Source organism: Lactuca virosa, chromosome 9 (assembly GCF_052849685.1).
Source record: "Lactuca virosa cultivar CGN04683 chromosome 9, Lactuca_virosa_CGN04683_v6, whole genome shotgun sequence".
Classification (NCBI taxonomy): Eukaryota; Viridiplantae; Streptophyta; class Magnoliopsida; order Asterales; family Asteraceae; genus Lactuca; species Lactuca virosa.
The window spans coordinates 42,253,481-42,325,569 of record NC_136434.1 but is presented as its reverse complement, the minus strand read 5'-3'; the positions used below and the strand labels follow the sequence as shown (position 1 = coordinate 42,325,569).

Genomic DNA, 72,089 nt, shown 5'->3' with positions numbered 1-72,089 from the left:
TATAATTTCAACAATTACCTATTTTCCTACAATGTCATTAACTATGACAAAAATTATGGATAAATTAAAGGGAAGTAATTTTACTTAACTTTAACTTATCGGCTTTGTTGTAGTTATATGGTACTAATGATACAAAATTGGTTATTTAAAACATAAATAATCACAGCTGTAATAAATTTGATTATTATAACTTTAAATGCAATAATTATTTATTTGAAACATAAATAATCATGTTTTAAAAGTCCTATCAAACACCTGGCCATCTAACTTAATCTGAATTTAGTGGTGATGTGGTCGAAAGTTAACACAATATGAGACAGTTCACATAGATTTGTTGGTACATATGAAAGGACATGATTGTGACATTATTGATGTTTCCGCATATACGAAGCCGATGATTTGGTTGGATGAGTATCTGTTATCGATCACTAAATAAAACTTAAAAGGATAGAATTAAAAACAATAAAGTTAGCTGAATCATGATGTTGTTGACGAGTATACCAAAGAGGCTGGATGGACTCCAATATTTTGTTTGTTGTTATCGATATATGTTGAAAATATATAATGAGATACAATGAGGAGATGAAAGAGTTTTTATGAAATCTTTGTTTATCTTGTCTTTTATTGTGTGGATATTAATGGGAGATACGTAGATCCGGGTGAATTTTTTTGTACTTGATTCATATACAAAACATATACAGACAAACAATATATTTCTTATTATGTTATATCCACTTTGTTGCCGTCTTTGAATTGTGTCAATTGAATCACTATATAACTATGACATAAATTTTATAGCAAATGTAATATCTTTTGTTGTATTTTCTAATTTTATTCAATTTCAGTAATTTAACAGGGATCCTTCCAGGGTATCCTGTTTGTCATGTTGCGTTGGAAAATAAGATGTCAAAATCGCTAAAAATGAAAAATAATAATGAAAACATAATGTCCTTTGAACAAAAATTACAAAGTCCAGCATTAAAAGTCGAAAAAAATAAAAACATAATTTCTTTTGTGCTATTGAATTTAAATACAAATGTACATCTAACATTAAACAAAAACAGAAAAATAAAATTTCAGTTTAAAACAAAAAAAAATAAAATAAAAACATATCTTTTGTATTTGGCATAGTCATGTAATAGCAGTGTTTTAAAAACCGGTTCGAACCGGCCGGTTGAACCGGTCGAACCGGGAACCGGAGGTGACGACGGTTCGATTTGGACCGGTTTTATAACGATTTCCATACCGGATTGAACCGGCCGGTTTTGGTAAAAAAAACCGGTTCAATCGGCTGAATTGAACCGGAATAGACCGGATTAAACCGGAGAGTCTTGGGTTTTTGTGTTTGTCTTGGGCTTTTTTGTTTGATTTTGGCTTCTATAATGATTGTTTTTATATGTTGCATTTTATTTACGTTTGTAATACTAAAAAGATGACAAGTTTTGTAATCAATGTATACAGAATAATTAAAAATATATAAAAATATAGAACCGGTTTGACCATCCGGTTAAATCGGTTGAACCGAAAATCATCACCCGACCGGTTCAATTAAAAAACCGGTTTTTAAAACATTGTGTAATAGTATTTTTGAACATTTTGATATTGAAATTGTAGGTTGCATGAAAAAGGGTATCAAGATGAAGACGATAAACCAAAATCAACGGATCGAAAGATAACGTATTTCTATTTGCGTTCTTAAAATAGAAACACAAGATTTTTTCGATCGGATTTTGGGATGGTTGGAATCCATTTTGATGTAAAAGTGAATGAAAAAATAGAAAAAGAGAAAAAATAGTGTGGGATTGAAGATTAAAACTAATTAGTGTTTATAAAGTGGTAAATAGTTAGAAACAATATTTATTTTCTTAGACCATTAGTTTCAAAAAAGAAAAAATAAATAAATCATATATAGTCGTTGGATGGAAGAATGGGAGGAGAGACAGTGCAATGACCCTTCCCCGAGCGGTTCTTCTCTATAGCTTAACTGCATCCAGAATAGGATGTTCCTAGTACAGTGAAGGCTTCGGTTCACCATCACCACACAATACGGTTGTAGTACTCCGTTTAGCCTAGGTGCCTCAATTGTCTATGAAGTGAATTTTTGGATATTAAATATGTAAATCTGTTATTATTAGACAAAACTTCAAAAATGGTCACCGTGGTTTTCGAAAATATCAAGTTTAATCCCTAAGTTCAAAAAACCTCACAGATGGTCCCTGTGGTTTCAAAACTTTTAACAAACAGTCCCTTAACCACATAAAAAGACTAATATGCCCTTTTGTAGTGGTGTTGATTATGATGACATGTGCGGAATTAGAAAGATCTAGTGAATCATTATGTAAAATCAAGAACACAATGAGTAAATAATTCTTTGTAAGCTCATATTAGATCTAGAAAGGATATACAAATGGGTTTGTACACAATTTCTCTCTCTAGTCTAACACTCCAAAATGGTTCCTTCCATAATAGGAGTCACTCGCTTCCTATTTATAGGAAAGACTCAACCCATTTACACATACAAAGGGGAAAGCCTAAAACATTACATCCAAGAGTGACTTTGCACCCTAACATTCTCCCCCTCAAAGTTAGGATTGGATGTCCGGCTTCAATCTCCAACGAGCTAGCGCGATCAAGACCAAACTCCCCCTCGAAGTAACACCGGTCTTCAAGATCGGCAAAGAATATCCGAGAAACCCCCTTCGAATACCCATCATTCTCCCCCTTTTTATAATCAAACAATGATTATAAAACCCATTAAGGGTGAGAAGTGCTCGAGGAATGAACAATACAATACTCCCCCTTGATGTATGCCAAAAATGAATCACCAAAAATCTTGCACGAAAAAACAATCACGAAAAAGCCACAAAAAATTTCCAATTTATGAAAATTTTTGACTTTTTGGGTGAAAGTTGCAAGATTTTTCAAAAACCGGGTAAAAATTGTCACTTTCTGAAACTTGCAGGGACCCATTGCGCCCAAAACAGCCAAATATGCAAAACTCTCCCCCTTTTCCAAAGCTGGGTAGAAAGCGTCAATTTGCACAAACTGCAGGGGCTTGAAATGCATTTTCTTCAATTTTCAGCAAAAACAGTCCATTTTTGAATTTGGGTATGAACCGCCAAACATTCGAAGCCTCAAGGACTATTTTCGAAAATTCTGCCATTTGTGCTCCAAACATACGAAGAGTTGTCCAAACATTCGAAAATTCAGAAAATTTTCGAATTTGGGTGAAAAGTGTCAAACATTCGAAACTTCAATTAATTATTGAGGTTGCCAAATATTCGAAAATTTAGGGGTGATTTTCGAAAATTTTCCATTTTTGATCAAAACATACGAAGACTTTTGCCAATCATACGAAGAGTTTTAAAATGTGTCAAACAGTCGAAACTATAAGGGCCATATGCGAAACTTTTCCTTCTTTTCTTCCCCAATTTCGTTTCTCAGACCCTTTGTTCGCTTCGTACAAAACTGCATCTAAACACACGAAAATTTTGCAACCAAACATACGAAGATTTTCCTTCTCACTCCTCTTCGTATGAAAATCATCTTCCCAAACACACGAATTCGAAGCCTATCCAATGAACAGTAATGAACAGTAACTTTTTAGCCATTCATCCAACCTCTGAATCGACCCATCGTATCTTCAAAATCCAAACATAGAGACCCTTCGTACATTCACCCCAAATTCTTTCCAAATCAAAATTATTAACAGCAAACAACCTTCATTCTTTACAGCAAACCCAGTTATCGACCTTTTCTTTTCATAGATCAACCATTCGCTTTTGACTTCCATCCAAACCATTCGAATCTTCATTCCCATCTGTTCTTTTGATTTCAATTAACCCAAATTGATTATCACACATACGAACTCAAGAACACTACTGTCCAATCCTTCAACCATTCGAACCTGATCTCAAAAATCTACAATCGACATCAACCATCAACAAACGAAATCAATCCATTCACGCTTCGTTTTTAAGCCAAATACACCAAATTCGAAATCAACTGTTAATCAGCTATCGATTATAAACTCCAGTTTTCGCTTTTCAAAACCATCGACACCAAAGGACAGTATTCGCACATCGACGCATCGTTTAATAATCGAATACTCAATCAACAAGTAAATTCAGACTCCAATACACCAACAAAACTTCGTTATCAGATTCTCGACTCCGACTTTCGTTTTGTGATCCAAAATACAAATCATCTACCCAATATCGATTTTCAGATTTCTCAAACATTCGACTATTAATCCTTTGAAATCGATTCCAAAATTCCACAGTGAAGGCTGTTTGACCTCCAAACCGTCGACAGTCAATCCATCTGTTCTTCCCCAGTCGATTCGTTATTAACCCAATAGTCCAACGAATTCAAACTCAATCAAGTTTTCAGAATCAATTTCGACCTTACCAAGCAACACCAACCATCGAATCCATCACAATTTCGAATCATCAGTCACTAAAACGAAAGCTAAATAACCAATTTTGACTTTCCAGGTTGACTTGTATTTCATAAGTCGACAATCTCCAAATAAAATGCAGAAATGGACTCCAACCAAAATCGAAATCAACAATTAACACCAAATTGAACCTGATTTCGAAATCAAATAACCCAATCAACCAATTTCGACTCCAAAACTTCATCAATCGATTATCAATTCCAGTAACAATATTTGAAATAATCATCATCAATATTCAGATCGGTGCATAAACAGAAACTAGATCTTCAAATTGATTACCAGAATAAGATTCTCATACCAAATCGACATAAGAATGAGATCAATTGAAGAAGAAGTAATCGTTCAAGAATTGATATTGTTGAAATAAAGAACTGAATTGATAGATAGCCAAGAACACAATCGTGAGAACGAGAATAGATTTTCGATTGATAAATGTCCGATAAACAATTTTGGGCTTTATTAATGATCTATGAACAGTAACTCTTCATAAAAGTTGAACAAATAATTGGACTAGTGCAATCAGATTTTTGCTTTGGATTGAATAATGGGCCAAATATTAATATGAATCGATGAACAGTATTATATGTCGATTTTGGCTTTTGATGAACAGTAATAAACTTGAATTTTGGACTCAAAAGATATGGATTGAAATGATTAGGCTAAGATCAAACAAAAATAATTGGATCAATCAATGGGGTTGAAACGGATTTGATCCAATGAGGCAAATCGATCAAAAATTGAAAAACGCAAAGTGCGAATCAAAATCATGAACGTTTTGGAATCCATTTGAGAATTTGAGATACCTTTTTGACGAATCGAGTTCCATTTTCAACGAATGAATCAAATTTAGAAGATCTTGGTTCTTTTGTTGGAATGAGGAAATCTCCAATTTGAACATTGTACCACCCACTATGCGAGATGTACAACTCGTTCTTTGTGTTCTTCGTGTTCTTCATCGATCCAAGAACATCTTCAAAAGAACCATCAACACTTTTGAGTTTTGACTTCAAATTCAATGCAACACTTGGAGATTGTTGCTTTGGAACCCAAATTTGCTTCACGGATTTCGGCTTCACAACATTTGACAATTTTTGTGAGTAAACCCGCTTATTTTTGCGATTGATCTTCTTCTTCTTTTTCTTTCTCATCTTTTTGCATCTTGAAGACTTGACTCCATGAACAAACCCACTTTCTACAACTTCTTGAGTTTGAATCAAATCTTTTGGAGTTTGATACTTGTAAATTTCTTGAATCACTGGCTTCCGATAAGGAATCAATCCTTCAAACGAATCACAAGAACACAAAATATCATCAGTTTGAACTCCAATCGAGCAAAAAACTTTTTCATCATGAAAATCAACTTGAACTCCTTTTTCTTGAACATAATCATCATCATGAACACCATCCCGAGCTTCACGATAATCTGCATAATATTCAAGTTTATTGCTTCCATATTTGCATTCAGCACGAGAAATTCCTTTTATGACTTCTCCATCTCTTCTATTTCTTCGTCTCTTTTGATATGTTGTAACCAAACGATCAAACAAATCTTTGGTTTGATAAATTGGACAATTAATTAATTCTCCAATTTCATTCTTTTCTCCATTTACAACGATATCACATTCACTTTTCAATCCAACAGTCAAGCTATAAAGAAGATATTCAAAAGTGCATTCACCTTGAACTTCTTTACTATGTATCATCCATTTCTCCATAATTGCTTCTTTTCTTTCGAATCAAACGATATGAACTTGGGTTTTCTAGAGAGAGAAAGTGATTTTGAATGGGTTTTCTAGAGAGATAAAGCAAAAATCACTTGAATTCTAGTGAAGAAAATCGAATTATGAGTAGAATCAAAGATGAATTCGATTTCTAGAATCCAAACTCTCCAAATCACGAAGATCAATGATCAACAAAATGAATCACCAAATCAAGATTTCCACCAAGGATCAATTCTTGATCAAATCAAGAACACCCGCTCTGATACCAATTGTAGTGGTGTTGATTATGATGACATGTGCGAAATTAGAAAGATCTAGTGAATCATTATGTAAAATCAAGAACACAAGGAGTAAATAATTCTTTGTAAGCTCATATTAGATCTAGAAAGGATATACAAATGGGTTTGTACACAATTTCTCTCTCTAGTCTAACACTCCAAAATGGTTCCTTCCATAATGGGAGTCACTCACTTCCTATTTATAGGAAAGACTCAACCCATTTACACATACAAAGGGGAAAGCCTAAAACATTACATCCAAGAGTGACTTTGCACCCTAACACCTTTCTATTTCTTTTTAGAATTAATTTTACCTAATCATATTTAAAAAAAAATAGAAAGACAAAATAAATAATTCATTGGGCCCACCTGCTCTCTCTGTCTCTCTCTCTCTCTCAACATAAAAAACGCACATCGTCTTCTTCATCTGTTTGGGGATTTGGAGGAACGAACAAATCGGAAGCGATGGGAAGTTCCGATGGTGGTCATTCAAATCGCGAGGAGAGACAGAGTCGTCGATCTCCGGCGACCCTCTGAGGCTTTAACTTGCATCATCTCCGGTTAAGAGCTAAGGGAACAGGTCTCCGTCTTCGTCTGTTCGGAGAAGCTGAAATCACGAATGGAAGGCTGCGATCAGGAAGCTCTGATGGTGGAGTGTGGTTCTGCAGTAGTTAAGCAGTCACAAGGGGGGAAAAGGCGGAGGCGGCTATAATGGTGGAAGAGGGAAGAGCAGTCGGTTTTTTCGATGAGCTCCTTCTCGGCTGATAGCTCACTCATCGGAGCTGTGACTTCAAATCACCAACAGTAGGCGGAGAGAGGAGGTGCTGGAGGTGACAGAGAACCAAGTGAGGATGGCTGGGGAGTTGTAACAGCTCGCTAGTTTATCGGTTCTTCTTCCTCTCACTTTATCGAAGCCAAAATTGAGGACCACTGCAAACGAGGGGATGTTTTGAGTTGTTGATCGATAGGGGATAATGAGGGAGGAAGGAGAGAAACTGAAACAGGGGCGGCAGCCTTGGTTCGTCGGATTCTTTCCTCACGAACACCTCCACCTGCTGTTGTTTTCCATTCTTGCTTCTCCCTTCTCGATCAGACGAGGATCGAAGAACCTCCCTCGATTTCTGCATTCGCTTGATTTCTGCTGGTGTTATTGCTTTTAGGATTAATTGTCGGAGCAGGAGAGGGAAAAGGGGGGTTGTTGGTTGACAAACGGTGGCCAACGTTGGTGATTCACATTTGATACAGGTGGTTCTATGGCGGAGTAGTGGTGGAGCAGTGGTGATGTTTCAAAATCAAGAGGCTTGGGCTATGAACTGATGTAAATGAAGTGCCCGTTTTTTTATCAGTCAAAGGGTGATGGGGATTGAGTAGAAGAAGATGACAAAGACTTTTTATGTAAAATTAATTCTAAAATTATTCTAAAATGAAGGAGGTGGGCCCAATGAATTATTTATTTTGTTTTTCTATTTTTTAAAATAGGATTAGGTAAAATTAATTCTAAAAAGAAATAGAAAGGGCATATTAGTCTTTTTATGTGGCTAAGGGACTGTTTGTTAAAAGTTTTGAAACCACAGGGATCATCTGTGAGATTTTTTGAACTTAGGGATTAAACTTGATATTTTCGAAAACCACAGGGACCATTTTTGAAGTTTTGTCTTATTATTATATTGTAGTGATTTAAATATTTAAAAGTTATATAACTGGAAGTCGCACGTTATTTGTTATCTGATAAATATATCGTGACAAATTGTTCTCAAGTATCTACATTATTTAAACATCATATTTAAGGTTGTGGAGATGATAATGAACGATGGATCTATTATTTTTATTGTTTAAATAATACCATTGTGAAATCATGTATTATATTTATTTTACATCGAGAAGGTTCCTTTTATTGATCATTCAAAAATAATTTTTAATTTTAATTGATAAATAAATAGATTCTTTTTGAACACTTCGGCAAGAATATGATATCTATCTATATATAAGCTGCAGGCCAACTTACCATATACAGTAAACCCTAATATTTTCATAACTCATTCATCACTTGACCACTACCATCTCCATCCGCCCTGGTTTCTCTCTCTCTCCGCTGCTCTTTTAGCCGTCGATGGAACCAAATCACTCAACCCCAGAAAACTCCGACGACGCAATAACCTCCACCACCACCACCGTTGAAGAACAGCATCAACAAAGTCGATCATACGAATGCACTTTTTGCAAAAGAGGCTTCACCAATGCACAAGCACTTGGAGGCCATATGAACATCCACCGCAAGCATAAAGCTACACTGGCCTTCTCACCGCCACCAAACGCCGCCACCACCACCACAACAATCAACTCCTTTTCAAATTCTGGTCAAGGGAAAAACAAACCACTTCGACTTTTTGGGGATGGCTCGCATGATTCAAGAAATAACCATCAAGATAATGTAATGAAAGATCCAACATCACCGGCGCATGAAGTAGACCTTGAGCTCAGGTTAGGACAAGTTGAATCGCCGGGGAACAAGATTACGACTACTAGAAAATTCTTCTAACAAATTCAAACTAAATTTTTTGGGGAGTTTACTAATTTACTTTCTTTCTCATGCAATAATTGTAAATTTTACATGGAATATATGCAATTAACTTCTTTCTTCCTGCTTTGTTGATTTCTATTTAAGAAAACAATATTTTCTTAATCTTTTAAATTCTTTTTTTTTTTTTTTACATTTTTTGTTCATATTGGACGACCCTGTTATTCATAATATATATTTCAATTCATTTTGTTCACAATATATTTACAAAGAGTTTGATGTTAACTTAATTAGGTATATCTTTGGGAGAATTGGTTCAAGATTATCTAGGATAAGGATAAGGATGTCGAGATCTTACCTAAGGTAATATGAGAGTACACCGAAAGTTGAGGGTTGAGCTTGTATAACGAGAACAGATCCAGGTGATGGATGTATTTCTGACAAATGCTCTCAATTAGGTCCGCTGAGATAATGTGCTCACGTGTTTAATTTAATTTCCGTGAGTTATCAAGAGAGCTAAAGAGAGATAAGAGATGATGAATTGAATCGGTTTTAAACTAGTTATCCGATAATAAAATGGCGATTCAAGTTGATGGTGCGAGTTTCAAGCAGATCACATAGATGTTAATGTGTTGGTCTTCTATTAAAATTCTCAGTAAACTGTTTTGCTGAAACATGTACAAACAGTTACATGCATGCATGAGTAGACCAAAGGCATAGTCTCATGCAAGGAGATTTCAAGTTGTTCGAGCAAGAGCATTGGAGCTTCTGATTTAGAAGTTTAAATCCCTAGCGAACCTGAAGGGAGAGGAAGGATGGGTGACTTCATTTTCCGGCAAATCCTAGTTAACCTTCTTCAACGTAACGACATTGAAACAAGCTAGATAAGGAGATATGATTAGAGAGAATAGCACAGATAGCCCCTAACGTGGTCAAGTCTTGCGCGGCACTATTGGATATACGCCAATTGAAGATGCCCCATCAATAGTATAATTAATTGGAATGATGTCCGCTGATGGTTTCCAGCAAATGATCTAGAGTCGCGAGGTTGCGATGAGGCAATGATGTATTTAATTATGGAGGTCGTAATTCATGACTTCTTCCACCAAGTTGTTTACGTTCAATTTTGGCTATAACAAGGGATGAAGCTATGTTTAAATTTCGTTTTAGCGTTCCTTGGCGTACATGTTGAAGCATCACGAAGGCACAAGTGTAAGGGTGGACGACGTTGACATTTTTACCCCTACACCTCAAGGCGGTACCCATTTTGTGCGAAAAGTAAAAATGAATTATCAATTTAATTTTTTTATATAGAAGCAAAAATCATTAATTATGTCTGATGTCATACGATTTGATACCTAGTAGATCATCAAGAATTATATTATTGGCTATGATTAAAAACAGAACATATCATATACAAATAATCAACTAAATATTAGTGATGGTAATTAGAGAGTGAGTTGATTCCAAATAAGCTAATGTGTCGCTAATTTCATCGCTAAAGTCCCTACATAATTTTGTCCTTTGATATGTCGTTGTTATCCCTTAGCGACGAATTTCCAACGGAATTTAATTATGTCGATAATTCATATATATGTCTTTAGTACATAAAAATATGGGCCCCTACACGAAACATGTATGTTTGGTCGTACAACCTTAGAGTCGGCCATGATCTCGTACTCGTATTGTTAGGCCAAAAACTTTTGGTACATATCATTGTTAATTGTAAGATTAAGAAACATTGTAATTATTTTATTGTAGTGATTTACATATTTAGGTTGCGTTTGACATCCTAGCTGATAACTGAAAAGCTAACTGATAGTTAAAAAGCTAGTTGCTAGCTAATAACGTAAGGCGTGACTTAGCGGCAATGTCAAACCTCAAACTTTTCGAAGCCTTTGCGAGCCACGTCGTTTGTAAGGCGTGATTTAAGTCGACAATTTTGTATATAATTAATATTTTTATATGTATTTTCAACTATTATTCTATTTTATACACATATATGAATTAAGACGGCGTTTTGATAAAACTTGGCGGCAGGCACCGGCTTTTGGAGCCATGGCGGAGCCATGACTAGTTTTTTAGAACTTTGGTAAAAACTAGCTAATAAGATATGTGAAAGATATAAAATTACATAAACGGATATTTTCCAAAATAAGTTTTCTATAATTAATTAAGGGTATATTTGGAAAGTTTGTAAAAAAACTCCTGAAAAGCTACTCCAAGTAGTTTTTTAAAAACTAGTTTTTTGGCTTATCAAACACATGACAAACCAAAAAAACTTGAAAAATAAGATAGCTTATCAGCTAGCTATGACGCGCAAAACGCAGCATTAATATATAAGTTGCAGGTTATTTGATAAAAATATCGATTATTGTTACGAATTGTTCTCAAGTATCTACATTAACGATCATATTTAAGGTTGTGATATATAATGAACTATCAATCTATCACTTTTATTATATACCTGTGAATCACATATATATTACATTTATATTTATTTTACATCGAAAAAATCCCTTGTATTTAACATACAGAATCAAATTTGATAAAAAAAAATAGATTTTTTGAACACTTCGTAAAGAATTTGACATATATATATATATATATATATATATATATATATATATATATATATATATATATATATTCACATGTAATTTTATGGTTATTTTAAATTAATTTTTATTCCACATGTCATTTTATGATTTTTTTCATTTTTATTAATTTGTATATAGTATTTATATTCAATAATAAATGCATATCAATTTCATTAATGAAATTTCCTTCTAATTTCAAATTTACCAAATTAAAGATTTATTAATTTTCTTTATTTATTTATCTAAATTATTTGTTTAAATTTAAAAGATAAGAAAAAAAAAACATTTTAATTTTTATAAATTAATATTTTCACTTTTTTTTTTATAAATTCATACTTTTCAAATTTTTAGAATTTTATATTTAGTTTTTTTTTTAAATAAACTTATGTAATACATAGGTCTTACACCTAGTATATATATATATATATATATATATATATATATATATATATATATATATATATATATATATATATATATATAGGATATAGATCCGGTAAGAAGGAAATTTTTGGTAGGAAGGTAAGAAGTTTTTTTTCTATATATTTCTTTGACGAACAAAATAAATGAATCACTAGATGATTCATTTGTAAGATGATTCACAAGAAAAAATTCCCAAAAAAACATCTTTATGATTCATTTTTAAGTAAATTAAGAAAAAAAATCACTTTTATGACAATTTTAGTGAATAACAACAAAATCATTGTATAAATGAATCATCGAGATGTTTTTTTGAGAATTTTTTCTTGTGAATCATCTTACAAATGAATCATCTAATGATTCATTTTGTTTGTTCGCGAAAAAAATATTTAGAAAAAAAAAACTTCTTACCTTCCTACCAAAAATTTACTTCTTATTTGATATTGACTCTCTCTCTCTCTCTCTCTATATATATATATATATATATATATATATATATATATATATATATATATATATATATATATAAGTTCCATGCCAACTTACAATATACAGTAATATTATATTCTAAACTTCTCTCTCCTTTTGTGTGTTTGTTGCTCTTTTAGCCTTCGATGGAAGCAAATCAAGAAAACTACAACGACTCAATAACCTCCACCACAACTGTCGAAGAACAACATCAACAAAGTTGGCGATACAATTGCACTTATTGCACAAGCCGCTTCACAGATCCGCAAGCACTTTGAGGCCATATGCAAATCCACCGCATGCATATAGCTCTGCCGACCTTCTCACCACCACCAAACGTTGTTATGTTGAAAATAATAATACATAGTCAATCTCATATTTATTGGTTTGAAATGAAAAGTTATTGTTGATGAAGGGTGTTTTGTGTTCAAAGTATATTCTCTTGGTTGTTAAGTATAATTGCAGGGAAAACACGCGGGTCAGATGGCTGGGTCGGTTCTCTACGGGTTTACCCGTATCCACGTGACTGATGTATAAAGGAAGAGAGAGAGTGAAGAATCGATTAGTTCTTATCCTTCATATCAGAGTTAGGATTAATAGTTTAGGGTTTCTTTCGCTTCTCTCTCGCTTCTTGAGTGTGATGTTCATCTGTAATCTTTGAGAATTGTTTGATCTTGTTATTTTGAGTATTGATTCAGGTGTGTATTATCAGTTTGTCTGATTAGATTAGGCTGAGAGTGTTAAGTCGTGAGAGTAGAATAGGGTTTGTGTAGTGAATTTTCAGTTGTAAGTACATGAAAACCTTCTGTTTCTTAATCCTCTAATGATATAAGAAATGAAGATGTTGGGAAATTTATCTTGTCTGATTTCAACATGGTATCAGAGCTGTAAGGCTCGTGATTCTTGATCCTGACGCTTCGGTTGTTGTTCGTTCGTCGTTTGGTGGTTCAGTTTTCGACGATCTGTGAAAGGTATTCTTTCTTGTTCGCTTAAGTTTTTTTATGCGATTGAAGCTGTGTAGGTTTAGGGTTTCATTGGTTATTTTTCCCTAGAATCAAATCTATTTATGAGATCCTGGTACTGCGAGTTGTTTGGTTGATCTTGCAGATTGACGAGATCGGCTTCCTTGGTACTGCTGTTGTGATTTTTTGGATTAAAACTCTGAAGGTTAATCGATCAATCCCTCTAATCTGAAATAACCCTCTTGGGGTCGGATTTCATCACTGATAAAGCCTTGAAGGGAACAGATTCAGGGAGTTGATTCCATTTTTTGCCTATTGCACTGTGAGGGTTTCTTGTTCCTGTCTTTCTCTTTTTTAGCTGTAAACGTGTTGTTTGTGTTCTCAAGTTGTTTCTTGACTGTTTTGACTCTGTGTTGATTGCCCTGTGTTCTCAATTTGTTTCTTGATTGCTTTTGACTCTGTGTTGATTGTCTTGGGCCCCGACATACTGTGGTGACCATCTGGACTTTAAGTCAACACAGGTGTCTGTTATTTGTTATTTGATTTGGTTTTATCTTTTGTGATTCGTTATGGCTGGTGATATACCTGAGGGGAGTGGTACTCCTAAAGATAGTCATGTTGACTTTGATGACCCTTTATATGTTCATCCCTCTGATAATGTTGTAACTTCTATTATAACAATTAAGCTGACTGGTAATCAAAACTATCGTTTGTGGCGTAGTGATATGTCAAGAGGTCTTAAGGCTAGAAATAAATTGGGTTTTGTGGATGGGACTATTACTCTTGAAAAAACTGAAACTTCTAAATCTTCTAAGTGGGAACGTGTAAATGTTGTTGTTTGCAATTGGATATTAGGGTCAATTTCTGAAACTATATATGCTAGTCATGTATATTCTGATAAAGCTAAAGATATTTGGGATGAACTGTTCAAGACTTATAATAAGGCTGATGGATCTGTAATCTTTAATATTCATCAACAAATTAACACCTTAAAACAAAATGGCTCTTCTCTTTCTGATTACTATAATAAACTTGATTCCTTATGGAAAGAGTTCGATGGTTTAACTAGTTTAACTGAATGTGTGTGTGAGGCTGCCACTAAGCTTAGTGATCATTCTAAGTTTATGAAGCTAATGCAGTTTCTGAGTGGTCTTGATGATGTTTATAATCAAGTTAAAAGTCACATTCTTTTGATGGAGCCATTGCCAAACGTTAAAATTGCCTTCTCTATTCTCTCTAGAGAAGAGTCTCTTCAAAAGAATGGTTCTCTGAGTTCTACTATCTCTTCAAAACCACAGGTCTTTGTTTTTAATAGTAAAGCTAATGATTTTAAAAGGGGTCAAGGTCAAAATAGGTTCAGAAATCAGGGGTTACAATGTAAACATTGTAACCTTAAAGGTCATACAATAGAAAGGTGTTATAAGTTGATTGGTTATCCAAAAGATTTTAAACAAAAGAATGAAAAAATTAATCAGAATAAGTCTTTTTCTGTGAATTCATCTTCTGTTGGTTCTAATAGTAACACTATAGCTTCTTCTGAGTCTGTTCGTGGTAGTGATGCTCATTATCTTACAAGTGAACAATACTCCAAGTTTCTTCGTCTCATTAGTGAAGCTCTACTAGTGAGGATGAACTGCTACTGCAAATATGGCAGGTACATCAATATTTACATGATGTAATTCTTTTGTCAGTCCTAATAATTTTCAAAGTTGGATTGTTGATTCCGGGGCAAATCAACATATGATAGCCTCTGAGTCACAACTTCAAGATACAGTGTATGTGTCTAGACTTAATCTTCTTGTAAAACATCCTAATGGTTCTTCAACTCCCATAAATAAAATAGGGAATATTCAGTTATCCTCTCACCTCACTTTATTTGATGTATTTGTTGTTCCGGACTTTAATGTTAATCTTTTGTCTGTACATAAACTTTGTAAGGATAGTGGGTGTGAGGTTGTTTTTTCTGAGCATAATTGTAAAATTCAGGATTCACTATCAAAGGAGATGGTGGAGAATGGAAGATAATCTGGGGGATTGTATTATCTTGATCATGCTCCCTCAGGTAATTCAGCTAGTATAACTAATTCTAAATGATGTGTTTCAAAATTGACTTGGCATAGTAGACTTGGTCATCCAGCTGACCAGGCTTTAAGTACTTTAAAAGATAAGCTAAAACTTGGAAATGAATCTCTTCCTCCTTGTGATGTTTGTCATAAAGCAAAACAGACTAGAGAATCCTTCTCTCATAGTCAACATAATTCAACTCAACTTGGTGAATTGATTCACCTAAGATGTTTACGGACCTTATAGACTTGCTTCAGTTGAGGGGTTTAAGTATTTTCTGACTATTGTGGATGACTTTACTAGGGCCACTTGGGTTTTTCTTTTAAAATCTAAAAGTGAAGTTTTTGATTGTTTTAAGTCATTTGTGAATATTCTATTAAATCAGTTTAGTGTTAATGTTAAGACTGCACGTTCAGATAATGGTACTGAGTTTGTGAATAATCAAATGAAATTTTTTTGTGTCGAACATGGTGTCATTCATCAAACGTCTTGTGCTTACACTCCACAACAAAATGGAGTTGTGGAAAGAAAGCACAGACACATTCTTAATGTAGCACGATCTCTTATGTTTCAGTCAGGAGTTCCTGTTAAATATTGGGGAGATGCAGTTTTAACTTCTGTGTTCTTAATAAATAGGATGCCTCTTCTGTTTTGAATGGCTTATCTCCCTATGAACTTGTTTTTAAAAGAACTCTCATTTTTGATCATTTAAGAGTTTTTGGTTGTCTTTGTTTTGTTGTTAAACAAAATGTCACTGATAAATTTTCTGAACGTGCTGAGAAATGTGTTTTATTAGGATACTCTTTTGATAAAAAGGCTTATAAACTTCTTAGTCTGGATACTAACACTTCTTTTGTATCCAGGTATGTGAAATTTTTTTAATCCGTGTTTCCTTACAAGTTAAAATCAATTATTGTTGATAAAACTTTAGATAACTTTGGCCCTAGTGATCTTTTTTCCTATGATGTTTTTGACACAAATGAATACTTAAATGATTCCATTAATCCTGATGAGCTGAGAGTAGAATCTCAGTTGGATGGTGCTGATGCAGCCATTGACCTGGATGATGTTAACTCTAATGAGTCTATCAACCGTAGTGGCGAGGAAGTTGTGCCTCCTACTGCTGGTTCTATTTCTTCTTCCTCTGGTGTGTCTGAGGAAAGTAGTCATTCACTCTTAATTCCCTCTGTAGAGCAGTGTTTAGGTGCTTCTAGATCTAGGCGTGAGTCACATATGCCAGTTATATTTACTGATTATGTTGTTGAAGGGAAATATAAATATGCTATAGAAAGATCAGTTAACTATTCCTTTCTTGATGCAGATACAAAATGTTTTATTTCTAATCTCAATAAGTCTATTGAACCTAAAGATTACAACGAAGCTTTTTCTGATCCGAATTGGGTTAAGGCAATGAATGAAGAAATGGAAGCTCTTCATCATAATCATACTTGGGAAATAACTAAGTTACCTAAAAATAGAAAACCAATTGGCTGCAAATGGATTTTTAAAATTAAATACAAGTCAAATGGAGAAGTAGAAAGGTATAAAGCACGTTTAGTTGCTAAAGGTTATAATCAAAGAGAGGGAATAGATTTTGAAGAAACTTTTTCTCCAGTTGCAAAAATTGTCACTGTGCGCATTGTTATTTCATTATCTGTACATAACTTTTAGCCTTTATATCAAATAGATATAAATAATGATTTTCTCTATGGTGGTCTCACAGAGGATGTTTATATGTCCCTTCCTCCTGGGTATTATTCTGCAAATGATTCTAGGGTTTGTAAACTTACCAAGTCATATGGTTTAAAGCAAGCCCCTAAAAAATGGAATGAAAAACTTTGTGCATCTTTGTTTATGTTTGGTTTTCAACAAAGTATAAGTGATTATTCTCTATTTGTTAGGAATTGAAGGTTCAATAACTGTGTTACTAGTATATATGGATGATATTATATTAACTGGTAATTGTGAAACTGAATTGAAAAAGGTTAAGGATTTTATGAAAACTCAATTTTTGATTAAGGATCTTGGAATTATTAAATATTTTCTAGGTATAGAAGTGGTAAATTTTGATAATGGCTTGTGTTTAAATCAAAGAAAGTATTGTTTAGAGTTGTTGCATGAATATGGTATGCTTGGTTGTAAATCTGTAAATACACCTTTAGAAACAAATTTTATAATAAGTACAGGTGAAACTGATAAAGGAAATTATTTGTTGGATAATAAAACAGAGTTTCAAAAACTTATTGGTAAGCTTATATATCTTGATGTTACTAGGCCAAATATTTCTTATGTTGTACAAGTACTTAGTCAGTTTATGCACAAACCTAGAAAATCTCATTTGAAAATTGCTTTTAGGTTACTAAGATATTTAAAGAGTAGTCCTGGAAGAGGAATAGCTATAACTAAATCTGATAAATTTGAATTGAAAGGGTTTGTTGATGCAGACTGGGCTAAGTGTTTGACTACAAGGAAGTCTGTATCAGGCTACATTGTTTATTTTAACAATTGTCTAATATCATGGAAGAGTAAGAAACAATCTACTGTTTCTAGGTCTTCTACTGAAGCTGAGTATAGAGCTCTTGGCTCTATTACTTGTGAAATCATTTGGGTTTTAAAAATTTTGTTTGAACTAGAAATTAAAAATCTTATTCCAGTTTCTGGTTTTTGTGATAATGACTCAACAATTAAGTTAGCTCTTAATCATGTATTTCATGAAAGAACAAAACATTTTGAAATCGATTTGCATTTTGTTAGAGAAAAAATCTCTAATAGAATTTTAAGACTGGTAAAGATTGATTCTTCTGAACAAAATATTGATATTCTTACTAAATCTTTAAATATAAAACAACATGATTTTCTATCTAAAAAAATGGGTCTTATTGATGTTTTTAAGAAAGAAAAATAAATATTTCGATTGAGGGGGATGTTGAAAATAATAATACATAGTCAATCTCATATTTATTGGTTTGAAATGAAAAGTTATTGTTGATGAAGGGTGTTTTGTGTTCAAAGTATATTCTCTTGGTTGTTAAGTATAATTACAGGGAAAACACGCGGGTCAGATGGCTGGGTCGGTTCTCTACGGGTTTACATGTATCCACGCGACTGATGTATAAAGGAAGAGAGAGAGTGAAGAATCGATTAGTTCTTATCCTTAAAATCATAGTTAGGGTTAATAGTTTAGGGTTTCTTTCGCTTCTCTCTCGCTTCTTGAGTGTGATGTTCATCTGTAATCTTTGAGAATTGTTTGATCTTGTTATTTTGAGTATTGATTCAGGTGTGTATTATCAGTTTGTCTGATTAGATTACGCTGAGAGTGTTAAGTCGTGAGAGTAGAATAGGGTTTGTGTAGTGAGTTTTCAGTTGTAAGTACATGAAAATCTTCTGTTTCTTAATCCCCTAATGATATAAGAAATGAAGATGTTGGGAAATTTATCTTGTCTGATTTCAACATGTTGCGACCAACGCCGCAATCAATCCCTTTTCAATTTATGCTAAAGGAAAAAACAAATCACGTCGATTTTTTGGGGATGGCTCGCATGATTCAAGAAATAACCATCAAGAAAATGTAATGAGAGATCCAATATCACCGGGGCATGAAGTAGACCTTGCTCTCAGGTTAGGACAATCTGAATCGTCGGGGAGCAAGATTACTATTACTAGAAAATTCTTCTAACAAATTCAAACTAAATTTTTTTATGGGAGTTTACAGATATTTACTTTTTTGTCAATAATTCTAGGGAAAATGACACATACTCCCTATGAAGTTTCTAGGGTTTACTCTTTTAGTCACTTAACTTTTTAAGTGGCTTTTTAAGGGAACAAATTTGGTTTTGTATGGTCCAACATGTCCTTTTTGAGAAAACAAAGGGATAACCCGGTTACCCCTTATGCCAACTCACTAATTTTTATATTTTAATTAATTAAAAAAATTAAAAGGTCCCACAACATCTCTCTCTCGCTCTCTCTCACTCTCTCTCTCTCTCTACCCATCTTCTTCTTCCTGTAAATTAGTCCCAGATGAACAAACCCAGATTTGCTCCAGCTTCCCCCCAAAAAAATTATAGGTTTAAGTTTTTCCCACTTACTCCCGCCTCCTTTGTATTCGCACCTCCGATTCACGATTCCTCAACATTCTTCCCTTTCAATCGGCTGTTCTTTCTACATAAACACAAGGATCTATCTGCCATCACCACCTCTGACGATCCATAAGTTCAGTCAAACGCGAAGCCACGGTCCTTCGCTTGTTTTATATTGAAATCAGTATGACATTCCTCTCGTGAAGCCTAGCCCTGATCCTCCTTCGGGGACACTACCTCGATAAAAGCCTTCTGCCAATGTCGCTTTCCTTCAGCCCTCCTCCTCTGCCAGAGCCATCGTACTCCAGCTCTTGGTAAGCTCTGTGAATTCAACCCAACCCCATCCTTATACTTTGAATCGATTTCATTTTTGTTTATAATGATACAACTGAATCCTGGTTACCCTGCTATGTAAAGTTTTGGTTGAAGTTTCTACTTGTAGAGAGGTCCATCAATCTGCTAAGCCACAAATGAAGTATACTTACGAGAGGATGGGTAGAATAGAGAATTCGTCCCAAGAGAATCCATTTGTAACTTGTTCAAGGGCAATTTTGGTAATTTGGTTATTTAAGTTTGTTAGAAGTTCTCTTATAGTCGGCTGGAGGAGGTTAGTTTTTATCATCGTTTTTCATTTGGAATATTAGTCAGGAGACCCTAGCATCTCGAAGGGGGCTACTGGGGTCCTTCTTATGCTCTTGTAATCTTTTGGTTATTGAAGGACTAAGATTAGCTTCAATCTGGAGAAGAAGATAGTGGTAGGTGCAAGCCTGCTATTTTGTCCATGGAAGTCACCTTCGATGCTCTGTTCCTCACACGTATTATGTTCCTGTTCTTTTTTCTTGATTTTGTTCTAGATCTGGGTGTGATTCTCCTCTTCTGATCTTGAATAAAATGTAATAATGGCTGGCAGAAGATGTTGGTGGTGAACAAAGGAAAATATGGATGGTGATTGGTTTCTGGGTAACAATTATTCAATTAAGAGAGAGAGAGAGAGAGAGAGAGAAAGAGAGATGGGTGGGCCCCAAGTTTTGTCTATGTGTCCCCTAAACTGGCTAAAACAAGTAAAGGGGACTAAAACGACAGGTTGCCCACAACTTGGTTCCCTCATAAATCCACGAAAAAACTTAAGTGACTAAAATGGTCAACCCTAAAAAATTCGTGGGCTATATGTGTCATTTTCCCATAATTCTAAAGTTTACATGGAATATATGGAATTAACTTATTTCTTCCTACCATGGGATGTGAACATTGACCAAGTTTCCTATAAATCAAGTTAACATCGTCATGTTAGGACCAACTGATTTGTATGTTTGCTCTTTTTTATCAAACGTGACATATAGGTAAAGGGATTCTTCAATTTGTTGCCTCAAGGTTTTAGTTAATTAGTGGACTAACAACATATTCAAAATAAAGACATAATTCATTGGGACAAGTAACTTACATGTCTAGCAAATATAAGACTCCTAGTTGGACAATAAATGGTATTCCATTCGTACACAACAATTTTTTTCATAGACAACAAATTTATGTTAGAAAGTAGTATACAAATTGTACAATTTTATAAAATATAAATAGTTGTGTATGACAAAGTTTTGTATATAGATCATTTCCCATTAAGAAACAAGTTAGATAACCTACATGTTTAACATTAAATAATATTATGACCAATCATTCCCAACAATATCAACCACAACCCTAAGTTTAAGGAAAATCGTGCATACTTAGAATCTATGGTATTCTAATTTAACATGTGAGAGAATTTGATAAAGAGATCGATGATTTATAATGAGGGGGGCTATTGCGATTAACAACCCATTGTTCTTGACATATCCTTATGTTTAGTTGCTCATTTAAGGTTCATGACTGCATGATAGTAGAGAAACATGCCACATTATATGTTCGCTTAACGCTCATTATCACAAGTGATGGTACATGTAACATGGTTGGGTTTGAATGTTTGACTTTGATTGGCTCGTGACCATGTGTATAGTATGGGAAGAATTTGATCGACCCATGACCATGTGTTTAGTATCGGCAATATTAAAGCCACATAAACCGGTTCTATCAAGACTGTGGTAGATGACAAAAATATTCAATGAAAAAACATTGTGATAAAACTGAATTGAGATGAGAAGCTTGTTCTTCGAGTTGAGAAGCTTGTTCTTTAATTTCGGTGACCAAGCTACTCGCGACATGGTGTAGCCGGACCACCCCTAGCATCGAGCTAATCACTGAAAACACGTTTGCGGGTACCACATTGTATGGCCTTATGGTTTGTATATCTTATAAATCAATATAGCTTATCTATATTTATACTATTATGTAAAGGATGTTGATCAGTTCTTGAAAAGTTAAGAGGTACAAGTTATGAAGCTTGTCGAAAAAAACTCTATTGCATATATTATTAATAGTCACTGAAATAGCTTACCTTAGATAATATCTGTTAATTATCATATATAAATCGAGGAGTAAATTTACAAGTGATCGGTCAACTATTTGTAACACCTCTCGTAAGGGCTAGAAAAAAATTAGTCAACTTTTTAAAAACATTTTCTTCCTTGAAAACATCATTGCAGAATTTGGTCAAATATAGTTTTAAATTCAATTTAGGTACGAGAGAGTTCAATCATAATATCTTCACAAGAGTTTAGATAAACCATACATATCATGGATTCATAAATGTCCAACATTTCTAAACAAGTTTTTCGACTTCATCTGCGAGTACATGTCAAAATAATATGTTAGGTTTGGGGAGCCTATTAAATAATACCGAAACCCGACTGTTGAATGGAATTGGGTAATGGAAATAACCCACTTCCTAAGTCTAGAATCCAAAAAAAAAATGAAAAACTATTTCAAAATATTAAATCTTTTCATAACCATGTCCTTATATCATAAGTCATTTACTAAACCATTCATCATTTCACTAATCATTTCATAATGGCAATTATAAGTTGAAGAGTAGATATGTTAATAATTACAGATGTAATGCATATGTAACTAACCCATCCCAATTTGATACTCTCAAATAAGTCTCTAACTTTCTAAGGTATAAATGGTCTAGGGCTCCACTCGAATTGACACTTCACAATAATACAATCCATTGCAATTGACTCAACATATGAATCAAATTATGACCACAAAGATCATGGAAAAAAGGAATCGCTCCTTTAGGTAAACTTTTAGAGTTATGTGACCACTACCATAACCTTGTTAGAATGGACTTGCAAATTCCATCCCTTAGCTTATAGCTTAAGATATTAGGAAATTGCTTCCATCTAACTCAAGGGAGTCAGAGTCGTTTAACCTAGGATTATTGTTCAATTTTCCTCTAAGGCATCACTTCTTTATCAGGGACACTCTCAAATTCCATCTTATAATTAATTCACATTAAGAATTCTTAAACCATTTTCCAAACCAAGCTTAAAATATTTCAAAACCAATTTACTTAATTCATTTCAAACATATTCAAAATCCTTCTTCGTGCAATGCATACAAATGTCATAAGGCCACATACAATCAAGTATATATATAGTTTATAACATACTCAAAACATCTCAAATAAGTAAAAGGGACATGTACTTTGGGTATGTACTCACCTTAGTCCATAGCTAGATATTTAATACTTCTTTTATTTTTCACAAATAGGTTGAAAATTCAAGTGTCACCTATGAATATAAATAAAAATGGCAAAACCCTATTAATCTTTTAATTGAAAATATGAAATTTTATGGTCTCACAATATTTCTTACATAAAACCTTGAATGATGTGTTTTTTTTATGTGCACTAGTTTTATTTTTATAAATCATAATTTATCACTAGTAAACTAATATACACACTAAGCATTGTACATAATCGTGTAGCAGTATTGTTAAGGTAAGAAACGGTGTCAAGCATAAGGGGAACGAGAATGATTTATATTGGATAATTCAAATATTAATTAAACAATAAATAGTAAAGTAAAAAAGGAGGTTTTGTTTAAATTCACTTAAACTCAACTAAAACTAATTAAACGAAGACAATACTAAAGATTAGATTTAGAGACAAGAGAAATAATGATCCTTTCATATAGATTCAATTACACATTTTAGTTATGGTGGATTCCAACAGAGTGCAATGGATATTAGTAATTATTCACCGATTTCTATCCTAGTCAGTTATCTTTGTTTGATTAACTAACATTATAATTATTAAGACAATCAACATAATGATTATGCAATTAACTATCTAAACAATTATTATTAAGTTTGTATTAATAGATATTCAATTGGTGAATTAATTGCAATGGGCATGGTAATCAATTATATGTACATGATTGGTTATCTGCACTCATAAATTTTAAATTTAACAACTTTATTAACCTAACCCTAGGATTGGGGTCATCAGTGGTCATAATTATCATTGGGTATTAACAATTATGATTCAAGCCAACAATGTCAGATCCGTCCTCTAGACTCTATTAACTCAGCTATAAGCAACAAAGATATCAACTAAAACATATACAAAATTTAACCAAACAAACATAATAAGCTAAATAAAACTAATAATTATTAGTGATTTTAGTGTCACCATGTCATTTTAAGTAACTAAGGGGCTTTCATAGTTTGTACTCTAATATATGTACGGGGTTGTACGGAGTGCACGCATGTATAAGATCGAACTAGAAGCCGGTTCGACGATTAGTCGAGGGTCCAGGGGCAGCGCCCCCGAGTCCGGGGTTTCCAAAGGGGCAGCGCCCCTAGTGGGGTCCAAGGGGCAGAGCCCCTGGCTGGGGTCCCGCTCGTTTAATATGGGAACATATTGGAAAATTAAATTTCTTGAGGGTGATTATGGTTGGTAACCCTAAATCCTCATTAAATCCGGATTATCTTGACTTGCTTCCAAAGCAACTAATGACGGCTCAACCCTAATGAAACCCTAATCTCGTTTAATATATAAACAGTTCTTCCTCTTCAGAAGATGGTTACGATCTTAAGCTCTCATTTTTCATCATACTTTCACAGAATCCTCTAGCATATTGGCTTACGATTTCTGTGCCTAGAATCGTAAGTGTCCACTTGGATTATCTTAGGCTGAATTTCTTGTAACCCAGGCATAGGGTAGAAATATCAGTTCGGAAAGTGATATCATGATCCAAGTTGATATCCAGATCTCCACTACAAACCCTAAATTTCCTTACAATAATTTGATTAAAGGAATCACAACAAATCTTTAAGGTTTCATCTACTCTATTGAAAGCAAAAGGGTTTTACCCCATAATCAGTAAATAAAAATATCAAAACATCAAAAAGGAATTGTTAAATATGATCATAAAGCAAACTGATTTGTAGTCCTAATGCTCCCAGCTTCGATTCTTCAAATCTTCGCTCCAAAGTGTTTCTTCATCCAATTCAAAGCATATTAAGTATCATTGATCTTTAATAACATTTAAGATTAATTTATTAAGATAATTGCCAAAAATGTATAACTAATTATGGCAACATCAATGAATGTAGATGAAAACAGTGCATGATTTCGAGTCTATATAAAAAAATTATGAGCAAAAAAAGTTTGGTTAACTTAAGACTCTCAGAGCACGTCACGGACCGTGTCATGCCCGGTAAGCCAAAAACAACTAATTTTCCATTCTTAGACATCATAATTTGACCCAAATGCAACTAATTGTCCTACAGGTTTCCCAAATGACCCAAATGGGTGTAATAAGTGTAAGCAATTTGTTTTGAACTTATATACATCTTATTCATTTAATGATTATGACCTTTTTAAGTCACAATAACTACAAGGAAGCTCATATAGACCTTAAGGTATCAACACTGCTCCATAACCTCTCAATAGCTTCTAACATTATTCATAATTACTCCGACTAACTAACAAGTTCTTAATGAACTGTAATCACTCATATGGATCTATATTGTAGAATGAAAATTTTATTCTGAAAAATCGGGACGTTACACAGAAAATGAACTTTGCAATTACTTTAAAACATATGCATACCAGATTGGATTTGGTGTACGAAAAACTAGTACAAGAACAAAATATTGTATTGCTACAACATACTACTTACTTGGATGTGCTAGAGGAGGTGTATATGTACCTAAGACAAAAAAACATATCAAAAGTCTTATAAAACAAATTGTAAAGCAAAAATATGCGTAATTGCATATGGTGATGGAAGATGCACCATCTCTCGAGTTTTTCTTGAACATAACTGTGACAACCCGAAATTTCTATTCTGTACAACCATTCAATTCAATAGAAGTCAGATCAGTTTCTGCTAACTTTCAAGCTTTTTGGAATAAGTTTGAGTGTTTTAAAGTTAGTACTTCAGGAGATAACAGGAGAGAGGATGCCCTAGGGTTTATTGTGCAACAATAAAGTCCCAAAACTCCAAGAGTTTGGAGTTTACGGCCTAAACAAAGGTGTTTACGGCCGTAAACCCTAAAAGGGGGTATAAATATGACACTTAGTCATTATTTACCACTTTTCACATTTTCAAGATCCAAAACCCATTTCTCTCTCAAGTATCATCCGACTTTTCTTCAAGATCTTCAACTTTGTAAGTGTTTATATCCCTAAAAAGTTGATATCTTACTTAATCTAGTGATCTTACATGATTCCATCCGTGAAATCATTCCAAAAGTGTAGATCTTCAAGTTTCACCAAGAACACCAAGAACACACACTAGTGTTCTTGGACTCTTAGCACCTTTTCAAGCTTCTACCTAGTAAGTACTTCTATCCTAGTGTATTATAAGACTTGTTACACTTCTAATCATCAAGAAAACACCCAAGAATCAAAGGATCAAAGGTGTTTACGGTCCAAGAACACCTTGGACCGTAAACCCTAACAAAGGGGCCAAAGTGGCCCTAGTCCCTTACCAAGCCTTGGAAACTAGTCTAGACCCCTTCCTTGATGTGCTAGGAACTCAAAACAACAAAAAGACCATAAATCATTTGGGTTTACGGCCGTAAACCCAAAGATAAGTGGTCCAAGGACCGTAAACTCCATAAAGGAGTGAAATGGTGCCCTAATCACTTCCTAAGGCTTAAACATGAAGTAGGAATGCCTTTTATGACCTTTAAGGCTTCAAAACACAAAATGGTCAAAGTACCATGAGTTTACGGCCGTAAACTCATGGGTTTACGACCGTAAACTCAAGGGGTTATGGTCACAAAACCGTAAATTCCAAGGGAGTTCACCCTTGAACCCTAGACTCAAATGCAAGGTCCTACCACCATTAGATGCAATCCTTAGTACTTATAACACTTAAATAAGGTGTTTTGCATGTCCTAGGATGTCTTAACTTTGTTAATTAGTTGTTTAAAGACTAATTGGATACATATATGTGTTATTATATGTTAACTAGGATCCTTGTGTGTGTTCAAGTCTTCACTTGACACTTAGCATCCTATACATTCCGTTCATCCAAACCACTCACTACAGGTGAGTTCATACCCCTTAATTAACCTTTTAAATGTTTTTAAATGCTTTTATGGGGGGGAGGGGGATACAAGTTGAACAATTATAGTTATTATATCAATCACATGTGATTAATAACTACCAAACAAGTGGATTTCTTACTTTCAAACTGTGTTACCAAACTGTTTTACTTCAAACTGTTTTATAAACTCTTTTTCATATCAAATACTTTTATTAAACTCTTTTAACTTATATTCTGTGTATCTATGTAGATATAGTTATATAAGTAGGATTGAAAGGACTTATGACTGATAGTTCACCTTACTTCCTGTTCCTTGTTTGGTTGTGGACTTAGGGTATTCAGGTTATTTGTCCGAAGGTCGTTTGAATCCTAGTTATATATCATGTATATGTGTATAGATATAAAAGGTTACCTCATTCAGTTCAATACATTTGGGTAGCAAAGGTACACAAACATGTTCATACATTCAAACAACATTGCTAGTAAACTATAATAGGTATAGTTTAGGGAGATACTAATACTATTACTAGAACAGGGAAACATACAATGAGTCAGTTCATACATGAGTCAATAACAAACAAACAATAGATACTATGATGAGAAACAAACAATAGATACTATGATGAGAAACAAACAATAGAATACTATGATGAGAAACAAACAATACATGCTAGACAGGGAGAGAACACACAATACAGCTAGCACATACATATACTAGAACATTATTACATTTATGTGAGCCACGTAACGGGGCATGGCACTACCTGTCATAACCGTTTTGTATCCAGAATCTCCTTAAGTGGGGAGCGTATGAGTTTGTGTATAGATCTATACTGGATTGACTATCCTACACCTTGATGCTCGCTACAGTGGGACTTGCAAGTCTACGGGTGCCAAACGTCATTTCTTACGACGTCTTACATCGTCGTTTTTCTATAGAGTCGGTAGCAGGATACAGGCCGATCACATGGTACTTTAAATAACAATTGGTTTAAGGTAGTTAGTACAGCAGTAGTTACTTAATACAACACTACAGTACTATTTCATTTTCCCATTACATTTACTTTGTGATCTTCACACAATAAACAATAATGTAAAAACTATATTTTTGGTTAATGATAGTAGGATTTGGGAAAATACACACTCTTACAAGAGACACACACACAGATACTAGATGCCTTGGTAGAAGGCTACTTTTAGTAGGAAACATAGGGTTTTCTAGGAGAGTTCAAACAATTACAAACTTTTACAAACTTGTACAATTACAGACTTACAAACACTTTCATACAAACACAGACATTAATATACTTATGATCTCACCAGCTTTAAAGCTGATCTACGCTTTCAAAATAACTTGTATTCTCAGGTCACCAGTAGACAGGTACCGGTGCCAGGTTTTGAGAAGATGGAGCTCGTTCAAGACTCATCTTTTATTTTGATGTATATTTTTGGTGTCTATACAACTTGACAGAACATACTTGTATGAAATTATATTATTAATGCAATGGATGATGTTGTTGCTTGTTTACTACTTTGCATTGTTGTGATACTGAACATGACGTCCTCCACCCCCGAACGTTTCCGTCGTTCCAGTTTTGGGGTGTGACAATAACCATGCTTTAAGTCCTAAAAAAAACTTGTTTCCAACGATCACATAAGAAAATGGATTCATATGCTAAGAGAAGACTTGAATTGAATGATTATGTTGGAATTTCATTAAACAAAATTTTTCATTCATTAGTTGTTGAAGTGGAAAGGTATGGCAATTTTTTGTTTGGCAAGACAAATTATAGATCTTACATCGCAAAAGTAAGACAACTAAGTTTCGGGCTTGGGGATGCTAAGGCACTTCGTAATTATTTTCTCCATATGCAAAAAAGGAGTTCAAATTTTTTTCTACGTGATTGACATGGATGATGAAAGTCGTATGTAAAATGTATTTTGAGCAGATGCAAGGTCTAACGTAGTTTACAAGTCATTCGAAGATGCTTTTTTTTTGGAACGGCTAGCGCACACACACCCATTAATCATACCCCTAAATCTACTCATTTGTCCACAACGAGACTTGAACCCTCAACCTTTGGGGGAGGGGCACCTTTCCGCCACACCTAATACCGTTGGGCCACAAGCCCTTTGGTAGATGTTATGACACATATTTGACAAACAAATATAATATTTCGTTTGCACCTTTTGTTGGAGTAAATCACCATGGACAAACTATCTTATTTGGATATGGTTTGCTTTCACGAGAGGATACAGAAACATATGTATGGTTATCCAAGTCATGGTTAGAATGCATGAATGGACGGGCACCAAAAACAATAATAACATATCAATGTCGATCAACACAAGAAGATAAGAGAAGTGCTTATGATCCAGATTCGATGATCTTGTATTCCATAATGGCTCGATATAGCAAGGTACTTTGATCACAAATGACATCATCATGATCATGCATATCGGCTATTAAGTTGTGAACATGCAATATAAGAAAGCCTTGAAGATGCCATTAGAAGTGCCTCTTCATCTACTTCTACTCCTTGTATTATCGTCATTACCAATGTTGTTATTATGTTCTTTCAATTACTAAGAAAATTGAAAGGTTTAATGCTAAAGCACAAATAGAATTTGAGAAGATAATGCAGAAATTGAATTGAATTTGTGAAACTTCCATGTTAATCTTCTCCAACAAATACCATGGCACAAACAAGAAAGCAAAACTACATGGCAAAAAAGGGAAACATGAACAACGACATGCTCAATAACACATCTCACCTAAGTTTGTCGGTTCCATTTAGAACTACCATGATAAGTGTGTTATTGGCATTGTATGTATCCATTCCAAAAACATTCACTCATTATATTATTATATAAATAAAATTAATAAAAGATATGGATGATGGTTTTGCATATTTAATGCTTTCAGCATTTGAACGAAGGCTACCGAAGAAAACACTAATGGGAACTACATATGTTGCATATCTATCAATACCCATAACAAGTGTAGTGGTTTTAATGGATATGAATATTTATAGGATGGTTGAATGATAACAAGTGTTGTAATTTTAATAAATACGAACATTTATAGGAATAGAAGACAATTTAATTTCTCTATATTATATTTTTTATATATTTAAAGAAAAATCAGAAAACCAAGTTACCTTTACGAGCGACCAACCCGAAATTTCAAATCCAATAACCCTAATTTAACATGTTTTAGAAGCCTGAAAAAACACATCTGGTGGCTTTGTTTGACCAGTTACTTGTTCAACACGGAACTTGTCCAATACGTTTAACTTGAGTTGGGGTTTAAAAAGACTGATCCCCCTTTTGGGATATTCACAACCCACGCTGATTCAGTCCATATTATTCCCTAATTAGTTTAGTTAATAAAGATTCATCATCTTCTGGTATATTTAGTGATCGTAAAGATATGGGTGTGCCATCTTCAAACGAAACACGTGCATTTGCTGAAGAAATTTTCCAGAAAGTTGAACATAAGAGTTCTGGATCAAATCTTTATCGACAACAAGAAGAGGCTGCATCAATGCTAACCAGGAAGCAGAGGATCACTTGCACGCTATTGGAGGCAGATGACGATGATGGGAAAGATGGTGGCTCTGTTTCTGTTGTCGATAAAGATGTGAAAAGATTTAGGAAGAGGAGCGAAAACCCATATGATGATGATGATGAGGGTTCTGGAAGTTTGAAACAAGAAAGAAGGGTCAAACAAAAAGCTTCTCATGACAAATCAGATGATTCTGAATCTGAAGAAGAAAGATTGCGTGACCAAACAGAACGAGAAGATTTGGAGCGCCGTTTAAGGGAAAAAGATGCATCAGGAATAAGAAAGCTGACTGAACAGAAGTTGTCTAAGAGGGATGAAAAAGAAGCAATAAGGAGAGCCAATGCCTTGAAAGATGATGACATTCGAGCTTTAAGAAAAGTTTCGAGGCAAGAGTATCTCAAGAAAAGGGAGCAGAAGAAAATGGAGGAAATCAAAGATGATATAGAAGATGAAGAGTATCTATTTGAGGGCTTCAAGCTAACTGAAGCCAAACAACGTGAGCTAAGATACAAGAAACAAGTATATGGGCTAGTCAAGAAGCGGTCACAAGTGGATGATAATGTCAATGAGTATCATATGCCTGATGCATATGATGAAGAAGGCGGAGTCAATCAAGAGAAAAGATTTGCTGTAGCTTTGGAGCGATACATAGATTCAAAAGATGGAGATAAGATGAATCTGTTTGCCGAACAAGAAGCATGGGAGGATCATCAGATTAAAAAAGCAACGCTAAAATTTCGATCAAAAAACAAAAAGCAATCTGACGATTATAACTTTGTGTTTGAGGACCAGATTGAGTTCATACAGGAACAAGTCATGGGTGGTGTAAATGTTGATGAAGAGGAAGAGGAAGAACATGAAAGATCCATAGCAAAATCAGCACACGAGAAGCTTCTTGCAGACAGAAAAACTTTACCTGTGTATCCGTATCGAGAGTCTTTGCTAAAAGCTGTTGAAGATCATCAGGTTCTTATGATTGTTGGTGAAACTGGTTCAGGGAAGACGACTCAAATACCACAATATCTTCATGAGGCTGGATACACAAAACATGGGATGATCGGATGCACACAGCCAAGAAGAGTTGCTGCCATGAGTGTTGCTGCAAGAGTTTCTCAAGAAATGAATGTCAAACTTGGTCATGAGGTTGGGTATGCAATACGCTTTGAAGACTGTACTTGTGAGAAAACAGTGATCAAATATTTGACTGATGGAATGTTGCTTCGTGAATTTTTAGGTGAACCTGATCTTAAAAGTTACAGTGTGGTGATGGTGGATGAGGCTCATGAAAGAACATTATCAACGGATCTCTTGTTTGGTTTACTTAAGCAGATCGCACGCTTCCGCCCTGATATCAAGTTGCTGATCTCAAGTGCCACTCTCGATGCAGAAAAGTTCAGCGACTACTTTGATTGTGCCCCAATTTTTAGAATTCCAGGAAGGCGATTTCCTGTTGAGATTAACTACACGAAAGTACCAGAGGCCGATTACCTTGATGCAGCAATTGCCACAGCTCTTCAAATCCATGTCAATGAACCCCCTGGAGATGGCGACATTTTGGTCTTTCTCACGGGTCAAGAGGAAATCGAAACAGCCCAAGAGATCCTAAAACAGAGAACACGTGGTTTAGGAAGTAAAATATCTGAATTAGTAATATGCCCGATTTATGCAAATCTCCCAACCGAGCTTCAAGCAAAAGTATTCGAACCAACTCCTCAAGGGGCACGGAAAGTGGTTCTTGCCACCAACATTGCAGAAACATCATTAACAATCGATGGAATCAAATACGTTATCGACCCGGGATTCGTGAAAATGAATTTTTACGACCCGCGAACCGGAATGGAATCGTTAAAGATTATCCCAATTTCAAAAGCATCAGCAAATCAACGGGCGGGTCGATCGGGTAGAACGGGTCCCGGGAAGTGCTTCAGGTTGTACACGGCTTACACTTACTATAACGAATTGGACAACAATTCTGTCCCCGAGATCCAAAGGACAAATCTGGCAAATGTTGTTTTGAGCTTAACAAGTCTTGGAATCGATGATTTGTTGAATTTTGATTTTATGGATCCACCACCATCTGAGGCGGTGCTTAAAGCTTTGGAGCTGCTGTTTGCGTTGGGTGCACTTAATAAATATGGGGAGTTGACAAAAGTTGGGAGGAAAATGGCGGAATTCCCACTTGACCCGATGATGTCGAAGATGATTGTGGCATCTGATAAATACAAATGTTCAGATGAGATAATTACGATTGCTGCCATGTTGTCGATTGAAAACTCAGTGTTTTATCGGCCAAAGAATAAACAAGTCCATGCTGATAATGCCCGTTTGAATTTTCATACAGGTAATGTTGGGGATCATGTGGCACTTCTTAATGTTTATAACTTGTGGAAGGAAACTAACTTTTCTGCTCACTGGTGCTATGATAACTACATTCAGTTGAGGAGTATGAAACGAGGACGTGACATAAGAGATCAACTGAAGGGGATTGTGGAAAGGGTTGAGATCGAATTGGTGTCAAACTCAGGGGACTTGGATGCAATTTACAAGTGCATAACATCAGGATACTTCCCACACTCAGCAAAGTTGCAAAAGAATGGATGCTATAGAAGTGTTAAACATCCGCAGACTGTTTATATCCACCCAAGCTCTGGTTTATGTGAGGCGCTTCCAATGTGGGTGGTATATCATGAACTGGTACTGACAACTAAGGAGTACGTACGACAGGTCAGCGAGATAAAACCCGAGTGGCTTGTGGAGATAGCACCTCATTATTATGAACTAAAGGATGTTGAAGATTTGGGTTCAAAGAAATTGCCTCGTGGGAAAGGGCGTGCATCTAAACTCTAAAGACTACTGACCATGATTTGAAGAAAAAATGGGAAATATGATGTTTGATGCTATAAATACACTTTTTAAATGGCAAGACTAAACAAAGTGAATAATGGTCTTGTTTTTCTGTTTTGCAGATGGAAGAGGATCCTGGACGTTGAATGGTGCGATTTGTTGTTGGCACATGCATATCAGCTGTAAGAGGGGCCCTAGTACCACCAAAGATATATATATATATATATATATATATATATATATATATATATATATATATATATAATATATATATATATATATATACACGGTAAAAGATTTGCAATTGAAGCTTTCCAGCAATTTGTTGGTTGATTTCCTACTGCAGTGTGTAAATTTTTAGTCAGAGTAGTAACACTCAAGAAAAACAGATTTGTGTAATAATCAAGTTTAGCTTGTTAAATTCTTTCGGTTGCATTTGTGTCATAAATAATTTTCTAACTCAAAGTTTATATATTTTTGTGGTGGTAGATTTTTTAATTATCTATATTAACAATTGTTATTTTTATTGAAATTGAGACTTTAGTGATATACAAAATTTACCAACATATTAAAAACACCTTTTTATAGAACAGAATAACAAATGTTAGTCTTTTATGTCATGGACTTAAATCAGCAATGTGACACATTTATGGTAATGTATGTGAGACGAACACATTCTTAAAACCTGAATAGGCGCTTATCAACTTTACATCCTATGATTGTTCTCCTTTTTGCATGATCACCGCCATTTGCTTATACCTCTTTACCTATAGATTTATAGATAGTCTCTGTGCTTTCCAATTTCATCACACAACCATGCATATTATCCACTATGGGCTAATGTTTGATCAAGTTCAACTTCTTTTGCATTAACGAAGACTGCATTAATCGAGCTTGTGTTTCCATTGATGTTTCATAATATAAATTGGTGAGTTATCATGTAAGGTGTCAAATGACCAAACACAATATAGTCTCTCATTTCCAATAAGCACTTTAAGATTTTCAAGACATCTTACTGGTTCACATCGATGTTTGGGAGCTTCTACCATTCTTGTCTCTTGATACCATTAAAGCGTTGATAATGTGTTTTATTAACAATTATTTTAGAACTTGGCTTTATGTAATGAAAACAAATCTAGATTGAGTATGATTCTTCTCCAATTTCATCAAATGAATCCTCACAATTTAAGGAGTGCATTAAACATATGTGATCAAAATTGGGAGCGAATACCTTAATAAACTTATGTCACTACAAGGGTACCCATTCACATATTATCATGTACTTGAATCCCACAACAAAATAGGAGACTTTTCCCCTATCCTCGAAAGGTAGAGAGCCCATTTTCATCAAAATAGGATTTCTCAATGTGAAACTTGTCATTCTCTAGGAGTAACATGTACCCTGTTATTTGAGAAAAAAGTTGAAAATTTCAATTGGTTTTTCAAGGTCCTCTCCCCCGATTGATGTTCTACTCAAACATCTTCCCCCACTTAAACGATCGTTCCTTCCGATAAAAACTTTTGATTTGTTTCCTATGTTCACATCAACAAACGTATCAAGCCATTAAACTTGAACCGAGAGCCATAAAAACCATTTTTTTTATATTGATCATGGTTGTAAATATCGCCAAGCGGTAGCTAGTTGACTAGGTCAGGAAATTAATCGTCTACACAGGGATTGATCGGAGACACTAATATATATATATATATATATATATATATATATATATATACTATTTTGCTAATTTTGACCATTAACGAGCATCACGCCCAATCATTGGCTGGCTTTGACTTTGACTGAGCCCGTCTGACACAACCAATTACCACTATTTGTAGACTCAGTCAGATGGAGACAACGGATGAAGATTGCCAAGCGTCCGGTCATCGATTAATCAGTCACCTAGACCATGTCATAAAACTATCCAAAATCGGCTCCACCTAATCACCATTCCCGCCCGTCTGACACAACCAATTACCACTATTTGTAGACTCGGTCAGATGGAGACAACGGATGAAGACTGCCAAGCGTCCGGTCATCGATTAATCAGTCACCTAGACCATGTCATAAAACTATCCAAAATCGGCTCCACCTAATCACCATTCCCCTATCTCAACCTCTAATCAGCCACAAACATCCTCCTCTCAGATTGACTCTACCTCCTACAACTCTACAAGTATACTCACAAAAAGAGACAATCTCAATCATCCAATAGCTCAGTCATTGATAAAGGTAGCAAAATGAATTCCTTACCATCATAATTTTAATTGTACTAAAAACCCAACCCAAAGAGGCACACAACACCTAATAACTAAATTTCTCACATTTTCAAACATACCACCCTTAAATAAAGTGTTCTCTATTGAATTCCAAAAAGTTATGCGATAAGCATAATGGTTCCTTTCTAGAATAGTCAATAGTCCCTCTAGGTGATTTCTTTCCTACTCTAGCATTGTGCCATTGTATTATATATGGTCATGTTCAATCTCTATTAATAAAAAGTAAATTTCAAAACTATTTTGCTTGCTCAATACGTATCATTAAGAATGTGATTGTATATTACCATTTTCACCTTGTGGAGGTTTGATCCCCAAGAGCCCAAATCAAACAAATGTCATAAGTCTACACATCCAGATGCATATTTTTAGGATAATGAACAAATGACATCATATCATGTATTTAACTATTTCCACAGATCAATCTATATCCAAACAAGCACAAGAAAACTAAGTCCCCAGCAAAAAGGAAAACATTTATTACCGGCAAACTTAGCAGAAGGAAGTCAGCACGATGAATATCCTTGAATTCCGTTCAGCTGTCATCAGCAAAGACAGACAAAGAGTATTAAACAGTTATCAACAATACAATACACAACCAAAATGCAAATGTCATGTCATAGGGAGAAAGAAAACATAATATTTTAAAGTTTTTTAAAAACAAAAAGAAGCATTGAAAATCAACAACAAAACTAATGACCAATGCTGCCCTTTTTAGCTCTGAGAGATTCAAGAGCTTTTTCCCTCAACTCAATTTCAAGTTTCTTCTGATCAGCATCTTCCTCATTTTCATCTGACGAAGGAGAAACATTCCCGCTTGCTTTCCTGCCTTTCTGCTTTTCTGCCTTCCTGCGACGTCGTTCCTCGCGTCGTTTGCGCCTTTCCTCTTTTTTCAATCGTTTCTCCTCTTTGCGTCGTTTTTTAGCTTCCTTTTTGTCTTCTGTGTGAGAGTCATCATGACTATCATCATCATCATCTGATGTCACGTCTTTCTTTTTTGACCTTTTGCGTTTTCTCTTTCCACCATCACTTTCATCCGACCCACCAGAATCCAATGACCCACTTTTTTGCAACTTTGCTGCTGCTGCTTCCTTATTATCATCACCAGCTTTATACCCTTTTTCAGTTGCTAAAATGTCCTTACGGCTTCTCGGGGGATCCTCTGTAACTTCATCCGGGTATTTCCTCCTTACATCATCGTTCTTGCTAACAAATTACAAAATCACAAAAAGATTACAATCCCTTTAATGGTTTTTTTATATTTATACTAGCTAGTTAAAGAAAAACCTCTTTCGGTGATGACTAGTTAACTTTTCAGGAGAATTTTTGTTCTTGCCATGTTTCTCTTCCTTCACTCTGCATAACAAATTACAAAGATACACAATTATACATCCTTTCAAGTACAGGCTAAAAGGGAAACATATCAATAAGGATATGAAGGCTTTTATACTACACATCTAAACCTAGTGAAAAGTTTCATGGAGGCTGAAAATAGCCATTAAAGAAGACATAATTTGGTGGGATGGGACCCACTCAACCTACAAATTTGTCTTCCCATGCAAATTCAGCCAATCTAAATGTACCCACTAAGATTGGTTTTTTTCCGTATGCTAAGGACACAAGTGGAAGTAATAAATGGAATGAGTTCTCTCTTGAATATGTTAACTGTTAAGTAATTAAACTTTAGAATATAATATTTAATGAATATAGAGCCAACCTGGAAAAGGTCCTTTCTTCAACCTCAACAATATCCATACGGTCCTTGGTATCCATAGTTTCTTTCTGTCTCCTTGGAAGTATAGGGCTGTTGTCAGAAAACAATATCATCTATTATATGGTTTTACATGACTACTGTCAGCAAAATTTGACACATGTTAAAGTAACAAATTAGATATATAATGTTACACTATAATGGAACATAGATATATAGCCTGCAATACCTCCTCTCGACACTAGGACTTCTGGCAGCAGGTGGGGGAGATACAGAACCCAAAGGAGAGCTATGTTGTGGCGAAGATAAAGCTGGCCCTCCATTATGAGAAGCTCTCCTGCCCTTTGGATCTCTTTCCAAAGACCTTCCTGCAACAGGAGGTGGAGCAGTCTCTTTTCGTGGAGCTTGACGATCAACAACACTTCTCTGAACACCTCTGCAAAATTGCTCCATGGGTTCAGAACCATGTAAACAAAATATGACAAGCAAGAGTAACAATCAAAGAAATGAAATAGAAAAATTTAGAAGTATCAAGAACCTGTGTCCATCTCTAGGAGATTGTACAGGTGATCTCTGTTGTTGACGCCTTGGTGATCCCCTGAAACTTTTCAGGGGTGTAGCACGTCTAGGGGAAAGAGAAATTTGCCTTGATGGGGAAGAAGACATACTTCGAGGACTTGGAGGGGATCTTTGACGGCTGGGAAAGGCTGGCCTACGCCTAACTGGCGAAGGAGACCGATGACGTGGAATTGACGGTGCTCTCTGGTATCGCCGCCTTACAGGAGGAGACGGGGACCTCCGACGAACCGGTGAAGGAGACACCGACACCTGGCGTGGCGGAGGAGACGCAGAGGATTGTGACCCGTGACGGAAAGGAGATCTTGGCCTGCGTTGAAACGGAGACGGAGACCTTCGCCGGATCGGAGAACGCGACCTTCGCCTGACCAGAGAACGTGACCTGCGCCTGACCGGAGAACGTGACCTTCGCCGGAGTGGAGAGCGGGACCTTCGCCGGAGGGGAGAACGTGATCTTCGCCGGAGGGGAGACCGTGACCTCCGGCGGATGGGAGAGCGGGACCTTCGCCGGATGGGTGTGCGGGACCTACGCCTTATAGGTGAGCGTGATCTGCGCCACATGGGAGACCGAGATCTGCGTCTCACAGGGGATCGCAGCCTTCGCCTTGCAGGTGAAGGTGAGCGTCCACGTGGGCGTGGTGGAGGGGATGGGGAATGCAAACGTGAGTCAACTCGGCGCCTCCTTTCAGAAGAAACCGAACGCCTTGAAGGTTTAGGAGATGCTGACAAGCTTCTGGACCTGAGATATGTTATGTATTAAATGAAATATATATGTATATATAATAATCATGGATAATAATTTTGGATGGATGCAGACCTTGAATGACTTCTGGAATTAGAGAATGACTTGCTAACTGATCTTGAACGTGTACCTCTGCACAAGAAACACAAAATAAGCAGTTAGATACTAAAAATCGACTCAAGCATGATGGAATGGAACAACAATAAAGACAAACAATGCAAGATATAGAAGTTTAGGTAATAATGAGAATACATACCGAGGTGGTGAGAGAGAATGACAAGGTGAATGTGGAGAGCGGGTGGTCCTGGGTGTTGCTTTTGAGCCATTATTCCTATCATCAGTCCCTTTGTCATCTACTGCTGACCATTTGCTAGAATCTTTAGTGCGACTCCTTGAGTGGGGCTCCAATGTAGCAGCAGCAGCAGCAGCAGCATCAACCTCTCTGTCCTACAGTAGTTTGAGGAAAGGACATGAACCCAAATAATTGCAGAAGCAAGCTGAATGTCATGAGAAAACCATACGTCAAAACCAAAAACTTGACTCTACGCTAACTAACTTGCATGGAAAGAATTACTACCATCTTCACTCTTTCTTGTTCAGCCTCCCGCTCACGCCCTTCTTTCTCTTTTGTTCTCTTCAATTCTCTGCTTATACGCTCTGTATCCTCCTATATACATCATGCTATAGTTAGAGGACAGATGATATACAAAAAGAAAGCATACCTTTACAAAAAAAAAAGGTACCTGCTTCTTTCGAGTTTCTTCCTCCTTGGCATCCAAGAACTGTTGAGGGACACCACTGGCATTATTCTGGGCACTCAGAAGATGTGTCCAAAGCTCCTTCATAAATTTCCCTGTATTTTTCTCCATAAACCCAGTAAGTGAAATTTGAATCTCTTTGCCATTAACTACCTGCATACAACAAAACATGTAACAGATTGTCAGACTTCTTATAGCAGCACTAATTCTGAATACAAAGACTTAAAAAAAAAAGTTCAAAGTAAATCTTATATGGTACCTTCTCCTCTAAAAGTCCATAAATAAAGTTGATCAGAACTTCATCTTCAAATCCAAGAAGTTCAGTAACCCTGTGAGCTATCCATGGGCGCATGACATCCATCTTGACCTTTGTCATGTCCACCTGAAGACAAGACCGAACTATTATCAAAAACAACTTAAGCACTAGAAAGCAAGATAACTATTTAAGTGTGTAATACAAAGTTATAATGCATTGAAATTATTTGCTTATCATGCTTGAATTGTATTGTCCCATGTTTGTAACCCTTCTGTTTTTAAATATCCCATAAAATTGCAACATCCTCATAGGAAAATTCCAAAGTCAAATTACACATTTTCCAGAATCAGCCTTTAAGATGTTGCGCTGTAAGCTAGTTAACATATTACAGTTAGAAAGTTCTAAGCTTTAATCTAATGACATATCATCCATCAGTGAAGATGCTCCTACCATTCCAGAAAAAAGAAAACACACAAATAAAAAAAAAAAATCCGACAAGCATTTTGACCCCTAATCATAAATCTATTATTTTCAAAGCTAAAAAATTGATACTGGTTTTAGCATACATCTAACATTAGCATTCCTATATTGGTAAAATTTTAACATGGTCGTCACTTCTTTCTCGAAATCACTCACTAAAATTTGGAAATTTGAACCTTTGATTGTTTTACCTCGGAGGTCAGGATACAATAAATTGACTCTCACGTACACTCAAGATAACTAACAATAATGATTCCCCGGTTACACAAGGCCCCCATACAAACAGGAACAAGGTAATGAAAACACGGATGATGTATAGATAAACGAACCAGATTTTCCAATTCAGGTGGAAACTTCTGCGATTTAAGAAGCTTAGCATGCTTGTTTGAGAAACGAGTGTCTTGATCGGCCGTAGTACCCTGCCAGAAAACAAAATCAATCAGTAATTTCATAACTTGAGCCACGAAGATCTACTCGAATCCTCTATATCAATAAGTAACTTAATCGAACGACATATTCATAATGAAATTGGTGTTATAAGTGAAGAACTAACCCGGAAGAAACCGCCTGACATCTTCTAGGGTTTTGAAATAGATGAGCCGAATGACGATGAAGCTGTGGTGTACTTTCCTCGAGTGAGTAACGAAGAACTGAGAACTAGGGCTACGAGCGGGATCTTTTTTAGGACATTTGTGGAAGGTGAAGGTACAACCCGCTACTGCATACGGAATAAAAGTGGGTTTACAAAGTGCACCTTTGAAGTTTGGAATAATTGCAAAAATTGTCCCCCAAGTCTTCAAAATAGACTTCATCCCCCGTATATCATATTCGCTCTTTTGGATGTTTTTTGTCATTTAAATTGGTGAAATAATTGTGCCTAAAAACAAGTTCCAATTTTTGTAGGTGCATAACAAAATTATCTATTCTTATGTTTTAAAGGACATGAAGAGGGTCTATCATAAGTTATTTTTGTACGTCCACTATCTATGTAAATACAAAATATTTAATATATAATTTTAAGAAAACCATAAAAATATATAATGTATAAACATCAAAGACTATAATTTAGTCCAAGGAGCATCATTATTTTTAGGGGTGTTCAAAACCGGATATCCGAAAATTCGGATATCCGAAAATTCGGATATCCGAATTTCGGATATCCTAAAATTCGGATAGTTGATTTTTGATATCCGAATCCGTATCCGAAATTTCGGATATCCGGATATCCGAATTTCATTAATTTTAAATAAATAAATAAACCCTCCAAGAACAAGAACGTTTCCATGCATTTGTTAGGTATAATAAGACTTCATTTGGTCCGGTTAAATGCAAGTTACCTCATGATACCTGAAGATCTTAAGAAATCAAACTCAAATTACTAAAATCAACATAAAAAAGGTAACATTTATACCATCCTCACTTTGCGTACCAAGTAAAAATGTTAATAATTTATCTTTTTGAATTTCAAATGAAAAAACTCAATGCATTAAAACTACTTTTAATAATTTTTTATATTATATATTTCGGATTTCGGATATCCGAAATATCCGAAATTATCACATTTTAATATCCGTATCCGAATCCGAAAAACCGGATATCCGAATTTCGGGTATCCGAATTTTCGAATATCCGATTTTTCGGGTATTTTCGGATCGGATTTTCGGATTTTTCGGATCGGATGTTCGGATGCGGATATTTTTGACCACCCCTAATTATTTTAGTTGGTTTCCTGATGTCTCATTAGTCATTATTTGAAGTCATCGACTAAGGCTAAATGGCTAACCAATATACACACAATGAACAAGTTCGTTGTTCACAGTGGCAAGAACCACGAGCACGAACACCACTCTAGGTGTCCGTGGTTGGGCATGTTTGTTGGGCTATATTTAGTGGTTTATGCTTTGTTTTGAATGTATTATGTTGTTCTCGGTTTTGCACTGAAATCACCTAGTGATTTCGGTGGGCTTGGTGTGTTCTCGATGGGCTTATTATATATGGGCTTTAGGTTATCGGTTTAGTATATATATGGTCTGTGTATAGTCGTTCAATAAGAATGCGTTTTTGGTGAATACTAGTGATTCACGGCTGAAGTGTGATTGAGTGTATTTGACAGTTATTCAATAGAATTGTGTGCATTCATGTTATTAAAACGTGTTCTTGGTATATCTAATTCATTGTTTCGTATCATTGTTTGATCAAGATTCTGCACTAAATCAAACGATTGCATTGATACTTTGATAGATCCGAATTCAGGGACTTACAAGTGGTATCAGAGCACTCAGATGATGTTCACTGCTTTTAAGTTAGTATATTGTCTCCAACATATATCCTACTCTCTATGTTAGTCATATGTTGTCCCCTCTGCGTGATCGGTAGATCCGACCTGGGACACAACATATGCATTCCACAATGATTATTTACTCACCAAAAGTAAAGGATTCCGAAGAAATTTCCTTGATTACCGGGGTATGCCATGATGTTACATCCCGTTTAAAATAGAATAATTAAATAATAATCCCGGAACCCCGAGAAGTAATTTTATTATTATTTTATATTATTATAATCCAAAATCAAATAATAATTAGCGGGATATTGGTTTCGGGAATCCAAATGACAAGATTCGAATCTCTGGGGGTTAAAGTGTAATTTCGGGACTTATTTTGTAAAGATTTTTAGTAGTCAGGGGGTGTTTTGGACTTATCATGAAAGGATTTTGAAAACGGAGGGCTGTTAGGTAAATTCCGGACTTGATCTGAAAGGAAATTCAGAAGGCAGGGTATAAATGGTAAATATTAGACTTTCTTTGAAGAGATTGGGAATGGGAGGGTCCAGTTCTGCCATTTTCGTTATAAGTTTGCATGGGGACGGGATTTAAGACCCGATGCCCCCATACCCGTCGGAGGGACACCCCATGTAACCCTAACCCTAATATTTCCTCCCAGCCGCCACCTTCACTTCCTCATTTCGGCGCCGCACCACCACTCCGTTCCTCTCTTGTTTCCGACCACCGATCCACCGCTGTGCCAACCCGTTGAAGACGAAAGCCACCTTTGGACGTCATGGCAGCGGGAGATCGGAAGTAACTCACCCCGGGGCGTCGCTGATGCTAATTCCGGTGGAAGCCGCCACCCACTTCGCGTCTTCTTCTGTCCGCCACCACCATTGTTGAGGTCCCAAACTAACCACCGGCGACTCCTCGCGACTCCGACGACGGGCCTGAAGGCCGGTACCGCTACTTTTGTTGCATTTTTTCCTCCGTCGTGTCTTCTTCTCCTTCTTTCTGTCACCATCCGTAGCTGATGTCGTCGTGCTGCTGTCGTCGATCGTACCACCGCTGTTGTTGTCATTGTTGGACTATTCCGTCAAGAGGGTGGCAGCATTCATGGTTGTAATGCGGTTGCGTGTGTGTTTTCTGTTGAAAAGGAGTCACGAATAACCACCATGGTGGTTGCCGCTGATGACGTTACGTTTCCGACCGGCCGCCGCCAACTGCCATTCTTTCCGTCGCCACCAGCCACCGTGGAAGGTGTGTGTGTGTGTGTGTGTGTGTTTTGCTATGTATTTAGCTCGGGAATCTGTCAACCAACAACTGGAGTTTTATCCGCGGGACTTCAGCAGTGTGAGGTGAGTTTTCCTCACTATACTCAAGGGTCGAAGGCACCAAGGCCGACCCTTTAGATTTTTATCCTGATATGATATGCTAGTATGATCTGTTAGATCGGTATCCTGGTAGATAGGATGGTATATGCTATTATGATCTGTTAGATCAGTATCCCGGTAGATAGGATGTTATTATGCTGCTATGATCTGTTAGATCGGTTTATCTGTCTATAAACTGTTATGTGATTATTTGTTATATGTGCACATGTTTGATTGGTGGTTGAGGCTTATCTGCTTTGTGCGAAAGCCAATAGACATGGGCATTCCAACCCGATGGTTGTGGGCCGTGAGTATTCCATCCCGAGGATGATTGGACTCGTACTATGTGGGCATTCCAACCCGATGGTTGTGGGCCGAGGGTATTCCATCCCGAGGATGACTGGACCCGTTATATATATATATATATATATATATATATATATATATATATATATATATATATATATATATATATATATATATATATATTGACATTCCAACCTGGGGTATTCCATCCGGATGGATGACTGGACCTGGAGGTTGATTGGGCCTGGGGTATTCCAACCCGATGGTTGATTGGACCCGACATATTTGTCAGTGTATACGGTGAGACTAGGATGCTTCGTGCGTCAGTCAACAGGCCTGGGGTATTCCATCCTGATGGATGATTGGGCCCATAATATGTTGGTTTTCCAACCGGACGGTTGAGGGCCTGGGGTATTCCAACTCGATGGTTGGCTGGACCCATAGTATGTTGTTTGTGATTATATGTGTATTGTTGTGTGTATGGGTATTTTGGGGGAACTCACTAAGCTTTGTGCATACGGTTTCAGTTTATTGTTTCAAGTGTTTCAGATGTTTCGGCAAGGCAAATGTGTGACCGTACACATCCTCGTGTTTTGGACTTACGGTTTCTGGGATACTCTAATATTAAACTATTTTGAAAACATTTTGTAATAACTAATGACTTTTGGATGTTTGAAAAAGTTTTAAATTTGCTTAATTTTTATGGGTGTTACACATGAAGTGGGGAACATGTTCCAGTGTACTAACATTAACTGCACCCATAACTAAAGGTTGACTGGTAGATTTTATTGGCTAAATTTAAGTGGACAACAATATCCTTGGTCGTCGTCAGACAAAATGATATATCTAGGAATATAATAGTCATATATTGCCACTCATGATTTGTCCTCAAAAATGTCCTATGTGCTTAAGTGAATCACAATATCAATGATCGACGAGAGCTTTTCATGAACGTGTGTGCTGATAAACCTCATTAATTTGCTTCATAACGTTTGGTCCCAAAAGTTTTTGTTTTATTAGAATCTGTTTATTACATTTTTGTTTTTATTTAAATTTGTACATATTTTCACTGTTATGCACAAATTTAGGGGGAGAAATTATTGAAAAAAAAATGTTTAATTTTATTTTTATTTTCGTATTTGGTTTTTGAAACGTAAAATCGAAAGAAATCATTTTATTAAAAACGAGTATTTTTCCTTGGGTCGAAATCATTTAGGTGGACCATCTGGGCCGATTTTTCGGTCATATATATATATATATATATATATATATATATATATATATATATATATATATATATATATATATATATATATATATTGTTTTCGGTTGGTTAGGGTTTCACACCGAAAAACCCCCAAACAGTCGTCGTTGTTTTCTCTCCCAATATCTTCGAGATTTTCTGCTAAAATCTACCCATTCGTTGTTTCTATTGCAAATTGTTCGGTGAATTAGGTAGTTTTTTGGTTTTCGATAATGGTAATGGTATTTAAGTTGTTTTTGGTGTACTCGGTTTCACAGATTTGCAGGTTTTCGAATGGATTTTACGAGGTTTCCGACGAACTGCGTTGGAACAGTTTCCGATGAGATTTCTGGTTTTCGGTTCAACCCGGATTCGACCGAGATCCGATGAAGATCCGACCCAATCTGACTGAAATCTAGGTTCTCGGCCGAAATCAACCAACGTTGACCGAAATCGTCTGGTCAACAAGTGATTTTGACCGAAATCGATCATCTTTGACCGAAATAGACTAAAATTTTGACTTTGACCTTGACTTTGACCGAAATCGGATTTCATACTCAATTTAATTAATTTTAAATTAGCTCTCACTTGGCTAGTTTGGTGCAGATAAATGGCAGAGCAACTTAAATTCGTAGACTCTAACAACATTGTTGGATATCTCATGGATCCTCCTGTTGCTCATCAAGAATTCAAATCCATGATGGTGGGTTTGAACAACTACAGGATCTATCAACCCCTTCGTGCCAATCCAGTCATTCACAGAGACCTGATCACTAATTTCTGTAAAAATGATTCGATCAACAAGCTAGGAGCAAATGGAGCTGGTACAGTGGAATCTATGGTGAAAGGAACACAAGTGATTATCTCTGAACAAATTATCTAAGAGGTACTCGAATTTGGTGATGCATCCGCATTCCCAATTAAGTACTCTGCTGATCGTGTCAAGGAAGTTCTGGAGAAAAATGTGTTATTAAGGAAACTATCCTCCCACTATCCAGAAGCTACTGCCACCCTACTGGAGGTTCCTGGCGCACTTCTTTGTGAGTTGCATTTCCGGAAGAAAGGGAGGCTATGACGAAATCAATCAGACTGTGACCTCAGCCAATGTTGCTCTAGCTATGGACAGGGATTACAACTTCTCAAAGTTCGTCTTCGAAGAAATGAAGAGCAACCTCCTGGGAAAGAAAAATGACCTATTTTTTATGTACCCCATGTTCCTTTAAATGATTTTTAATGAAAAATATCCCCAAATCGAAAGGACCCCCGATACCTCGGATATGAAAGCTTTGGGTCCCAACACTTTTGGACTCATGAAGCAATCGAGAAAGTCTGCCAAAGTTGCTTATCAAGGATTAAAGGAGTTAGTTAAATTTGGAAAGTTTGCTGAGATTGAAGACACTCCTGTTGTTGGTTCAATAAATGTTGGGGTTGCCGACGAACACGTGGCGCCCAAACCAAAGTTTCAATTCGCCATTGAAGAGATTGAATTATCTGATGATGAAGAAGATCAAGAGGATCAAGAAAATGAATTGACAGAAAAAGAGTTTGAAGACTTTGTTCAGCAAAGTATCTCAAACCCAAAGAAGGATGCAGCTGTCACACCACCGGTTGTGACTGCAAGGGAAAGTGACACAACGGTGCAATCTTCTATATCGACACCTGAACAGATGGATGCTCTCATAGCAGAATTTCAGCAAACTGCAAGGAAGACACCCCAAACAGTTCATGTCGCTACTGAACCTCCATCTGAAAGTGATCCAGAAGACTCAGTCTACGCTTTACTCCCAAGGAAGCGAAAAAGAAGAGATCCAAGGCGGGGAGTGTTTATCACGGACGTAGTTCAAAAGAAATCTACACCGATTGAGCCTGGTTCTAGGGCTCAAGACATACAAAGCACATTCACTGAGACCTCTTCAGTGATTCAAGAAATACCAAGCCCGTTCTCTGAGCCCATTCCTATGGATCAAGATTTTAAAAGCCCAATTATTGAAGAAGAAGTCATACCTTCATAAGGAGATCAAGCTTCAGGAAGATCATTTGAAACACCCGAGCTGGACATCTCCAAATGCAAAAGTAAGTTGCCTGAATCTGAATTTGTTGATGTCGTTCGGCTTCAAGCGAATCTCGGTGGTTTAACTGCTCTATTCTTTGATCTGAAACATCGCTTATTTTCAGAAGTTTGGTGATGAATTTCAACCCTTGAGTGCTGAAGGAGAAAAGATCACTGCTTCTAGTTCAGGTTCCGCCAATCCAACTTCACAATCTTCAAGTGAAAGAGCTGCAAGACTTACTCCAGATGTTAAACTTGATACATTCTTATCTTATGGTTCTCTTTATGCTCAAGAAAGAATAGAGAAGCAAATTAGGGTTGAGCAGCTGAAAGGGAAAATGCTCTTGATGAAGAATTTATATCAAAATGTTCCAGGTGATCACCCTGAAATGTTCTTCAGGGAAACTGGGAAGAAGTTCACAGACAAATATGGTGATCGTCCTGGCATCATCATGTGGGGATACGATGTTGAAAAGAAGATGTGGATCGTGAAGCAAAAAATGGAATAATTGAATATTATGATAGGAAAGTCGACATCATGTCCTGGACAAAAGTTGATCTTTCAGAACTCATCCACGCACCTTTCCACAATCCAACCAATGATACCATGGCATGGTCCTTTAAAAATTTTATTGATATTAAAGCGAAAAATAACTTTGAAGACTTAAAGATTGCTTCATCGTTTACTAAGAAGGCCAAGGGTGTCATTGATTCACGCACAAACAAAACAATGGTGAATGTCATGTGGCCACCCACAAAGCAAGCCAAAAGGATTCCTCTTCCCAAGCGCTTACCTGAAGGCACTTTGGATACAATATAATTATGGGTTTATGATGAGGCTACTACAACGGTGGTGATCAAGTTGAAGAAAAACTAGTTTCATATTGTTGATCCCAAAGATTTGTTGAAGTTTGGAGAACGTGATATCCACACTTTATCAGACCTTCATATTATCGTAGAGAATGAACTTTTGATTGGAATCTTATAAGACTTCCAATATTTTCCGAGCGATTCTAAACATAGTTTTACTTCATTTCTAGTAAAAACTATCTGTTAGAACTCAACGCTCAAATTACATAATATTTCTTTATATTATTCACTTTTAAAATTACATAACACGATAATTGAACGTGTATGTTACAGCTCAATAGCTCAAAAAGAGTTAACAAAGGTCTTAACACATGCATAATCCAAGATACTGATGGGTTTTGAGCATTACAACAATCCTATGATGCACATGCAAACCCTAAAGCTTTGGATCTAGTTTTTCTAATTATACATGCAATAATCACCCAAAGCTTGTAAACCCTATATCTAGCATACAAAAAATCGAAATCCACATCTAATGAAGAGTTAGGATATTACCTTTCAATTGTAGCTTGATAACCTTGAGCCTTTGAGAACTTAACACCTCAAATGTGATGCCTCTAATAGATCACAAACACCAAGAAGCAAGTTGGAGAATATGAGAGAGAGAGAGAGGGATGCTAAAATCGACTCTAAGAATCCTTATAGGGTTTCTGGTAGCCGAAAATAGGTGCCAAAGGGTTCCTTATATAGGTGAGGAATTAGGGTTTCAGTCAAAGACCTAATCTGGTTGCTTAAGCTCTAAGCAGCCCACAAGATCCTTCCAGAACCTAGCCTGGACGATTTCTATATGGGCTTCCATATAAAATCGTCAATCTCTTATTTAAGAGATCCTCAGCCCATATTGCAATTATCTAATAATTACAATATCAGTCTCATTAATTTAATTAATCTCTTTTGACCACAAAATTAATTCTAAATTAATTCTTGACCAATATTAATTAAATAATATGATTTATCTTTTAATATATTATTCACATAATATATTAATAAATCATAATTAACCTCTTTCTCCATAATTCATCCAGTCAAGTTGCTTTGGTGAAGGCAACCCAAAAGGACCATGCTACAATCGGGTCAAGTACATACCAAATATAGTTATGGGCTTAGACACTTAATCCAACAGATACACCATAAAGCTTGCATTTTTTTGAATAAGGGGACCAAAAGAAGCCTAGATCTAACACCAAAACTTATGGAATGAGTCAAGAAGCTCATCAATCACTCAAAGGACTCGAAAAACATAAAATAACAACATAACTAGATCTAACATCATGGATCATCAATATGTGAGCTTTTTACCTCAAAAAGCTTGCAAATGATGAGCTATCCCCGAATCTTCAAGCTCAAGACGCTTCTCCAAATGGCCCTCTTCTTCTTCTCCTTCACAAATCACCAACAAACACTATTTAATGCTCAAAACTCACAAACACACACTAGGGTTTCGATTTCTGGACAAAGGAAGGTGGAGGTTGGCTAAACATGACCAAATGAGGCTATCATAAGGTTTAAATAGGGTGCAAACCCTAAAAATTAGGGTTTCATTAAAGCTCACGTACGCCCAACTCGCTTCTAGCACTTAGTAAGTACTAGGGAATGAAAAAGAGGTTGGCTAAACATGACCAAATCGATCTGAAAAACTCTTTTTCTTGGAGCCTTCGGGCGCTCCGGAACTCGCTTCTAGCACTTAGTAAGTACTAGGGAATGAAAGTGAGGTTTTGGGGGTAATGGGAGAGAAAGAATGGTTTTGGTGTGAGTTTTGGGGGTGATCTACGCCTCTACTTATAGGCTGTCTAGGGCCTCTCACGTCGTGAGACTTAGTTCTCACGTCGTGAGCTTTGCGTAGGCACCAAGGCTTCGCCTGGTGCTGACACGTGGCGCCGGACACAAGTAAACACAACCAATTTTTTTAAAAAAAATTATAACTTTCGCATATGAGCTCCGTTTTTTACGTTCTTTATATCCACACGTAGGTATTGACAAGATCTACAACTTTCATTTGGACTCCATCGGATAATTCTTGACCGATTTTAAATTTAACAGTATAAGAAGATTACACTGTTAAACGACCGTGTAAAATTCATATCTTCTACATACGGACTCCATTTTCGACTGTCTTTTTATCGTTGAGTTCCTTTTAATGAGATCTTCAATTCTCATTTAAGTTGTGTCGGCTAAAAATCAATCGATCTAAAATTCGAATTACGGGTTGTGCATTACTATGCTAAATCTTAGAAAATTCATAACTTCCTCATACGAAGTCAGATTTGGATGTTCTTTGTATGAACGCTCTCGGTTTAACGTATACTACGACTTTCGTTTAGACCGCTAAGGCTAAAAAGTGTTTTGTCAAAAATTCACTTTTTACGTTACACGGTGCCGTGTCGGTTTAGCCGTAAAACTTCGATAGGTCATAACTCCTTCATTTTAACTTTGATTTCGGCATTCTTTATATCTCCGGAATCCATGTGACGACCACTACAACTTTCTTCATAGATATCGGGTTTATCTAACATTTTATTTTTGACGCTTATTTTCATTCTTAATTTATTATATCATTATAATCAAGTATAAAGCACATAAATTCACATAACTCACATAATACTCAAATAATTCCTTTTTATTACTTCAAAATAAGTTACATTTGTTTACCCTAACTATTACATCATCATACTAATGCTTAGCCTGGAAACGCGGGCGTTACAGTAACCTTTCTAGATCTAGGCTTTTAAGCAGTTTTCTCCATGTTCAAGATGGTTTGAGTGGATGGATTCTATAAATTTGGCAACTTTATGGATCCTTGAGGTCCCTTTGTGGTATCGTGTTCCAGATATGAGGTTTTATAGAGTTCCGATTCCATGCATGAGGTTTTGACCTCATTTCTACCATTTTTGACCTAGCTTGAGTTCAAGACATACATTGGACATGCTTGTCCCCAAAGAAAGGATTTTTATGATGCTTAACAGGTTAAGGTCTTAATATATTAAGCTGTTCAGAGCAGTTCCCATGATGTGGTGATATGCTCACCATGACGTGGAGGAAGGATTCTCGCGGCTGTTTTTTTTCGTGAAGTTGCCACGACTTGACACGTGCATGGCCACGACGTAGTGGCCAGCTGTGTTGACGTTGACTTGACCATTGAATTTTGACCGAGTTTGACATTTGTTCTAATTTATAGGATTGATTTGTTGATTAAGGTGTGAACTTTGTTGGGTGATAGTCGGCTTGCGGTTCTGTCCAATGTGAAGAGTTGAAAGAGTAGCAGTGTTTTTCTAGTTCTACATTTCAGGTGAGTTTCTTCACTATATTATGTGTTATGATGTATATCCTTGCATGGTATGATACAAGGGGTAGTGATATGTTAGTTAGAGTATCGGTAGGTCGGGTATCGTCCAATTGAGTGCCTAGGGGTTATATGTAGTCATCTAGGATAACTTGAGAACTCTTGATCTAGGCTTCCTCGTTTGTTCCTTGTTTGGTTGTGGCTCTAGAGTGGGATCACCTGTTCGACTTTCTATCTCACCTCTGATTATATATAGTTATGCATTCATTGGTGATCTGCCAGTTGTGGCGTAGTGTATTGTATGAGACCTTGTATGCGGAAACGGACTATTAGACAAGTAGACTAGTGGAGACAATTATATGTGTTAATGTTATTATTTGATTATTTGTTTGCATTACATGTCGACATATCTTGTGGTGGGTTGAGTCGGTCCTGCTCCATGCGGTAAGCCAATATACATGGGGCAGGTCAGTGGTGTGTTGTAGGCCAGGTGCGGACCAATTGTATGTTGTAGGCATGAGAGGCGGGCCAGTCATCGACTGAAGGCCTATATGTGTATACTTGTATGTATATTTTGGTGTGTGGTATTTTGGGGGAGCTCAATAAGCTTTGACTTACAGTCGTGGATTAAATATTTTTCAGATACCATTGATGATCGTGGGAAGGTGAATGCATGTTTTTTAGGTACCATTTATGATCGTGGGAAGGCGAAGACAGGATTGTACACACTCATCAGCAATATTGGAGTTCCTCATTTATTATATTATTTTGATTTTCAGATAATAGTATTTTGAACAATGAGTTTTCTTAGCTTGGGTTTTATGAAAATGGCGTTTTACCTTCACTAAAAAAAATGGTTGTGAAAATGGGACGTTGCATTACATATACACATTTCTATTGTTTAATCCAAAAACCATGGATCTCAGCCAAAATACCCCACCAAACTATCAAAACCACAAGCCTGATAACGTATTTGTGCTAGATACAACGTCTCGTCAATAGCCGACCATGAGATCACCTCAAAGTGGTTTTATGAATTTGCTTCAAGGTGGTTCCCCTATCCAACAAAATCAACCTTTTCAACAATCATATCAACCATTCCCACCCTATCAACAACCTTTTCAACTACAATTCCAATCCGCTTTCGTATACCAATAACCTTTCCAAACATAACAAAAAGCACAACCCTCACAATCCCAACCACCGTATTCACCAGATTTTGTAGCCGAAACACAACCTTCACCACCAACCCGACCAAAAAAAAGAAGAAGACATGCGGTTACCACTCAAACTAATCAAAGCGAAAAGGTGAATTAGTTAAGAGGAGGAAGAGAATATAACAATAGCATGACATTCGGCTTCCCAAGACCCCCCGTACACGGAGATGCTCAAACAACTACTTGTGTTTTGGGCAAATGTTTGAACTTTGTTTTATGGTTTAATGGCAAATGAAATCCGAAATCCCGACAAAATTACTTCGAAGAGGCGCGATATAAGGCTAAAATGTACCAAATTTGGCGGAATCTACAATAATTTATCCAACCTACACAAAAGCGGGTCAAGCGAGTTCGATGTGTTTAAGGCGGCCATGGGTCAATACGAAAAAACAACAACACCCCACAAAGCTTTTCCATATCTCAAATTTGACTAAAGTTGAAGGATGTTGTGAAATGGGAAAAACTAAGAGCAAAAAATGATGAGGATTCTTCCGGTTCTGTAACGCCCCATTCTTGGTATGTAATTTAAATATTGAATTTCCTTCCTGAAGGGTTACTCGACGAGTCAGTAGCCCGACTCGTCAAGTAGAAGAGGGAATGCACGTGGACTTAGTGGGGCGACTCGGCGAGTCCATTCCCGTCTCGGCGAGTCTGCCAGTCTGGATGAAACCCTAATTATTAGGGTTTGTACCCTATTTAAACGTCCTTATAGCCCCCATCCCAGCCTCCAGCACCTCTAGAGCGTTCCCCCTCATAACCCTAGCCCTCCATTGGTGAGTTGAGTGATTCCTTCTTGATTTTGAGTGTTTTGGTGTATTCTTGGAAGTGTAGAAGAGAAGGAAAGAGAGAAGGTGCAAAGGAGAAGAAGGAGATCCAGAAGCTAGCTTCCATTTGCTACTTCATCTGGTTATAAAGCCTCTACCTTGTTCATTTTCCTAGTAGATCTTCATATATGCTGGTTTTGCTACTTTTGGGACATTTCTAGGTCCAAACTCGAGATTGGAGCTCCCTTAGGGTAGTGAACTATAGATTTGGACATCATTGAGCTCCAGAAGCTCAAAGTAGCTACCTTTATGCAAAGCAAGGCCTTGTTCCAAACCCTAGGTTCCCATTTCTAGCTTATTTTGGTGTTTTAGCTTCATACCTCTATGCATGTACGTAAAGTTGGCAACTTTACGTGTTATATCGGCCCTAGAAGCTCAGATCTATGAATTGGATGCACTTGAATCGATTAGAATCAACTGTATAGTGAAGACATGCATAGGACTCGACAAGTCGTTCATTGGACTCGGCGAGTCGGAGTGCAAACTCCCGATTTCTCCGATTTGAGAGTTGTGAGTTGAATCAGTGAGTGGAAGGGGACTCAGTGAGTTAGAACAAGGATCTGGAAGTAGAAGGACTCGACGAGTCTACGACCCGACTCGGCGAGTCGAGTCGCGAGTTAGAGAATTATGAGTTAGGGAACTCGGCGAGTAGAGTCAACCTGTAAGTTGACTCTAACCAGGACTTTGACTTTGACTTTGACCAGGGGTAAATTGGTCATTTACTCCATGAGGAATCATCAGTTGATTCAGAATGTTATGTGATTGTAGCCGGGGAGTCGCCGGAGCAGCGGACAGGGATTTCTCACTCGGGATATCAGCAGTCAGTTATACGAGGTGAGTTCTCCTTCAGTAAGAACGGGTCTACGACACCAAGGTCGGCCCGTAGTATGATATGATAGTAGCTGAGTGTGGGCGGGGCCCGTATCCTATCTTAGCAGAATGTGGGCGAGGCCCGTATCTCATAGTAGTAGTTGACTTGATGTATGAATAGTAGATTAGATTTACATGTTGTCTATGTGATACTTGTATGTTGGGTTTAGTAGTTGAGTGTAGGCGAGGCCCGTACCTCATCATAGCCGAGTGTGGGCGAGACCCGTATCTCGAAGTAGCTGAGCATGGGCGAGGCCCGTACCTCAGAGATAGTGGAGAGTGGGCGAGGCCCGTATCTCCTAGATAGCGGAGTGTGGGCGGGGCCCGTATCTCCCAGTTAGCGGAGTGTGGGCGAGGCCCGTATCTCCACGAGTATGGGCGAGGCCCGTATTTCCTAGTTGCATGCTATGTGTAGATGGTATGCGGTAGATTGGGCAGACTCACTAAGCTTTGTGCTTACTGTTTTCAGCTTTGGTTTCAGGTACTTCCACTAGCACTGGGAAGGGCTCAGGATGATCACATGACACACACCACAGTCTTCAGCCTGGGAGTTAGACTCTGATATTTGGATATGAGATTTTGATTTGAGACAGATACTATGATGTTTATGATACATAATTATGATTTTACTTATGATTTTGGATGGTTGATGGTTTTAAATAATGTTTTGAAAACGAAATTTTTGGGTTGTATTTTTGGGATGTTACAGGTTCGAAGCGTCTAAGAAATGTCGATGGAAGTTCACAACAATCGGAGGGCCAAACAAACATCGACATCAATGATGAGCGGGTGGATCTTAAAGATGAACAACCTCTTTTTCGACCGATAGGAAGAAATAGAGAAAAGAAAGTAGCTTTCAGTTCATCCTCAAAAATATCGGGTTCAAGCATTATCAATCATTTTGGAGAAAAAATTGATCAATATGTTCAACTACAAGAGATCACGTCGGTGATGATGAATCGGGTGAAACAGAAAAATGCTAGAATCGCACACGTCATTTCAAGAGGCGCAAACGACGTTTCAAACGAAAAACGATTTGGAGATGTTGAAAATGAAAGTTGGCAACTACGATGACAAATATTTAGAGATTTTTCTCGTAATGAAAGAATCTATCTGAGCGATACTGGAAGATCTTATAACCAATTATCACTTTATAAACACTTTTACTTTGAATTTTTAAGTTAATTTAAGATTTGAACTTGTTAAATTTGTGTTTCAAATTATTCATGTGTGGCTAGTTTCCTTTCCATATTCGGTTCTTAAGTTCTAGAATACTTGTTTTTGGATTGTGATGTGAAGTTGATTTATGTTTTATTTAGTGATCTTTGATTCAGTCTTCATTACATGTTTGATTATGGGTGTGTTCGATACGGAGCGTTTAGGAGCTTCTAGCTTCTAACGTTTGACAAAGCGTTATGTTTGAAACAAAAAATGTCGTCTGACACAACAAGCTTTTAACGTTTAGTTTAAAAAGAACTCTTCAAATCTAAAAGCTACCTCACATAGCGTTTAACAAAACGCTACCCGATTCTTGCTATTCGCTACCCGCTACCAATTAGTTGTGTCGAACACACCCTATATCTCTTTTCACATGATCAATGGATTTAGGGTTTTGAATTATTCTTGTTATTCAAGTTATGAGATATATAAATGTTTTATAGTTCGGAAATGGTAACAAACAATTAATTGGGTTTGAATGAATCAAAACAAGTGTAATAAAATATTAAATACTTTTACAATCCCGAACATACGAGGAATATTGAGTATTATTGGTAATACTTATACTAAACAAACTGTCATCTAATGATTTAGTTTAAGATCCTATTTAAGTTAGATTACTTATATAGATTTAACTTGATGATCTTATTTTGAGTAAATACTTTTGGCAATTCTAAAAATACAAGAGCATGTTAGTATTTTAATTACCAACCTATATGGAAAGAAGATTGATATCGCATCACATCCAATAATATAGTACTTGAATAGAATTTAGAACCAGCAATCTTTCTTAATTCTGAATTTTAGTCATTATTGTATGTTATTTGTTATTTGTTTATGAAATTTTATTTTTAATCAACAAAACTGTCTTTTATATCAATTTTCAAAATGTATCGTGTGGAAAGGCTTAATAATTATATTTATGTCTCTGTGGACTGACCATGTGTATTTTATACTATTGATTCGTGTATTATAGTAATGATTCCCAAAATTTTATCATCCCTTTTTATTTGTTGGTTTAACACCCAAACACTACCTCGTCGGACTGCACAATGGTCATATTTGCTTTCTGACGTGCACTTTGTTGGCTACAACTTTCCCAGAAAAAAGTGTCATGTCATCATGTTATGTTAGCACAACATCATTAAAGAGTGACACATCACCATGTCATGTCAACTGACCGATCAAATTGTTACCATTGAAACAAATTGGAAAATATAGTATTAAAATTGAAGCTTTGTTAAAACTTAGTGTTTTAGTTGTAAGAAAAAATAATTCAATGTCAAAATCAAATTTTTGTTTAGTATCTTTTATGCAGTTTATAGATATATACAATTATATCTATTATAATCTATATATACAATCTTATTATTTTTTAGGTGTTTAGATCTCAATTGGTGCTGCTTCTCATTTAAATGTGCTAGAAAAAATTGACAAATACTTCAAAATTTTCGTTATATACAACATGTAAGAGTTGATGGAAATTGTGTTTTTTTATAAATAGTTGTGTTGTCTGAATGAAAATTACATTGATAATAAAACGTAAAACATAAAACAATTGAAATTAAATTGAACGGGAAATTCTATGATAATAAAACGTTAAAAATATGAAACATAAAAATAACCATTCTAGTAATATACCGACGCCATTTTACGCATCCATTGACAATTTCCAAAAGTCTACATAATAGAAAGCTTTCTCATTTTTCTTGGCGGAAAATTTCAAAAGCATTGTTTAAAACCATTTCATCACTTTCAACATCTGATTATTTGAGTCTCAGTTTACTAGTTTATTAAACACAATGTTAAACTACATCACCATTTCGTTCATGCTCATCTATTTTGTATTGTTTTGTTCTTTGACTCGGTAGCAAGCTCAATTCATTTCGTTGAGGAAACATCGAGTGATTTTGTTTCAAAAAGACGACCTACTTTTTTTTATGCCAAAGGTTCTCCAATTAGGGGTAATAATTCTCGACCTGACATGTTTATTTTATTAGATTAAAAAAATTAAAAATATATTTATTAAATAAAAGAGAGAATAATGACTAACAACTAAATATGAGATATTTCGATTTCCACCCCCCGTGACGCACAAACTCGATTATAACCTACGAACCTTATTTGACCTACTATCCCGAATCTGACTTGCAAACTCGTATAATTAAAATGGTTATCCGGGTTACACGAATTGACATGTTTATGGCTAATCCAGGTTTAGGATTGAACAAGACGATACAAATATTTATAAAGTTCGTGTCCATTGATTTTATGACCTGTCAACCCAAACGTTATAGGATTGCCACACCTGCCTAAAGCCACCTCTTTTATTGTCTTTTAAGGTAAAATCAAAGAACCGACTTAAGCGTTTGAGAGAGATATTTTGCAAAACTAAAATCAAGACAAAACCAATTTTTTTTTCTTTTTCTTTGGATCGGACCGGCAACTGTCCGTGTGCAAGCGAATCCTGAAAGGCCCAAAAGAAACGTAATTTAATCCTCTTTGAACCGATGCAAGCAAACCTATTTATATTGCGTTCCTCTCCTCCATTCCTGTCCCGCAAACCCCCGATCTACAATTCTCCATCTCCGTTCTCAGGCGATTTTCGCCGCTCTCTCACTTTACACCACCTCTTAATCTTCCCGTTCATCTCATATCCCTAACCAATTATCATCTGAAATCAAATACCAACAAGGATCCTTTTACTCGTTAGGGTTTTTCTGTTAGCCGGGATTTCCAAAAAAAAATGGGAAGTTCGTCGACGAGCAGTGTATACATCCAAGTCATCGAAGACGTCATCACCAAAGTCCGGGAAGAATTCATCACCAATGGTGGTCCGGGTGAAGGCGTTCTCAACGAACTTCAAGGAGTGAGCTATTTCTCGACTCTCGACTCTTCATCGTTCCTCATATCTGATTCATTTTCAATTTCGATTTAGTTCACTTCATCACCGATTTTTTCATCATCAGAAAGTAATCATCTGTTAATGGTGCAGATTTGGGAGTTGAAGATGATGCAAGCTGGTGCCGTATTTGGCCCTAACGACAGATCTTCATCGGCAAAGTTGCCGGCCCTTGGAGCTCCGGCCAACACTGTTCGTGATCTAAATGTGCCCTATGAAGGACCTGAAGAATTCGAGACACCTACAGCTGATTTACTTTTCCCTCCGGTGAGTTATAAGCTGTCTGTTTTCAAATATGTAATTTTAAATTTTAAATTACAACTTACATCCAGATCTTTATCTGTACAGACACCACTACAGACTCCAATTCAGACACCATTACCAGGGAGAATCGATCATTCATACAATATACCTACTGCTTCTACTCCCATAACCCCAAATAATCATCCTCCTGTAGATGAAAATGACCAATCTGGGAGGCCTAGCCAATTCATGGTAACTAAATCTTTCTTTTCTGAATTCTGATAATTGTGTAGCCCTAAATATTATTCCTTATTGAATTGTGTTCTTCATACTTGTACAGCAGCCACCTTCTTCTTGGTTGAACCAAAGACCACGGCTTGATGTTAATGTTGGTAAGTTATAGATTAATCACAAAGTAAATTATAAGTTCCATTCCATTTCATATTAATAAATATATTGTTGTTACAGTTTATGAAGAAGGTGATAGAGAAACAGCCCATCAAAACATGGCTCAGGTTACCACAGTTCTACTCTTGTGATTAAACCATGTTTACTTCTTTACCTTTACATTATATAAAATTATTTTTTTGATGGTATTGTTTTATTTGTAGGATTTTCTGCAGTTGACTTCTGGAAAGCGAAAGAGAGAAGAGTTTCCTTCACAATATCGTCCAAGTGGATATATTCCACAACAAGATGGATCTGGAGATGTTGTAGCTGATGAATTTGAGGTGAGGTTTTTTGGTGTTTATCATTTTAGATATTTAAGTTTTAAACATATATTTGGGTGGGTAATTAATTAATTGGTTTCTTATGGGATTGAAGATATACAACTACCAGGGGGTTGTGAATGAAGACTACAATGTTGCTAATACACCTGCTCCACCTGGTAAAGTAATATATAGTCTATTTTGTTGTTTAATTTTTGGTTTGATTTTGAGAATTTGGTGTTACCTGGATTTGATTAGAACTACAAGGGCAAACTCCCAGCTTGGTCAATCAGAATGATGCTTTAGATGATGATGAAGATGAAGCTTTGAATGAAAATGATGATGATCTGGATGATGTTGATGATGGCAATGATGATGATGAGGAAGTAAATACACAAAATTTGGTTTTGGCCCAATTTGACAAGGTATAAGTTATAATATATGCATATAAATATCATTATTGCTTGAATTTTAAAAGTCAAACCTAGAGTTTTATCAAACCGAAACTCTGTTTTTCAAAATGAGTGATGTTGCAGTTTTTATATCCATTCCAAAATCAAAAACTTTACAAGATATGGAGCAGTGTTTTTAGGTTAATTGGTATAACAACATAATTGATTTCATTTTACAACATAATTGTAAAAAGTCTAGTCTTTTTACAGGTGACTCGTGCAAAGAATAGGTGGAAGTGCACTCTAAAGGATGGGGTTATGCACATAAACAACAGAGACATTTTGTTCAATAAGGTTTGTGACTTTGTTCAACTTCAATGTGTGATTACTTCCAGATAATTTTCTTCTCTTGTCTAATTTAAGCATTCCATTTTGTTTTCAGGCTTCAGGAGAGTTTGATTTCTGATTATTTTGTCCCAAACCAAATGATCACATTTTGAAGACGAGGTTAATCTAGAGCAATCATGCAAACATACCAAATTTTGTAATTCCATGTAGTAAAGATTGTAAGCATGTCTTTGGATAGGGTTATTTTTTAAAAAGCAAAGCTAGAATTTATGTGATTCTTGATGCTCTTGAGGGAGGGATGCTTAACTGTTGTACATAAAGTGGGGAAGCTTGATGTTGTTGGCTCTATCATGAAAAAAAGTATATTTAGTTTAATATTATCAATATGTATAAAAGCCTACCTGTTAAATCATTAACGAATAGGAAAAATGGTATCCCGGAATTCTCATTTGAAACGATTTGATGTAAAAAAAACAAAAAACTTTCAAATTACACATTGGAGATGGGAAATCAAATCTCTTTGGGGGCAACTTTTGTATTTGTAAAAAAATAAAAATGGCTCGCTCTAAAATATTTCAGTTTTCTATGGCTTGTGGTTTATCAAGTTATCAAGTTGTGAAAGATCATGATTACTAACTTCAGCCTTCAATGGTTTTCATCTTCGATTATTTAAAATAAAATTTCCAAACTGAAACACCAAAATTTTATACAATAAGCATCGGAAAGAACAAACATGATCACTCAAAGAAGAAATTAACCTCTGAAAAAGGATCACTGCTTACGAGGAAGGAGCACGCATTGCGATTGGAAGTAAGCATAGAGAGATGATGCATCCGGCGCTTGCCCCGCCATGGCTGGATGCCGCCATCCGGAGCTGCTAGCACCACCGCTGCTTTGTTGCAGTTGAGGAATTATTCCGATCGCAATCTCATGGTTCATTTTGGCTTCATGATTGTTGTTGACGTTGTTAGGTGAGAGAAATGAATTTTGAGTTTGGCCAGTGGCATCGGCATCGGGTAGAGGAGCCGGCGAGACTACCAGAGGAGATAATAATGGAATCACAGTTTTCGAGGAATTCCAAAGCTCGTTGAATTGGAGAGTGGCCGGAGCTTGTTCTTGGAGCCGCGTCAGAGGCTTTCCTTCCGAGTTCATTGTAACGCTCAGCAAAAATGGCAGCAACAGCGGTGATGATGATGACGACGATGATGATGATGATGATGATGATGATGATGGTGGTAGAAAATAAGAGTAGGGAGGAGCGGAAAGTGTGGTGGGTTTAAGTCGGTGAGAGTCATGTTTTGAAGGGCGGTTACAGGCGTTACGGTTTATGTGAGGGAGGAATGGATGAGAGCTTCCTTTTTGTCTATGCGTATGGTGTGTCTGGCTTTTGGCTACTTGTGAACCTTTTTTTTTTCTTTAGATTTTATTTTTAACTCCCAAGTCGTAATATTTTACTATATAAAAGTATTTATTGACTTATTGTGGTGGTAAATCTTTTTTTTTTAAAAAAAAAAATTAGTTTTTATGATGAATCAGAATGTTAATAAGTTCAAATGTCTGACTTAAAATTTCATTTTTGAAACTATTTTGGTTAAAAAGCCAAAAACAATTTCAAAAAGCCAAGTTTTATATGCTTTTTAAAATCTATTTTTTTATACGTTAATGAAAAACTATTCTAAAAAGTGTTTTTAAATTTGTAAAACATTTTTATTTATTTATTGACTTTTTAAAAAACTAATAAGTTAATAAGTTGTTTTGAAAAGCAATCCAAATACCCTTTAAAAATACCACAAAGTTGAATTAATATACTAGACATCCATTAAAATTCCATTTACCCAAAAAAACAACCACTATCTTCACCAACTAATGACCGTGTTAGCTTGACTTAGTGCTTGCAAGAGATTGCGACAAAGCTTGCTACGTAATCAGGAGATGCTAAGAAGATAGTTTTTCTTTTAGATGTCGAATAGGAACAAAAATTTAAAACCAAATTGGCTTGGTTTCTTGCAAAAATTCTATATTAATTATTAACACCTTATAATTTTCTAGCACATTATTAGTTTATTTATTTATTTATAAAATCTTACCATTCTAAAAATAAAATAAAATGGAGAATAACATGACAAAAAAACCTCTTTTAACTTATGTCATGTATCATAATTTATATTAACAAGCTAATCCTTGCTATAATAAGTAGATTTTGTCAAAATATAATATAATATTAAAAATTATTTTAGAAATATGATGTTATAATAACAAAATGAAAAACATATCATTATAATAAAAAATATTATGGAAAATTTCATATATACCCTAAATATTTAGAAGGAAATATCATATTTGCCCTAACTAATATTTAAATATCATATATATCCTAAATAAACAACCATAATATCATATTTGCCCTAATTTTAAATTTTAATACTTTTATAATCAGTAATTATTATTTAAAATCATTTTAATTATAAAAAATAGATATTAAGTAGTTTTTATATTTTAATTTTTTGCATTTAGCCTAAAAGATCAATAGTAGCGGGCTCGTGATGGAAGCCGAACAAACTATTTGCAACTACTGTTCATGGGATGGGGACTGGGGAGTAATAGTAAGTGGATTAAGTTTGGATATTAACCATGCAAACAGTGTTAAAACGCCAATTTAAAACAACGCAGTGCCTAATTTTTCGTCCTTTATCGACCCTGATAAACCCTAAATCATTTCGAGACATCAATTTCAGCTCTCTGGGTAACGTTGCAGCTGTTGAAGATCACAAAGAGAATCACTTAAAGTTGATTGATTTGGATCTTTTGGCTCAATTGCAACATGGTTGTCATGGGTCCATTTGTAGCTCATACGCTCTTAACAAGCTTCTATCCTCATGTGCAACTTCAAGATCACTTTACACCGGTATTCAAATTCATTCATTTGTTATCAAGATGGGTTTTTGTCCGCATGTATATATCAGCACTGCTCTTCTGGACATGTATGGCAAATGTGGTGTAATATCCGATGCTCAGAAACTGTTCGACGAAACGCCTCACAGAAATGTGATTACATGGAACTCGTTAATTTCAGGTTACCTTCATACCCATTACGTGGATTTTTCAGTCGAGTTGTTTCTAGAAATGCTTAGATTGGGAATATATCCAACTCATTTTACTATTTCCACTGTTCTTGTTGGGTGTTCACAGTTGGAAGCACTCGTATTAGGGGAACAAGTGCATGGGTTAAGTACAAAATTTGGGTTTCTTTCTAATGTTGTGGTGTGTACGTCTTTGCTTGAGATGTATTGGAAATGCTCTAATGTAGATGATTCTAGGAGAATATTTGACGAAATATCTGATAAAAATGCTGTTGTTTGGACCTCAATGATCACTGGTTACACACAGAATCAACAAACCAACATTGCAATGTGCATGATTAAAAAAATGCTGGTTTCAGGTCATAAAGCAGATTCCATAACTTACAATACTTTGTTGAGTTCCTTTTCTAATATAGATGACATGATCCATTGTGAACAAATTCATTGCTCAATCATAAAACAAGGGTTAGATTCAGATGTTTATTTAGCAGTTACTTTAGTTACTGTTTATTCAAAATGTGGTAGCAGCTTACAAGACTTCCACAAAATCTGTGCCACTCTCCCAGTTAAGAACAAAATAACATGTAACGCCATTGTTGCTGGATTTTCAAACATGGGAAATGTCGAGAAAGCCCTTGGTGTCTTTTCGGAAATGAGGCAGATAGGTATTGATACCGATTTCTTTACAATTTCAAGCATTTTAAAAGTTATAGGAGTTATGTCAACTTTCAAAGAGGGTAAACAAATCCATGGTCTTATAGTCAAGTCAGGTCACTCTTCAAATATATACATACAAAACGGGCTTATTTCCATGTATGCAAAAAGTGGTAACTTTGATGAAGCAAAATGGATGTTTACATCAATGGTGGAACATGATACAGTATCATGGAACTCACTTCTTTCATGCTATGCTCAACATGGAAAAGGTAAGGAAGCAGTTGAAGTTTTTGAAGAAATGAGAAACACCAAAGTCAAACCTGATTTGACCACGTTTCTTATTGTGATTTCTGCTTGTGGTCATGTAGGATTGGTGAAGAAAGGGTTAGAATTCTTTGAGTTAATGAGAAGTAATTATGGTTCACCAAAAGTTGAACATTATGCTTGTATTGTTGATCTTTATAGTAGAGCTGGTTTTCTTGATGAAGCAGAAGTGTTTGTGAATAGAATGGGAATGGAAGCGGGACCCGAGGTGTATAAAGCTCTGTTGAGTGCTTGTAGGGTTCATTGAAATAAGGAAATTGGTTTGCGTATGTCAAGAAAAATTGTGGATTTGTTTCCTGATGATCCTGCAGTTTATGTGCAGGTGTCAAATGTTTTGGCTAGTAATGGTTACTGGGATGATTCTGCTAGAGCACATAATTTGATTTGTAGTAAAGGAATCAAGAAAAAAGCAGCATGTAGTTGGATATAACTTGACTTAGGGCCTGTTTGATTTGAACTTACCGGGTCCGGTCAGTGCTGACTGTGCAGTCAGATGTTTGTTAATGACATATATTAGCTGATTCGGTCAGCCCATTCCACCCCATTCTACTTACTCGGTCCGTCAAAAAATACCTCCTGACTAGATAGAAGACGCCTCCATCGATTTTTTTGCCCTTTCTCGCCTCAGCCTCCTTCGCCAAAATTGTACACAAAAAGTCTAATATTGCAATTGTAAAGACACAGACAAATATATATATCAAAATAACTCTTTGATTGATTGGAAATATAACTCAAAACCAATTACATATATATGTGTATATGTCTATGTATGTTGCTGTGTTTTTGGTGTGTTTAACCCTCTTGGTAATACACTGAATATATAGGATTGATAGAATCATTTTAATCCTATAATTAATACACATGAGACCCAACCACTTGTTGGTGTCCCTTACTTTATAGAATCATTTTAATCCTATAATTAATACACATGAGACCCAACCACTTGTTGGTGTCCCTTACTTTGTTCCAGGAATCAAGTTTACTTTGTTGGAGTGGAAAACATTGGTAGGGTATTAAGGAATTTAAGATTCCAACAATCACCCCCGAATCTCTAAGTCCTTCTAGAGATGTTTTTCAATCCCGATCAAGTCCCGCATTGTCTTGAACTTGGTTCGAGCCAATGGTTTTGTGAGAATGTCTGCCTTTTGTTCTTCACCTGGAATGTATTTCACCTCCACTTGTTCCTTTTCAACACACTTACGAATGAAGTGAAACCTCGTGTGAATGTGTTTGCTTCTTCCGTGAAAAACAGGATTCTTCGTGAGTTCGATAGCTGACTTGTTATCAACTCTTAGGACCACCTTCTCTTGTGCTTTGTTCATGATTTCGCCTAGCAAATCTTGAAGCCATATTGCTTGACATGCAGCCGCAGTTGCAGCCATGAACTCCGCCTCGCAAGATGATAAAGCAACAATATCTTGCTTTTGAGAACACCATGTTATTGGAGACAACCCATAGTAGAAAATGTGACCGGTTGTGCTTCTTCCGTCGTCCGGGTCGACATTGTGACTACTATCGCTGTAACCAATGATCCGGTTTTGCCCCATCCTCTCGTACTTGATTCCATGTGACGTTGTTCCACGTAAGTACCTTAGGATGTGTTTGATTGCAACACCATGTGATTCTCTTGGATCTTGCATGTATCGACTAACAACTCCAACCGCATATGCCATATCGGGTCTTGTCTTCAAGAGATATCTAAGGCATCCTACCAACTTTCGGTATTGTGTCGGGTCGATTTCGGGTTCATCTTCGGCCTTCGACATTTTGGTTCCTGGATCCATGGGAATGTGGGTCGGATTGCAATCGTGTAAACCGGCTTCTTTTAGAATGCGTCTAACATACGCTTCTTGGTTTATAGTAATCCCTGATTCTTCTTGTTTGACTTCAATGCCCAGGTAGTAAGTTAATCTTCCAAGATCAGACATCTCGAAGTTCTTGGACATTTCAAATTTGAACCTTTTGATCATGCTCAAATTTGTACCTGTGACAAACAAATCATCAACATAGATTGCTAAAATTAGCAAGTTGGATCCTTCGTTCTTCCGGTACACCGATGGTTCTTTCATGCACTTGTGAAATTTCATTCCTTTCAAAATCCCATCAAGTTTTGTATTCCATGCTCTCGATGCTTGTCTAAGACCATATAGTGCTTTTGAAAGACGGTACACCTTGTGCTCGTCACCTTTCCTTATGTAGCCTTCCGGTTGATACACATAGACGGTTTCTCTCAACTCTCCATGTAAGAAAGCCGTCTTGACATCCAAGTGGTGAAGCTCCCATCCATTGGTAGCGGCTAAGGCAATGAGAAACCGTATGGTTTCGATGCGAGCTACCGGAGCAAATACTTCTTGAAAGTCAATACCAGGTTGTTGTACGTACCCTTTAGCAACCAACCTCGCCTTGTGTTTGTTTATGGTGCCATCTGCATTTTTCTTCAGCTTGAACACCCATTTGAGTCCAATGGGCTTCACCCCCATAGGTTTGTTTACGAGAGACCAAGTATTGTTCTTGTTGATTGAATTGATCTCTGTATTCATGGCTTTGACCCACTCTGGTTCTTTCTTCGCCTCTTCAACCGATACCGGCTCGTCATTGGTTGCTAGGAGAAGTTCTTCAATTTCATCAACATAAAGTACATAATCTCGTAATCGAATTGGAAGCACCTTTTGTCTTGTGGGCCTTTGGTTTTGAACATTGTTCACGTTGTTGTTGATCGGACTTGGTTGCTCATTTTCTTGTACCTCCACTCCGTCTTCAATCTCGTGATCCGATTCGTTTGGTTCGTTGTTTACTTCGTTTCCTTGGTTGTTGTTTGCCTTATCTTCCGGTAAATCCCATGGTACTATGAATGATCCTGGTTCTTCATTGTCAGGTGTAGCTTCGTTAACCCAATTCCATCCTTTGGTTTCATTAAAAATAACGTCTCGACTTACGATTATTTTTTGTGTAACCGGGTTAAATAACCGATAGGCTTTTGTACCCGGTTCATAACCAAGATGAACCAATGGTCTTGATCTTGCATCCAATTTTTTCACGTTTACCAGTTCAACTTTTGCATACGCTAAACACCCAAAGATGCGTACGTTCTCCAAATTAGGTTTTCTTTTATACAACTTCTCGTACGGAGTTGTATCACCAAGTACTCTTGTGTAAACACGGTTGATCAGGTTTGTGGAATGTTTTACCGCTTCTCCCCATAGATAGTTTGGAACATGCATCGCCTTCATGATACTTCGTGTCATGTCCATAAGTGTTCTGTTTCTTCGTTCCACAATACCGTTTTGTTGTGGTGAATATGGGGCGGTAAGATGGCGTTTGGTTCCATTCATATCACAAAAGGAATTAAACTCGAGCGAAGTAAACTCACCTCCTCGATCACTTCGAAACACCTTTAAAGACTTTCCGAGCTCATTCTCCGCCAAAGCTTTAAATTTTTTGAAGTGTAAAAACGCCTCATTTTTCTCTTTTAAGAGAAAAATCTTTTGGATTAGGTGTCTAAGCCCATAACTATAATTGGTATGTACTTGAATTGACAGCAGCACAGTCCTTTTGGGTTGCCCTCAACCTAGCAACTGGACAAGGAAATTATGAAAGGAGAGATATTAATTTATAAGATTAATAAATTAATATATATATAAATGATTTATTAATATGTTAATGGATTAACATATTAATTAGAAATCATTATGTTTAATTAATTGTTAGCCAGAAATTAATCAGAATTGATTTTGGGGTTAAAAGAATTAATTATAAGGTACAGGGACTAGTTTGCAATTATCTAATAGTTGAGTGGAAGGCTCTAGAACCCCCTTGGAAGAGGGTGGACGAAATCTTTAGGGGAAACCCTAATAATTTCGTCCATAGGGGCTTGGATAAGGCCCTTGGGTTTGCTTAGGCCCTAAGCAAAGGATAACTAGGGTTTCCCTTAAACCCTAGATCCCTCAGCTATATAAGGAGCCTCCTGGTTCATGTTTTTGGTACTCTTTCTTTGGAAGAAACCCTAAGGCCGAGATTTTGCATACTCCCTCCTCTCTCTCTTCTTCTACTTTCCTTCTTGCTAGTTTGGGTGTGATTCCATTAGAGGCATTACAATTGTGGTGCTAAAGCTTCCAAGAAGATCAAGATCAAGATCAAGGGAATATCAATTGTTTGCTATAACAATTGAAAGGTATGTAAACCCTAAACCCTAGTTTGTTAATTTCGAAATTAGCCTCTCTCCTCTAGGGTTCTTGTTTTGCAATTCAAAGTTGTATGTTCAATAGTTAAAACATAGATCCAAAGTAGGTTGCATGTGAACTTAGGAATTGTTTCTAGTTTATTTGTTGTACCTAAAACCCATCAGTGGTATCAGAGCCATTGTTGTTTTAAATTGAATTGCTACAATTGTTGAATTGCAAATTAGGGTTTATAGCTATTAAACCCTAAAGGCCAATCTTTCGATTTCTAGGGTTTTGGATCAAAGGGTTTTTTCGAAAACCCTAGCCTCCAAAGAACCCTAATCGAAATTAGGGTTAGGGTTTTGAAAACCCTAGCCTCCTCCCTTATGAATTTCGAAATATGCTAAGAGGATAACTAGGGTTTCTTGTTTTTGGATAATTGTTACTTAATTAGATTAATTGGATAATTATCCTTACCCTATTTTTCGAAATTTAGAGGGATAAGGATTAGGATTAAATTAATGGATTAATTTAATTAGATAATCCTTACAAGATTTAATAATTTGATTAATAGTTAATTAAAAGATAAATATTAAATCTAGTTAATTGGTTTATTTAAATTTAAATTTAATAGCTTAAATTTCGAAATTTATAAACCCTTGAAGTTTTAAAATGTTTTAAAACACACCTTATATATATATTATAATTAAAAGTTTAATATTATATATGTATAAGAATATGGTCAGTCAAATCGCTAGTATGCCTCATTCACGAAGCTAATCTATAAGGGGGGTATAAGGAAACTGCCTATAAAATGGTAGTTGAATGGGTGTCCACTCTCACCCACCGCTTCCTTGATTAGTGGAGGGTCGTTAGCAGAACAGATTTGATAGGACAACTACTTCTCATTAAAAGTATAATGATATTAAAGAAAGTACTAGAACATTATTTTTCAAAATCCCAACTCTAGTTACTTTAGGAAAAATGTGAAAAGTATGCTAATCCATGAAATTGCACATTATGCTTTATTGGTCGTTAGTGGAGCGTGTGTGGTTAACCAGCACACTAAAAGGCACTAATAAAGAGTAGTAATGGGTATCTCACAATTGTCATTTTGATGGAGCGTGTGTGGTTTACCAGCACATCAATAGTTAATGATAAAGAAAATGAGGTTACCAAGCACATTTGCATGGTTATTCACATCTTGTTTGTGATCCTCGGCATCCCAGTCACAAATAGAAGAGCATAATCTGAGATCAAAACATGCCATTGAATAGTTTCAATGTATCTCAAAAGAATTAGGAATTTCACTTCGTTTGTTTCGTCTAATGGTGGAATTGGTGAATCGTCATTCACCTACCTTTATGAAATTTGCACTTGGATCTCGGCATCCCATTTCTAAGTTGTGAATCTTCATAGTTGGATCCTAACCTTGATATTATATCTTTGGGTTATTTTATTAAGGTATCTTGAAATCTAACTAAAACTTTCTTTCTTTTCAGATGTCTACTCCTGGAAACACTTCTGCTTCGTCCTCCTCCAACCAAAACTTCTCTTTGCTCAATATCTGCTCCAAAGTCGTTATGGATGGCTCAAACTATAACGATTGGATGCGCAACATCAAGATGGCTCTTCGTTTCGAGAACAAAGAATATGTTCTTGAAAAGGAGCTCAAAGAGCTTGATGAGAATGAGGCTACTCCTGAAGATCTTGCTGCCTACAAGAAACATTACGATGATGCTACCAAAGTGGCATGCATCATGGTGGCAACTATGTCCCCAGAACTGCAGAGGTACTATGAGGACTACTGGCCTTTCGAGATGAACAAGGACCTTATGGAAAAGTACCATAAGCGAGCTCGTCAAGAAAAGTTTGAAGTAGTCAAGTCACTCATGGCTTGCAAGATGAAAGATGGGGAGTCGGTGGTGTCACATGTGCAAAGAATGCAACGCTACATAGAGCGTTTGGTCAAGCTCAATATTCACTTTGATGAGGAATTGGCCATTGACATGGTCTTGAACTCACTTCCTGAATGTTATGGTCAGTTTATTCTAACTTACCATTTGAACAATACTGAGCAGACCTTGGCCCAATTGCACAACTTGTTGCAGACAGCTGAGGCAGGGATGAAGGGTAAAAGTATACCCTCCACACCTGCTAGTGCCCCTGTTTTGGCTATTGGACAGGGAAAGGGGAAAAAGAGGAAAGGTCCTCCCAAGCAAAACTGGAAGAGCAAGGCTCAAGCTGGGTCATCTAGTAATGGCCCAAAGGCTAAGCCCAATGGTTCCACTCCCTATGTTTCTGATCCAAAAGAGGCAGTTTGCTTTTACTGCAACCAAAAGGGGCATTGGAAGAGATCTTGCCCACAATATCTGCAAGATATCAAGGATGGCAAAGTGAAGCCATCTTCGGCAGGTATTTACACTATTTCTGCTAATAACTCATTATCTTCTCGTTCATGGGTCCTTGACACAGGATGTGGTTTTCATATCTGTTCTGATTTGCAGGGTCTAAAGGAAAGTGAGGAGATAGAGCGAGGAAGGATAAACCTGATCATGGGAAACAGAAAGTCTTCACCAGTAACCAAGATCGGAGTTTATCAGCTTCTGCTTAGTAATGATGTTAGATTAGATTTAATAAATTGTTGCTATTCGTCTGAGATGACGAGAAACATTATTTCATTTCATGCATTGTTCAGACAAGGTTTTACATATTCTTTTAATGATTTGAATGGTTCAATTTCTGTTTATAAGAATGGTGTTTTTATGTTTGAAGCTTTGCCTTGTAATGGTGTATATGAAACAGTGACTTGTGTTGATAGCTTAGGAAATAGTGTACTTAATATTGACTTGTCTAATAGTGTAGACAAGGCATGCTTGTGGCATTGTCGTCTTGGACACATTAACAAGAAACGCATAGCCCAACTCCAAAAGGATGGAGTGTTGGAATCATTTGACCTAAAGTCAGATGATATGTGTGAATCTTGTCTTTTGGGAAAGATGACAAAATCACCATTCACAGGATCTTGTGAAAGAGGTGAAGGTCTGTTAGATCTCATACACACAGATGTGTGTGGGCCCTTCAGATCAACTACAAGAGATGCTAATCGATTCTATGTGACTTTCACTGACGATTATAGCAGATATGGATATATCTACTTGATCAAGCATAAGTCAGAAACTTTTGAAAAGTTCAAAGAGTTTAAACATGAAGTCGAAAATCAATTGGGCAGAAAGATAAAGATACTTAGATCCGATAGAGGCGGGGAGTATCTTAGTATCGAGTTTAACGACTATCTGAAAGAATGTGGGACAGTATCACAATTGACTCCTCCTAGGACACCACAGTTAAATGGTGTAGCTGAGAGGCGCAATCGAACCTTGTTAGACATGGTTCGTTCTATGATGAGTCGGGCTTCGCTTCCTATTCACTTCTGGGGGTATGCCTTAGAGACAGCCGCCCACATCCTCAATCTTGTCCCTACAAAGAAGGTTGCCAAAACACCTCACGAAATGTGGACAAGGAAAGTTCCCTCG

The 72,089-nt window shown here is 36.3% G+C and overlaps 4 protein-coding genes across 5 annotated transcripts; 3 read left to right on the top strand and 1 right to left on the bottom strand.

The window, feature by feature from the left end:
* The first annotated feature begins 30,245 nt into the window (after positions 1-30,245).
* Positions 30,246-33,921, top strand: LOC145136755 (pre-mRNA-splicing factor ATP-dependent RNA helicase DEAH1-like). 2 transcript variants are annotated; one of them, XM_079070869.1, is made up of 2 exons: positions 30,246-32,920; positions 33,016-33,148. In XM_079070869.1, the coding sequence occupies exons 1-2, from the start codon at positions 30,445-30,447 to the stop codon at positions 33,039-33,041; spliced, it is 2,502 nt and encodes an 833-aa protein (XP_078926995.1). In that variant the 5' UTR covers positions 30,246-30,444; the 3' UTR covers positions 33,042-33,148. The 2 variants fall into 2 exon arrangements, with proteins under 2 accessions (XP_078926995.1, XP_078926994.1); XM_079070868.1 differs by having other exon boundaries at positions 30,246-33,921.
* Positions 33,922-36,148: 2,227 nt separating this feature from the next.
* Positions 36,149-40,920, bottom strand: LOC145136756 (splicing factor PWI domain-containing protein). Its single transcript, XM_079070870.1, has 12 exons — positions 40,774-40,920; positions 40,550-40,639; positions 39,744-39,866; positions 39,470-39,637; positions 39,304-39,393; positions 38,983-39,173; positions 38,802-38,858; positions 37,947-38,723; positions 37,638-37,844; positions 37,415-37,501; positions 36,985-37,053; positions 36,149-36,903 (listed from the first exon to the last, which is right to left on the bottom strand). The coding sequence occupies exons 1-12, from the start codon at positions 40,792-40,794 to the stop codon at positions 36,390-36,392; spliced, it is 2,394 nt and encodes a 797-aa protein (XP_078926996.1). The 5' UTR covers positions 40,795-40,920; the 3' UTR covers positions 36,149-36,389.
* A 17,322-nt stretch (positions 40,921-58,242) lies between these two features.
* Positions 58,243-60,709, top strand: LOC145141410 (transcription initiation factor IIA large subunit-like). The gene is made up of 10 exons (XM_079074706.1): positions 58,243-58,606; positions 58,733-58,906; positions 58,988-59,134; positions 59,223-59,274; positions 59,351-59,397; positions 59,494-59,613; positions 59,708-59,771; positions 59,851-60,017; positions 60,255-60,338; positions 60,427-60,709. Exons 1-10 carry the CDS (start codon positions 58,484-58,486, stop codon positions 60,448-60,450), a joined length of 1,002 nt encoding a protein of 333 aa, XP_078930832.1. The 5' UTR covers positions 58,243-58,483; the 3' UTR covers positions 60,451-60,709.
* A 2,171-nt stretch (positions 60,710-62,880) lies between these two features.
* LOC145138033 (pentatricopeptide repeat-containing protein At1g11290, chloroplastic-like) lies at positions 62,881-65,078 on the top strand. The gene has a single exon (XM_079072176.1). The coding sequence runs from the start codon at positions 62,964-62,966 to the stop codon at positions 64,638-64,640; it is 1,677 nt and encodes a 558-aa protein (XP_078928302.1). The 5' UTR covers positions 62,881-62,963; the 3' UTR covers positions 64,641-65,078.
* Positions 65,079-72,089: the final 7,011 nt, after the last annotated feature.

Excerpts from the sequence above, each read along its gene's own strand:
- LOC145136755 (XM_079070868.1), top strand. The coding sequence starts at position 30,445 with ATGGGTGTGCCATCTTCAAACGAAACACGTGCATTTGCTGAAGAAATT.
- LOC145136756 (XM_079070870.1), bottom strand. The coding sequence starts at position 40,794 with ATGTCAGGCGGTTTCTTCCGG. Across the intron at positions 40,640-40,773 it reads TGTCAGGCGGTTTCTTCCGG|GGTACTACGGCCGATCAAGA; the intron begins GTTAGTTCTTCA and ends GTTTTCTGGCAG. Across the intron at positions 39,867-40,549 it reads CACCTGAATTGGAAAATCTG|GTGGACATGACAAAGGTCAA; the intron begins GTTCGTTTATCT and ends TCTTGTCTTCAG.
- LOC145141410 (XM_079074706.1), top strand. The coding sequence starts at position 58,484 with ATGGGAAGTTCGTCGACGAGCAGTGTATACATCCAAGTCATCGAAGAC. Across the intron at positions 59,275-59,350 it reads ACGGCTTGATGTTAATGTTG|TTTATGAAGAAGGTGATAGA; the intron begins GTAAGTTATAGA and ends TTGTTGTTACAG. Across the intron at positions 60,339-60,426 it reads GAGACATTTTGTTCAATAAG|GCTTCAGGAGAGTTTGATTT; the intron begins GTTTGTGACTTT and ends TTTTGTTTTCAG.
- LOC145138033 (XM_079072176.1), top strand. The coding sequence starts at position 62,964 with ATGCAAACAGTGTTAAAACGCCAATTTAAAACAACGCAGTGCCTAATT.